Source organism: Vespula vulgaris, chromosome 2 (genome assembly GCF_905475345.1).
Source record: "Vespula vulgaris chromosome 2, iyVesVulg1.1, whole genome shotgun sequence".
Taxonomy (NCBI): Eukaryota; Metazoa; Arthropoda; class Insecta; order Hymenoptera; family Vespidae; genus Vespula; species Vespula vulgaris.
The window spans coordinates 3,567,617-3,639,705 of record NC_066587.1 but is presented as its reverse complement, the minus strand read 5'-3'; the positions used below and the strand labels follow the sequence as shown (position 1 = coordinate 3,639,705).

Sequence of the window (72,089 nt, the reverse complement as noted above, 5' to 3'; positions counted from 1 at the left end):
AATAATCGCTTCGTGCTGCAAGAGAAACTCAAAAACGAATCGAGATTACCCACCACACGAAATACATATCTTCTTGCTTCTTACGTATACGCTCCTTCTTAGAATTCGACCGATAACGCGACACATTTTCTCAAGCGATAAACTTTCGTTTGATCTAATTCACTAAATTAGATGAGCTTTAAAATTTTAAATGATTCAACACGAATCACATATATAAATTTATACATTAAAAGTACTTTTTCCAATGATACGCGCTTAAAAATATTTTGTTATACATTTCTAATGTCGCATATGTAAATCATTTTCAAAGGTGAAGGTTATCACCAAAGTTCACAATCGCAAAACTTCCGCCGATAGTAAGTCGACGAAATATATTTTAAAGCAAATATCGGAGAGAGAGAGAGAGAGAGAGAAAGAAGTCGTTCTTCGTCTACTTTGATTATAGTCGAACACGTCTGATCGAACGGGATTCGAAGAAAAGGGGCATTCCTTCTCTCCGTCTCTACACTTGAATTCTTACGGTTATAACTTCGGCTCGTGGTAACACACACCTGATAGAATTTGCATGAACTTTTATTCTACATTCTAGATTTGAAAGGAAACACAGAAATCGACGATTTAACTCGATTCCCATTCTATTTCGATAGAATAGAAACTTCTTTCCATCCAAACGCACCAATGTTCTTCCACTTTTCTTTCTCGATTGCGGAATGGAAAAACGAACGAAATGTCCGATCCTTTTTACGCACCGTTCCGTTCGGTCGTTTAACTCGCACACGATTCTCGCAAAATCATCGTCCTTTTCTCGCTCGCATCGAATTCCCATAAAAGAAGCTAACGGCGAGAACTCTCGTCGAAACGAACGATCAACGATTTCACGCGAACGGTTCCGCGTCTTGCGGTGAAGAAAACTTCTTCCATAAGTCGCAGAGATACAGAAAGAGAGCGAGAGAGAGAGAGAGAGCGAGCGAGCGAGAGAGAGAGAGAGAGAGAGAGAGAGAAAGGGAGGGGAGAAAGAAAGAGAGAGAAAGACACGCACGCTCCATCGACGACGCCATTTTGCGTAATGAAGCGCGAAGCCGCCAGCCAAGAACGATCTCAACGATTTAGAGTGGATCCTTATTTACCTATTTTTATATATTTATACGTTCTAATACGCATCAAGTTATAAAATGAAATGTTCACTTTCACCGTTCACGTTTATTTATTTATTTCTTTTTTTATTTTATATATATATTTTTTATTTTTATTTCTTTATTTATTTATTGGTCGAAACGACGATCTTCCAAAGATATATTTTTTATCCAGAGCAATGGACACGCACGTAAGAAAGAACGCACAAACCTTGTACGAACGTTGTCCTTGTCCCACGAAGGGCTCCTTTCTTCTTCGTTCCTTTCCTTTGTTCGGCCACTCGAAGATAGGTATTTCCCTTCCAAGTTTCCAAGCAGCTGCGGGGACACAAGAGGAAGACTCCAAATGGGTAATCCAAATACCGAATTTTCGATAACCTCACTATTTTCGCACACGTTATTTTTACGAGTCTCACTCTATGTACTTAAAATATATACATTAATCTACATATATATATGTATTTATGTGTATATATATACATATACATACATATATATATATAATATTAAATACGTTGAAAGTAAAACAAACACGAAGAACGCGCTTCGAATCGCGTTACGATCTTTACGTTCACGCGTTAATCTTTAAGTAACAAATTCTCTATTATTTATTTCTCTTGTCGTTTTATACTATCACTGTCACTCTCTCTCTCTTTCGTAAGTCCAACACATTCCAAATATCACTTTTGCAACGTTAACTTTATCCTTCGCGAAATAGACGCGTCACTCGAAGGGAAGTCAGGAAGTCAGGAAACGATCTCGAGGGAATGATTTCCGTAAAAATAATTTTCGATAAAAAAAAAGAAAAAGAAAGAAACGAGAAAAACGGAGAAAACGTGGGCAAGAAACAACTGGCGTAAACAACGGAGGACGCGTTTCGGTTAACCGCCTCCACGTGGAAGTCGGCAACCGCTTCAAATAGGATGACCGTCGCGTCGGAGCGGCAAGCCGAAACTAGCGCGCCGTGCGGCGCCAGAGGAAGGCAAGCCTAGAAGGCCTCTGCTCTTTCTCTCTCCCTCTTTACCCTTTCCCCTTCCATCTTCACCTCAGCTGCCGCTCCCCTCTCTCCGTCGCGCGCGCACTACTGACACACACGCACACAACGCACATTCTCTTCGTCGTTTCTTCGACCGTGACATGGTCACTCCTTTGTGTATCTTTTCTTCATTCGTACCATTATCGTCCTTGGCTGCCTCTTCCAGAGATCCAAAAGTTAATAAAAAAATATCCTTTTGTTTTGCTTCGCTCGAATTAAACAATGTTCCTTCGCTTGTGTTTTCAAGTTCTCGGATGTTTATATTTTGTTTTTCTTTATGTTTTCTTTTTTATCGAGCTGATGTACGCGCGTGACAAGTACGTAGTTATCTTTTTCTAATTATTTTCATTGTTTATTTTACGTCTTAAGTTATCAAGCTTATTAACGTTTCGAGGATATTTATATTTTATTTCCCGTAGAGATACGTAAAATCTTTAACTTGGTTATAGATAATATCTTTCATATATTTGTATATTAAAGAGCAATGAATTGTTTTGACCGAAATTATATTTATATTAATGGAAAAGTAGTAAAGAGTAATAATCGATATTTACGTTAGCATTTGATTATCAAATTTCGAATATATGTATCTAATGAGTATATATGAAATTACTCGAAAAGGTATAAAATTACTTTACATTCGCTTTATTAATGAAATACGAATTGCTTTTACTCTACTTTTCGTTCCTATGTATTTATAGGATTTCGCTTCCCTCTTCTGGTTCACTCTCCTTGGTTCACCGAGTTCAAATGAGGATTTCTTCGGAGAAAGGATACGAAAGGATAACTATCTACGTACAAACTTATATATCTATATAAGTTTTCCTCTCTGTTGAAACAAAGTAAATACATACGCGTAATTCAGGAATCGAAGACATACCGGGTAATTACTTAAGACCGAATTTCGATGATCTGAAATTTTCGGAGTACGCTCAATCGTCTCGAGTGCAATTAAGATCCTCGAGAATGCTCGAGAAAATACTCGAGAATATGGAATTAACTGCTGCCAGAGTAAACACGATATTTTTATTTGTACGAACATAACGAACATTTATTTCATTAGACATCCGCATATTTTTCTTTTCTTTCCTTTATCTCTTTTTTTTTTTATTGTAAGATTTACTGATTGCAATAAAATGTATTCGAGTATATGACGTTGAAACAAATTTGAAGGATAAAGGCACGCCCTATACGAGACGAGTTGATTCCGACCTAAATCAACGTCCTCTTTCTCTTCGTCGCCCTTGTCATCGCCATCGTAGTCGTCGTCGGCGTAATTAAAACGCAATAAGGCAGATAGAAGTGATCAGAAAAGTAGTATATGTAGTGTGTGCAAGCGTGGTCAAAGCGCGACGTTGCGTCGATGGCAATGTGGTAAATTGCATTTCGATCTATACAAACAGGAGGTTGTAAACGTGCTAGTGAAATGTAGTGACCGTACCGAAGTACCCTATTTACTCTCACGGTAGCAAGCCGAACTAACGGACTGTCTGTGTACTAGGAACTTGCAGAAAGGGTGTACAGATTAAAGCTCTCTCTCTCTCTCTTTCTCTCTCTATCTCTGTCTCTGTCTCTGTCTCTGTCTCTGTCTCTCTCTCTCTCTCTCTCTCTCTCTCTCTCCTATCTTTCCCTTCGAGTACGGTTGCGCCAACTCCACGTTCCATCCTCCCCTTACAATCAGCTCGAATTGTGTGCAATGGATACCATTACCTTAATTAAGAGCAAACTTTCGTCGCGGAGTTTTCGCGACTAGCCGGCCACTCGACCCTGTGGTAAAGAAAAAACTTTTCTATCGTCTTAGCGTACCGTACTTACCTAAGTTCTTCGGTATCTTTCCACTCTTATCTTGTTATCGGGATTAGACAATCGTCTTTTGGAATTTCCTCGAATTACTATTCTTTGTTTCTCTTTCTTTTTTTCTTTCTATCTTTAACAATAAGTACAAATTACAGACTCAACTTTTTATGATCGTATCAAGTTTTTCCACAGACCATTGCAATAGATATCTGCAAACAAAATTGGTATAGACGGTGTGATAAAACGATCGAAGAGTAGTAATAAAAAATTTGAAATAACTAAGGGAAAAAGGGGAAATGGTAAGAGAAGAAGTATCGACCGTCTTCCACACAAGGCTATCAACCTCTAAGCACCCATTAACCGACCATCTTCGAGTTCATTTGTGCGCGTTCGAATGCGTGAGAACGCGTACGCGAGCAGCTCCTAAGTGTACAACTCACCCGTTTCGTAGCGCATTTTACCTTTACCGTCCATAATTTTGCGGTTCTAAGCAACACCGCTGATTAGACCGCGAACGCTCCTGTTGATGCCAACGTTGACTGTATCTATGTATATGTGTTCGTTGTCGAGAGCCAAGCGTAAATGAAAATTACCTTTCCTTGCATCGATCAGAAGTTTGATTTATCCACCTACGTCTCCTAGGAAAATTATCTTAGGTTTACTGTTATTTGGACGATGTTGGAAGACGCAATTATCTATGTACTTTGATACTCGAAAAACGATCGATCATTCATCGACTTCGGATCGATATTGATTCAAGAAAAAAATGTCAGGCATCGCGAGATATCTATGAGATGTTTTATTCAAATTTCTTATGTCAAAATGACTGAAAATCGAGATCGATCGGTCGATCGAGTTACTCGTGTTCGCCTAGAGACACATGACACTGCAGAAAGTCGTCGTCGTCTGTTACGATAATAGGTATTATATGCGCGAGCAATACCTCCCGGGCTTAAAAGCAAATCCGTCAACAATCACTTTTATCAGCGAACTGTTGTTCGTTGATCGGACGTGTCGGCTAGCTTACGAGAGAGAAAGAACATTTTTTCTTTTTATCATTTTTTTGACCTTTATATACCACGTCTAGATATCTGGAATTCAATGAAAATTGCATTGCAATCGAATCGATACGAATAAAACATTCGGTCTCGTGATTTTTGGGTTCATGTTCCGACGATGCTTGTATGCGAGCTTACTTTGTAATCAGCTCGAACTGATTCCGATATAATGACAACCATGCACTATGCCTGGCGCCAGAGAAATGATTTCTGACGCGCGATGAGGCGCGGTGAAATAGGAGACCAGCCGGTCGTACAATTGTCTCTCGAGTAAATCTCGCTTATATATTCTTTCTTGTATCCTTTTCGCTTATACCCAAAAGGATTTACTACGTTACGCGTCTCCAGTCTATTACGCAAGCCGGTTTGCTTTCCTCGAGATAAATTCTCTATGAGAAGTCTCGTAAGTATCGACGCGTACGCTATCTCTCTCAATAATATTCACGAACGATTAATTTAATCTTCTCGCAGGATTGATGAGCAAATGGAATTTAATTAGCTCTGGAAGAGTCATCGAAGTTAAGGCAAGTTTTCCATTAGCACGTATTGTCGCGAATAAGTCAGCCTCGTTTGTTTATTATTTCCCCAACGATTCGAAGGTTCGTGTGCCACGGTCTGCCGGCCGGCTGGCTGGTTGGCTGGCTGGCTGGCCTCGACTTCGATCGATTCCAGAAGATCTCGCCGGGATCATAACCTTCGTTCGGCCATTACAGCGATCATAAATCATTCGAGGAAATTACATCGTAGTGCTCGCGTGATGAGAGAATTACTTTGACGATGTATAAGGGTACCTTTCTGAGACGAATTCGTACGAAAAATATCTTCTTCGGTGGTTCCGAACGTGGTTTTCGTTCCCTACGAAGGATCATGGAACATAGAAAGGACCTTGATTCCTTTACATCTCATTACGAGTAATAACGATCGTAGAAGTTAGAAACGATCGGAATGAAATATACCATAAAGAAGAATATCGCGTTGAATTACGTTTTTTTTTGTTTTGTTTTTTAAATTAGAATTTCAACGTAGAATTAGATCATTTTACCGCGAGAATAAATGGAAATTCAACGTGAAAATTTCTCTCCTATTTTTCGAGGTATTCGCACGTTACTCGATGACCTTTCGATTTGAAATCGAATTAATTTAGACCTTCCGTTGGGAAGGCTGCTTCGTAAACAATCAATACGATTATCGTAATCGCGACTCTCCGCACGGTATCGCATAGTCGCGTGTGAGCACGCTCGAGCTCATCCTGGAGGTAGTTGGTAGTTGTTTCACTGACAGATAGCAAAACGGGCACGGTGGAACGTTGATTAAAACTGCAATCATTGCGCGAGACCGCAGGATCCGATAAAAGCCCAAACTCCGGACTCTGTCTCCGATGGCGAGCGTCCAGAATAAATGGGTGGCGGCGGCCGTTCGACGGGCAACGGGGGCTAGCCAACCAGAGCCGTTGTTGCGCTCAGGACAGAAACAGTTTATAAAGATTTATCGATCTCGTGACAGAAGAGCTCGGCGCTACTTCCCAACGCTGTAACGCTTTTCTAAATCGAACAGCTTGCTTTTTTCCCTCTTACTTTGGACACTCGAGCGAAACTCGCCGTTCTCGACGACCCTTGACCCTTCTCGTCTCGACCAAAGATTGGTACTCTTGAAGGTCGAAGAAATCGTTGGACGTCCAACGAGTTGAACGTCGTGAGAGATCCTGGAAACGTTTGCTCGTGCTTTGTCGCGAGCGAACTTTCGAGTATCTTTTCGGTTTAAATATATCTTGATAATCGCGTGGATTCGCCTCGTTTTTTATTTTTACCCTCTTTTTCCTATATAAATGTTTCGTGAAAAAGTTATATTTTTTTCTTTCTTTCTTTCTTCTTTTTTTTTTTAACGTTAGTCACACGTTGATTATGATATTCCGCTGAAAAAAGTCATCTAGTCATTTCCATCAAGTAAACAAGTTTTACGCCGCTAGCTCGCTAGAAACTTTTTACATACGATTATTATTTCGAAATTGTGATAAATCGATTCTGGGAAGTGTTGTATACTCTCGATGACGAGACAATCGCTCACGCGATTACGTGAACACTTCGAAATAAGATCTCGCGTCGATCTTGCCTCTTTTGTATGGAGTGACAAAATCGATAGATACGATTTCGATTAGCATACAAAAGGCAAGAGATAGGCTCGTTTCTAACGTCGCGCTTCGACGCCACGGAGATTTCTAGACGACAACGAAGCCGTCTTTCTCTATCTCTTGTTGCGTTTCCTTCTTCTCTTTTCCTCCTGGTAAATAATCGCGCAAATCAATCGGTTTGGTAACAGTGAACGTCAAGCTGGCTAGGTCGGAAATCTGTAAAGCTGTCGGGATGTGTTTGCGTCGTCGAAATCAGCTCGTGGAAGCTTCAACGTCCGTTGACAAATTACTCTTCCCTAAACCGTCGTAAGCTTGACACTACGTAAACAATGAAACTCCATACAGTAGGTACATAAACCCTTTCAGTCTCCCCTTTAACTCTCTCTCTCTCTCCCTCTCCCTCTCTATCTCTTTATCAAGATTGAGAAGTCAATCAAACAATAATGAAAACTGTACAGTAGGTCGTAATAACTAATTACTTAAAATTATACGAATAAACATTCGATACTTGATCTTAAACGTTGTTTAATTAATTGCAGAATGTTTTCAAACCTCTCGATTGTCGCAATAAATCGATTCTAGAGATATCACTTTGAAAAAATAATAGAGAAACAATAGAGACTTTTTTTTTAAACTCGATGAGCAATCTATTTTAAATATCTCCGGTCTGTTCTCGTTTTAGGAAAGAAAAGAACGGAAGGATAAAAACGGAGAGAATAATGTGAAGAGAAAAAGAGATGCTCCGGACGGAAGTTCTCGCGTCGATTCGCGAAAAAGGTGGAAATGTCGATGAAAAAACTTTCGAGAAAAGAATTATGAATCCCAGCGGTGTATGGTGTCCGGATGAAGGGGGTGTAAACGCTCGTTCGTTCGTATATTCAAGCTTGAGCTCTACGGGAATTCCATCGGAAATATTTCAATACTTATGGGAACCGATGACTCGTGAGAGGACCGTACAACGAAACTCACATTTTCTCTCATCTCCATCTTCTTCTGACTCGGAGAATTCGATAACCGTAGTTCGCATGAAGGATGTAACAACATGTACGATGCCACGCCTTCGGCTCGCCCTTTTTAAAATGATCAACATATTCATAGATTCTCATTTTTTAAAGATCCTTTTCTTATCGTCGACTTCGTATCAAAGAGAATCTTGCGTATATTTCATTTTCTTTAATTCAGCATCGATCACGTTTATGGAAAATAATTTTGTAGTAACATGATCGTCGTACAATTATATAGACTCGGATTTAGTCGAGACTATTTGTTCCTTTAAAGGGCAAAGCATCGCAATAGCAATGGCAACGTCTTTCCTTTACCCCCGACACAAAGGCACTCGAAACGATGTTCCTAGCGTCGAGTATATTGAGGATGCTGCCGTGGAGTCGGATTACAAAGAACCGCAGGAGCAAAGTTAATTCCCAAGCCGGTCTCTGCTTACGATCTTATACTGCCGTCGGTGCTGCGCCAGAATCGTGCGCTTTATTTTATATGAAACGGCGGCCCAAGGAGCAACAGAAATGGACGTGTATAACCGTCTAGCGGGAGATCCTTAAACACCTAAGATGGTAGCACAAGTTATTTGAGAGAGAGAGAGAGAGAGAGAGAGAGAGAGTTGCGCATGGTTTCGAATTGGAGCTGCATCTATTCGAATGCATACGTTCGTTCTCGCCTATAGTTCAGAAAAATTATAAATGCAGTTAACATAAATTCTCTTCTCTCCTTCTCATTTCTTCTTTTCTTTTTTAGAATTTTACGAGAATAATAAATAAGCGTGGATCGATCAGATTTTATCCGAGATACATTTTCGATTTTTTAATCCGACGATTTTTGCTAACGTGTATCTCGGTCCTGAATTTGTTCCAGTATTTATATAAAATTTATATACTCTCCGAAGGATAAAATAACCCCATTGATTCGACTATTCGCATAATAGCGATTACGGTATCGCGGCAGAGACAACATACTCCCTGGCGCAATGCACCGTACAAGGATTATAGAGCAACTCGAAAGTGCTATGTTCTCGTGATCAGCAACCATATTGTACCCGAGCGCGTACCTTAAGTTGAACGAGGAACGCGCTCTTAATGGACCAACTCGTAATCTCCGTTATGCAGAAAAACGTGCCGCCTTTGGAGACTCCGAACGAATGACTCCGGTGCACGAAAAACTTCTTCGGAGGTAAAAGTAATCTGACAAAGTGTCGTCGTCCTTTTACTCCTTCCTCTTCTTCTTCTCCGAACATGTAGCATCGAAACGATGATTAATTTTCGTGTTGATCTACCGGTATGAGAGTAAGATAACGGGCTACGACTCCCTTCTACGATTAAGCTAGCGACCCTTTTTCTCTCCCGATAATTCGCTCGAAAGATAGATAGATAGATAGTTCGATAAATTTTTTTCTTTTCTTTTCTACGTACAACGACGTAGTTTATTACAGTTATTATTAGAGATATCCATAATCGTTCGATCGCACGGAGAATCGAACCGAATTGATTTCCCTTTGAATAGTATAGAATTTAGCGAGAAATTATGGTGGTTCTCTCTCTCTGGAGAGAAAGTTATGAAACATCTCTAGAATCTTGTCGTCGGATCGAACCCGTTCGATGATGTTTTCAGTTCGCACGGTTGATACTCTACCAGGAATGGCTACATCGATTTATTTTTTTCTTTTTTTTTCTTTCTTTTCTCACCTTTGGATTATCCGTCGGATTCGAGAAAGCGAAAGGTGGGGAGAGAATCGAGCGAGTATAATCGATGTTTACCACCACGGTAGTTTCGCCAAATTCAACCTCGATTCGCGAGACTCCAAAGGATCGTTACTTTTCGTCGAGCGATATTAATCAAGGCGTTACACTTTCCTTAATCTCCAGAACCAAATTTCAAACAAATTATCCTACAGGATCTCGAGAAACCGAAGGAGCGCTGGCCGCAGGCATTTTATAAATGACGCCCGTGGAATAAGGAATTACGTACATTAGTAAGGGGGTTGTCAACGTCGTTTCCTCGCTCAACCTGCTGCCGCTCGTTCCTTCTGCTCTTCGTACTTTGCTTCTCACTCTTTGCTTCTCTCTTTCGATCTCTTCGCTCCTGCGGACCGCCACGCTGGCTCGGCGAAAGCAAGGAGAATTAAGCGGTCTTAAACGCTCTTTGATACTGCCGTCGACGTTTTGAAATATTTTTCTTTGCGATATTACCACGCCGTCCGGACGCCTTAATTTTTAACCCGCGATTCGACTGCCATAATAAAAATGTCGGGGCGCGTATGGCACGTCCTCGGTTTCGTTTCGCTTGCCAAAAAGGAAGGCACCCAACGGTGTTACCAACGCCGACTACCTCCGGACCAGATTGTCTTTCCTCTTTCTCTCTCTCTCTCTCTTTCTTGTTACATATCCTTCTTTTTGCACCCCGATGTAACACCACACTTCGTTTGATTCAGATGAAAACGTTCGGTAATAAGTTCGGTTAGGTACTAAATCGTTTTACGGAATATCAATTAGAATTTCGTTCTCGATCGGTTTCTCACAAAATTATGCCAATCATCGTATTCGCGATTTGGAAAGCTCTCGTATTTCTTACCAAACTCAAGCCGCAAGATGAAACGTAATATCTTCGTATTCGACGTCGAGGCTTCGTATACGATCGATGAAAAAAGAAAAAAGAAAGAAATTAGAGAGAGGTAAAAAGATAGAGAGTGAGAGAGAGGGGAGAGACGAAAAAAACGATGCAAGGCCAACCACCAGATGTGTTCTGAATTACCAGTCGTTGCTCTCAATCATCATGATTTTCGACAATACCGCAGATGTATCTATGATCGAGAATAGTTTGCCATTCGTAATGTGCCTATTCAATAGGAACGTTCCGAATACGTATGTATACCAATAGTCAATAATAGCACACCAGTCGATTTCACATCAATAGGAGAAAATTTCTTTTCCACCAATTTTATCCTATCATATCGGAAAAAGTATCATTGTGTATTAGAAATATTTATACGCGTTTGAAATATGGAAATCAATCGAATATCGAAATAATCTCATCGACGTGTCATGACTATTGTTCGAGCTATCGTTATTTTCAATGTCGTAAAAAAGAAAAAAAAAGAAATTTGATCTACTCTATATAATTCTAAATATAGAGAAATAAACGACTTTCCTAGAAAATCCACTTTCCTTGAAAAATCTTATATAACAAACTCGATCGAATCTTATCGAAGTCGCTAGGGAATACGTACTCTTTTTCTTGTAACTTAGAGAACATATAGATCTGTAAAATGGTTGGCTTGCAGCGTCGAAAACTCGAATTCCAGGTCGACGATTTTCCAATAGATAATTAGACACCATAGAAAGGTTCGAGAAAGAAGAAAGTACTCGGAGAAATTGGTTTCCTCCGTGGTAGACACACCCGAGGCGCGCCATTATTTCATCCTTTGATTAGATACATACTTACAAATTGAACGTTGTTCGATGCGTGCCAGGGCGAAGTCTAAGGAGAATCATAACGGTTCTTTCGTCAAGTTGCGGAACGTATCCTGCGGAAACGCCAAGCGTTCGTATTAACCTGTGAGTCAATAACACGAGCTCTCTCCATTTCTTTTCCTTTTCCCACCTGAGCCGCGCGTGCCCTCGGTTCTATCGATAATCAAGGTATATCCGTAAAGCAAATAGTAGTTTCCTTAAGTGGCGTTACGAAGCCGCCATTTTCGAAAGTACCTATTCTTCGTAGACTCTGATCGTGGCCTCAGGGCGTTACGAGATCGATCTAAGTCTTTCTAAGTCGACCTATCGGAAGAATCGGGAGGATGTACGTAGGTGAGAAAGGAGCGAAATCGATCATAGAAGGCCAAGGGAAATCATTTATTATAGTTAGACATGAAATCTTGCAAGTGATATCTTGCATAAGAAACCAGCCGGTTACGTTTGTACAAGTGCTGAATTGTAAGTTTTACACGATTCCATGAAAACGGCTTAATTGGATTCTAGAACTGTTGGTAGTGTAGTTGAAACCACATTAAACTCTACGAATCAAGTGGAATCGGTACTCGGTAGAAACACCTCGTGGAGAAGTTACGTCGAACGACTTAACAAGCGTAAAACGGTTGGAGGAGAGAGAAGGAGGGAAGAAGGGAGGTCAGGTGGTCCACTTTCGACGTGTTAATTACACGGAGAGGACGTGGTCGTTTAATCGAGGGGTGTCGATCGTTCACCGTAAACATCGTGGTCTCTTGGACTATCGGGCTCAACGTTGCCGAGATCGCTCAGAACGAATTACAAATGGTACGAGGTAGAGCAGAAGCGGTCATCCGATGGAGAAAGAGAAAGACAAAGAGAGAAAAAGGAGAAAAAGAAAGAAAGAGAGAGAGAGAGAGGAAGAGAGAAAGAGAGAGAGAGCGAACTATAAGTACCGAGGATGAGTCTCTTACACGGATGTAATACGGGCAATAGCATTCGGAAGCAAAAGTATTCAGAAGCCAAGTATTCGGGACCAAAGTGGATGGGTCTACGTGATCGGGGTTTCGATAGGAGCGACAGACTTATTGCTCGTACTGGTTGAGTCGGCTGAGTTTGCAATAAACGCGAGCGAGTCGATTCTTTCCTTCTCCCTCGCCTCTTACTCTCTTCGTCCACTTTGTCGTCCTTTAGGACTCGGACGCCGCACTGATACGACCTCAGACTTTATTTAATTAATGTAACCGATACGTACCAGCATGTAAATGTAAACCGTACTCCTTCGAATCGACCCTTCGGATCCGAAGAAGCGCGTTGTTGCGGCTATTGCGCGATTTCGAGCCGACTACGAGCGCTGAACCTTCCTTTTGACGGTCGATCCCACTTAACTTCGTGACTCCTCGCAGACTCGGATCATTTAGTACCTAGACATTGACGATTTATTTACGATGCGATACTTTCGTAAGTATTACCTTTTTAATCGAAAATTCGATTCTCTGTGTTGTATCAATAGCAAAGTATCACCATAAAACGAGCAATCTTTTGTATTTTATATATACATATATATATATATATATCACATTAGTTGTATACTGAAACATATTATACCGATAAATATATCTTATCGATATCGTTCGTTATATGAACGCGTTCATAGCTGAAATATATTACTAATTCGAAAAAGGAAAGAGTCCCATATCGATTTACTTATTTATTGCGAGGTCAGCCAGTAAGCTCCAGCGAATTTCTCGAATTCGTCCCTGGCGAGAAAAGAACGAAAGGCTATACTTACTTGTACACGCATGCACGCAGAAATGCATACTCCGTGTAGGACACGCCGCGAAGGTATTTGGTACTTATCTCACGCGAAGTTCGAATACCGTGCGCGCGTGGTTCGACCTCTCGAGCCGATGCGACAGCTGCTTTCGGCGATACTTTCTTCGAAGGTTCGTATTTATTATTCGCCAATGGCCTCGCTGTTATCGTCTTTGCCGAATCTACGGACGAATTTCGGAAAGCTTACGGGAAACGATCGTTCGATCGCGCATGTGAAAGCATGTTCTTTTTCTCGCTACAAAAGATATACAAGCATCAGAAAAGTCGAATTTCTTTTCTACGAAAGATGTTTTCGTTTCGATTTCAATTTCGTTAACACTTTTGCGAAAATCTTTTCTACCCGAGAACAGATTTTTAATCGAGGGACACAACTTTTTCTTTTAGAAGCTAGATACGTTCGTGAATCTCTTTTTTTCTTCTGTTTTATTTATCTTTCTTTTTTTTTTCTTAACGTTCTCGTAATCACTCTTCGGCGACATGAATATTTCATTCGACGAGCTACAACGGTAGTTTCGAACGAAGAAACCTTGTAAATATTAAGTTATACGTAATGATGACCGAAGAAACATTAAGAAAGGTATTTCATTTCAGTTTGAAAGTTTCATTAATATCCGGGTGGAATAAAAGTTTCGTAATTTCACGACGATCAACTACTCGTAAAGAAACGTAGTACGAATATAATAGAACTTTCTCGGAGGATTTGTAAGGTACGAAAAGTCTACAACCGGCTACCAGTATTCGATAAACGATACGCGAACACGACGGATTTTTCAGCTTGATGAGAAAAGAATGGCGAAAATTCGAGCGACTTTTTTTTTTACTCGTAAAATTGCCGTAGCTTATCTCGGAACAAGGCAGTTGAGCAGGCGCAGTGAACATTCGATCGAGTTTGTCCCACGAGAGTCTAAATGACTAACTCCATTCATTCTCGAAATATGAAAATCGTAAAGTATCGTGGAATCTACTTTTACAATCACATTGTTTTCGGAGCTCGACTGTGGGATAAGAATTCTTACAATTCAAGACATCCGGTAGAATCAGTACCGAAAAGACTTCTTTCGTCTTGCGGGAGAACGAAAATTTTTTCGAAGGTATTTTTATGGGAATTCTCTACGACTCGTGTGGTCGTCCCTTTGAAAAGCTAGTCATAAGAGAAATGGAGTCGTTTATTAGAATACATCGTGGATTTTATTATATTCAAAGATACAATGAAATTTCAATAAGAATGATTTATGTTTTAAAAGGAAAAAAGAATAGTAGGGACAATTCATCAAAAAAAAAAAAAAAAAAAAAAAGAAAGAAAATAAATAAATAAATAAATAAAAAGAAAAGGAAGAAAAAAATACAATTTGCAAGTATATTTCATATCGCCGAAGAAAGTAGTCCAATACCTATCAAAAGTTGTTTTCACAAGCACAGTAAATCGTATTGCTAAGTAGCTATCAGTCAAGCTGATAATGAAGTCATATCTATATGCATACGTTTGTAACGACTCTTAGTCAGAGTAAAAGACAATGAGAAACTGGGAAAGAGCAGTTCATACTTCTCACGGAGTTACGGATACGCGAGCAATTGCATGGACGCGTAGACACATCGAAAGGCAGATGGGAATAGCTAAATTACGTGTCCGTTAACGAGCTTGGGTCAACCGGTGTGGGTCTTGGAGTTCGAATCGTGACCACGGAGTGGCTCGCGCGCGGACTCTGTGCACGCGGATGCGCTAACTTCGAGAAGGATTTGCGCCTTGATACGAACGTCCAACATTCGTGTGTATATGTCGCTCTTATACATGTATCACTACGAATGTACCACTACGAATACGTAGAAACGTACAAGTACACACAGGAAAGCGAGAGATCGCATACGTTGCGTAATAAATACGTCAAGTGCCATTAAGGTCCTGTGTACCTACGAGACGTTCAAATGTACGTATATATGTATGTATGTATGTATGTATGTTGCTGAATGCTCGTGCACATGCTCACACGTTTGTCGTACGAGCGGGATACCGCTCGCATGAAACTTTTAAAAGCAGTATCTACGAACAAATTTATTTAATTTCCTTTGCCCGGTTACACGGTAGATCGATTCACTCGGCTCTTTCCCCATTTTGCTTTTTCTACTTGTCTACCTCTCTTCGTTCTTGTCGTATTCTCTCTCTCTTTCTCTTCGTCTGTCTCTACACGTGTCTCTTCTTCACGCTAAATTTATCTGTCGTGATATAACGGAAAAGATGCATCGGGAATGTAATTAAAAAAAAGAGAAATTACGTTGCACGGAAAAAACTAAGAGTTCGGCATTAACTCCTTTTATTTTTTCGAAATATATCAATATTCTCAGATTCTAATTTGTTCGATGGTATGATTTATAGATGTTATTAATTTCTTTATAAATACATTACACTTATTTTTTCTTCATTTATTTGTCAGCCAGCAATATGAATGTCATACAACGTGTTACAAATAAAACTGTTTTGTAATCTGATCGTTCGACAGGTTCGATAATTGAAGTTAGAAATGTTTGATGTGCGGATGGTTACATGTGGAACGAAACGGAATGAAGTTTGACTGTAGCACGTTCGCCGAAAGGCATGGATTTTTCCCTTTTTTCCATTCTCGCGTACTACAGTGTCGATAGGAAAAATTCGAATGGAAATAGAGGATGGAATTTCCACATTTTTCCAGCTGTATAAGTTGCCTTGTAACGTATATTGTCGAAGATCAAACATAAAGCACAGATTTTATGATGAAATTGCTCTCATCTTCTCTTCAATCTGTTCCACTTTTGAATTCGATTGATATATTATTAAACATTCGTAAAATTTAAGACGATCTATGATTTATATCGTTTCACGAGGAACAAAACGATCGATGATAGGAAAAAGAAAAAAACAGTTAGTTAAAATTTTACGATTCGTATGGATATACTGTAATGAAACAAAAAAAAAAAAAGAAAGGAAAAAGAGAAAATAATGACCTAGATATAAAAAAAAAAAAAACAGAAAAAGGAAAAGAATAAGATCGATCGGTTGGAGATAACCGGAAAATAGGTAGGAACAATTTACTTCGTTAAGCTACGATATTCGGACTTGACGTACTTATAGCTTTGCGAGATAATTCGCGCGCTTTGTACGAGCAATTAACGGTAGTACGAAATGGTAGGTAGAAAAAGAGAAAGAGAGAAAGAAATAAAGAAATAAATAAAGAAAGAGAAATATACCTTTGGTCTTTGTAATCGCCTTTTCATAGACCGTGTGCGTCGCATGGTACCTCCGTCTATGTTCACCCTAGCATTCTCTACACCCACCTTTCCCCTGAACTCCGTTGGCTTGGCCATTATTCGCGAGAGATTATCGTACGAACAAACTGGACTTTCTATCGCGATCCAGCGGGAAGTCGAGGGACTCATTCCCTCTCTCTTACTCTCACCCTTTCTCTCTCTCTCTTTCTCTCTCTCTCTCTTTCTCTTTCTCTTTCGAACACTGCGTGTTGCGAGATAGCCTCAGGCTGGGAAGAGACGATCTCGATGGCCGATAATAAAGCCTGCGAATCGCTTGTAAATCGGCCTTTACAGGCGTCACGAGGCGTTGGCCCCGATGTTCCGTGCACGCAATTAACTCGAATTTGTATCCACGTTGATCCCCTTTTCCTAACTCCACATACCATGATTTTGGTAATAGCATAGTGCGAGGGTGTGCCCAGAGGGTAAATTGACGTCGAATAAGATTTGCATTTGTATGCTCGCCGTTGAGAGTACACCGAGTTCATTCAAAATTCTACGTAACGCTTACTCTACGACGTATGGCTAAACGATTAATGGCGTAACAGATGGTGCTTGTCTCATGATCAAACTTTTCATGTAGTGAGAATTACACGCGTATACGCTCGTTTCGTCGTGACAGATTCGAAACTGTAATTCTCTGGGACGATGCAGATTCGTACGTGGTCGATACAATTGAAAATGATGATTAAATGATTTTATTATCATCTTTCCAATTTTATCGTTTTAATATCGTAATCGCATCAATTCATTGCTTCGTCGTAATAACCGAAAAATGAAGCCAATTAGCATTAAATGCATTTACAAATTAATTCTTATAATATCAATAAAATAAGCGATATTAAAATATATACACGCACACGCACAGACATACATATTATTATTATTGATATTATTATTAAACACGTAAATCATTTGAAAAGGAGAAATAAACGAGAAACAACTAGTACTCGAGAGTTACTACGTAGTGCTAAACGCTTGAAGGACGTTGATGATAAAGATAAACAAAAGCTTATCGAGTTTGTGTCGTAGTATGATCTTGGCACGATCGTTAGTAGCATTTTGGACGGCTTGGAGTAAACACTGCTCGGAGAACGAGAAGATCGTTCATATAGACAGGATGGAACGAAGTGGAGACAAAGGAGCAGTTGGAGTAGAAGGAGAAGAGGAGTGAAGAGGAGAGAAGAGAAGAGGAGAGAAGAGGAGAGAAGAGGAGACTGCGTAGCGATAGACTAGGTTGGTTGACCACGTGGCTCATTGCCAGACCGCATACATCATATCGTGACATAATCATCCTCTATTCGCACCCCACTCGTTGGACGTTCCACCCTTACCATCTCCCAACATCCCTCCTATTACCGCATTACGCTCTGCAGATAGTCTTGCTGTGGTATTACGCTCTGGCGCTATCATTGCTATAACGCGAAGTTAGTCGCTAAACAACATCCTACTACCACCCACGGGACCTAGATTCCAAACGTTCTTCTACTTAGAACGAAATGCGGATTCTACTGGTTTAACTTAAAATACGAATTTCTATCTACGATCTACTAATATCTTCGTATTATGAAAATTTTTACTTTATTTTTGCTACTTTCTTTTGTATCGCATTACAGGAAATTTATTATTGTTTCTTAGATTACTTGTATATTTAAACAATTACGTATTTATGTTATTTGTAATATTTGTATATATAAATGATAAAGTTTTATGTGAAACTTGCGTAATACGAATAACAAGAAATATCTCATAATCCGTCAACACCAGCTTTAATTAAACTTGTTATAAAATTTTGTAATTATTCATAGTTCATAATGACGATTTCTAAAGCTCTCGTCTTCTTGTACGTGCGTCGTTTGTAATGGAAATCGTTAATTAAACCAGCTAATTCTAAGACTCAGATTTACGAGATTAAGGAGTTAAAGTTTGTTCGTCATTTTACTGAGTAGCAATTTAATCTACTTTATATATCACTTTTGATACTTTCGGCAATTTCTCGTCATTGCAGGAGTGTCCGTTCGATTAAAACGCGCAACCCGTATTGTTTGAACATACACAATGCGCGTCCTTTTCCGTATATCCTTGTGTAAATATTCGCAACGCGTTTACATCGACCTTAAACGGTTTACGAGCAGTACAAAGATTCGCTTTCTGTGAACTAATAAATCTAGCAAATAAGAGGATATATGTATACTTTAGTTTCTTGGAACGTGCTCTCCATGCTTTCCCCAAGTTCAACGTTTACAAATGGCCTTTAACGAAATTCAAAGTGATCCATTAAATATCTCGAAAGTACACAAAACTTATAAATATTAAAATACTCAAGTATATTAAATCGATAATAACATTACGTTATTAAATTGAAAGTGATGTTATCTTTCTTTTCTTTAGAAAAATCAATAGATAAAGAAACGTGCGAACAAAAACAAGAGAAGAATGCTTCATCGACAGAATGATTATTTTTATCGATGACTCGTTGAAAGAGCTCGTACCACATATATGGCGATCGGCGAGTGAACCATAAAGTTTGTGCATCATTTTCAAAGGTTCTGTAAAATTTGCTTTATCATTGTTATCCGTCACTTGATATTCCGCACCGGAGGTTTCAAAACTACACACGTATTTGGGGCGCAACTCGAATATCTCCACCGATAAAATTGTCTTCCACTATATGCGTGTTTTTTATCTGCTTTTACCCCTCTCTTACTTTTTTCTCCCCCCCTCCTGTAAAACGAATACGCATAGAATTGCGCGCTTTGTGCGTTCAACGTTCGATTCGAATAACAATTCTCCTATAGCGACGATTATTCTTCTCACGTTAATTCTGCCTGAATTACGAGTATTACGATAATAGGATAGAGACCTGTAAAGTCACGTGATTTCATCAGGATACACAGAGGTCATCTGTGATTAGTAAATACAATATAAGATGTTTTTGTTCAAGCATAAAAGAAATCTTATTGATACTGAGATTTTTCTTTATAACTACGTTTATTTTATATCTGATGTTATTCGAAGACAAAGATTATTAGACGATCTTGCGATAGAAGGAGGACACATGAAAGTCACAGAAACAAGGCTGAGTGCACATCAAGAAACGAAGTTCAAAGTCGTAATTTGGCCTTTACGATCCGGCTTCTGTCTTTCTCTTTTCTTATTTCTCTCTCTTTCTCTCTCTCTTCCTCTCTCTTTCTTTCTCTTATTGCTCTTTCGTTCACAACGAACTAAGGCACGTTACCTCGAAAACGTTTCCTCGAAACGACGTGAAGTATCAAACATCCACTTTCAATAAACGCGTTACCGTTTGCGAAACTGGGAAGGCTCGAGGACGGAGAAATGAAAAAATGTAGTAAACGTGCTCGTAATATCGCGAAAATGGCGCTATAACAGTGGATCATGATACAAAGTTTAGTAAGCTAGGCGAGCTAGATCTAGAGAGAGAGAGAGAGAGTGAGGGAGAAACAAAGAGAAAGAAACACACAGAGAGAGAGAGAGAGAGAGAGAGAGAGAGAGAGAGAGAGGATTCGGTCTAACGTTGGATGGCAAACCGTATCAGATAATGTAGCAAGTTTTAATTGTTATAGGTAGTCGCGGTTGATGTTATTTTACTCTATGATCATTAAGTCGGTCGATATTACATTTGATTCCTCGTAAGCGGATATCATTAATTGCTGTTTAAAGTCTTACAATTAGTTATATCATTTCTTTAATCGTAAATCATTGATTTTTTATTTTCGGTTCGAACACAGTCGAGATTTAACGTGACATATAATCTTTACGAAGGAACAACAAGGATACGAATAAAATGAATTATACTGATTATGAGTTGTCAACTTTATAATTTATTAAACAAATATGGAGAACGACAGGCGTGCAAAAATGAAGGATAGAAAATTGTAAGTTGGAGTTATATTTTCTAGAGCGAGAAATCTAAATAGATTTATTGGTTTAGCAACGTGCGTGTTAGAAATCACTTCTAGCAATCCGTTGATGGATGCCGTTGCGATATCTCTCGAACGATCCTCGTGCACAAGGACAGCCTTTAGAAAATCGTTCTCGCGGCATCTCGCGTGTCGCGGCCGCGAGGATCATCGAGCCAACGAACCTCCAATCTAGGAAGCAACTATTTTCACCGAACGCGCGACTTCCAAGTAGCAGACTCTCGTTACTGGAATCCTTTTTTGTGGCAATGTTAGAGAGGAATGTAGCGATAATCTCGGTGAGACCTCATTTGAGACTCTCCCTCTTTCTCTCTCTCTCTCTCTCTTTCTTTCTCTTTTTCACTTCTTTCCTTCCTTTCGTTCGTTCTTCTCTCGAGAAACGATGGAGAGAAGCGACCGGCGTTTTGCCAGAGAAATTTTATCACGATATTAAGCCGCAAGATTCGCAATCAGATTTTCACGTTTAACGGGATAATAATTTATTGATTTCTCACGAGATTATGCGTCCATGCAAAATTTTTTATCTTCGCTTTTATTAACGGGCTTCATGATTTCGTGGTAATCGTTTTATTCGATATGAAAACAATTGACTGAAAGAAAATTATTAGAATGAAACTTCCGGATGTTTTTATAAACCTTTCACACGGTGAAACGTCGTTCAGTTATATATATATATATATATATTTAGAAAGTTACGGAAGTGGTGCATCTTCGTGATACATATATAGATCGGATAAGAGGCCATTGACATTAACACATTGACCGACATAATTTCTTGGAAATCATCTTTTCTTCATCGAGACAAGCACAAAAAACGATTCGCTTAAGGTCGATCTTTCTTTAGATGGACTTTGTTCGTGACGCTAACGCTTAGAGACAGGTCAGTGCTCCTTTAAAGAACGATCGATTTTTGCGAAGATTAGAAACAGAGATTGTATGTACTAGTATATACTAGAAAGAAGATATCAAACCAACGATGTTTTACAACGACTAATATACCTATTTATATACCCATTTCAAACGTACAGATCATACAGAAATTCGCAATTTAACTTTAACTATTTTGATGTTGGTATTTGAAGATAACAACGTATTATTTGAGTATTTGTATCGGTAGTTTTCAGTTGGTTTTTGAAAGCACGATACTTTACTGAAATCTCCGTCGTGTAATCACGAAACGCTTTGAACGAAGATAATCGTTGCGGCTAGATCCATGACCTGATCATTTTCGTTGAAACTTCTCGGAGTCGAGCTTCTCGTTTATACGAAGTGGTTCGCCTCACGCTGCTTGAGTACAATCGTTCTCGGGCTCGCAGGTGGTAATGGCAGGGCGATAATTATAGACTCGCCACGCGTACAAGGATGGAAGGAGGTACGAAAGGATGTAGAGAAGGAGTAGGGAACCTCCTCCGGCTAATATCCTTCTCTATCTTCTCTCTACGAGTAGAGGAACCAGCCAAGTCCTCGAGGTTCTACGAATTTCTCTCTCATTCTCGATAGTTCACACATTCTGTCCTTTCCTCTCTTTGTCTATTCGTGTAAACGATATTTGGCTAATCGGCGCTGCATTTAGGGAAAGGACGTTGATAGGTTGGCCAATTATAAACGGATTAGAAGCTCCTGTACGTTTGGGATTAATATCGCTGAGAGAGAGTCATTTGTTCGCACAAACGTCAGAGTTCTCGAGATAGTGTCGAGTCCATTAACCCTTGATGGTTCTATCTCGACACTAAGGCTTTCAAATTTCACGATTGAGATATCGAGTGAGTATGATTATGTCAGCAGATATCCTCTTTTTTTTTCCTTTCGGTGTTACCCATTAAAAATTAAATGTTTCGTATCGTTATAATCGTTTCTTATCGTTATAGATAATCGTAAGTTATCTTTTTTTTTCGTTCTTTCTTTCTTTTTTTAGAGTGCATATCCAGGAAGCCAGGAAATGCGAAATGCGAAACAATAGTGAAATGTCTCGAGGCCGAGCGCATTTATCGTGCGTCCTGTCTCGATCTTGCAGTTTCGTTCTATTCACAGTTTTAACCTGGAGGTTAAAATCGAACTCTGCAGGATGATAATTATCGTACTGTACAAGGGGCACTTCCGAACGGAAATCACGGTCGACCTCCTGAAGGGATGGCTCGTAAAGAGCCTCCGGCGTCTGCTTTTCTTTCGTTTTCTTTCGTTCTCTCATTCGTCGATCGATCGATCTATCCTACTTTCTTTTCGACCCTTCGCAGGAACGACCCGTGTTTTTCCTACGTACGTTCGCTCGGATTAATGGTACTCTTTTCTTTCTTTCTCTTTTTCTTCCTCACCTTTACTTTTTTATTTCTTCTTTCTTTTTGTATCTATCTCTTTCACTCATTCTTCGTTCTTCGAACATTCTACAACTACAAAGAGAAATTTGTTGTCGGAGAGAAACAGGGGAAACGCGACTGTTCGCGAATTCGGTTGGTTTTTGGCGCGCGTACTAATGGCCGTTCGTTGTAAGTGGACTATGGGTTTCGCGCATGGATTTCTCTGTGCTCGTGTACGTGTTTGCTTATGTGTTTATATACGTATCCTTGTGTACGAGAAAGTAAGAGAAGGAGAAATGGAGAACTTGACGTGGCGTTTACACGAAAATTCGTAGGACATCGGTAATGCGCATTTACGAAAACCAGAAATTCACGAGTACGTCGCTTTAGAATCCATTAGCCGGCTCTAATTGTCCTGCGGATATATATGCATTCGTCGCCAACTTCGGAACATACTGTTAGCAGCAATAAGTGAGAATTGTTCTTTGACCTTGCACTTTGCATGTTTAGATACATTGAACGATTGTTTATTATTAAATGCGTGCGAAGCTTTTTAGAATTTTATCGATTATAGACGCGTCATTAAACGCGTATTATTCTTCTTCGTTTTGACTCTTAGCAATAGAATAATGTAATTTTCTTTTAATACTTGACAATTACTCCCTTTCAATTCGAAATTTACTCTTGCCGTCAGTGGTATCGATCTTAATTTTTACGATGTTCTATCCGATCCCGGTTGATTCGGATTTATCTCTTGAACAAGAAATTCGTAGGCTGATTTAAAATTGATTACTTTAGTCATTTTTCATCGTTCGCCAGTCGGAAATACATATACCGATCGTTTGGCCTTTCATCGAGAATCGCTTAATCGCTTTCGCAACAAATGACATTCATTCCCTCGGATGGTAAATCGACTGTACGAGTATAAAGGAGTTTCGTATTTACTTAACGTGACTCGATAAAACGTTTAAGGTAAAACGAAACCGTTGGCAGATTGGATCTAGAGGAAAGGGAGAAAGAAAGGGAGAAAGAAGAAATTCATACGTACTTACGTAGGAACGTAAATGTTATTAAATGTTACGCAAGGGGTTTACAGTATCGTGCAAAGCTTTTACTAAGTTTTAAAGTTACGATTAGTTCGATGGAAATCGAAAATTGTTGACTTTCAGGTACTTTCTTTCTTCTTCTCGTTTCCTCTTTGCCGAATAAAATTGATTCTTACGAGCATACGTATATATGTACGCGACAAATTGAAAGGAACGAAAAATGTCGTACAAAATAAATATACTTTGGTACTTTCTGGTCGAAAGCATTCTCCTGCTGCTATTCGGTTAAAAAGAATATTCAAGATGACGTTGCATATTATATGCCGTCCAAGGGATTACGCGACTTTAAATTCGTAATGTCCAACTACCCGACGATTTTGGTCGGTCAGCTGACTTGTAATTGTACGCTTTTACCGGGGACGAGTTACGCAAATCTGTCGAGTCGTTAGAGTCAACGGTCTAAAGAGCGCCGGTAATTCTCGAGTCGGAGTAAACCTTCTTCACCTCTTTTTTTTTCTTTTTCTTCTTTTTTGTTTTCTTTTTTCTTATTCACCTCTGCATTCCGCATCGTCCTCGCGTTAAAATCCAAACACGTTTTCTTTTTTCTTCCTTTCCTTTTCATTCAACATCTTTCTCATCCATTTCGTTTTCCTCTCTTTCATCGTTTCCCCCTCTATCCCATTCGCTTCCGTCCTCTTCCAGAAGGACGTCGTGTTCAGATAGAAAGTTACAAGTAGGTGCACGTTACTCATCCGATCTTCTCTCGCGATAAGATAAAGACTAAATAGTCCGCTAATTAAAGACCCCCCGCTGTTTCGATGTGCCACCCTGAAACGTTCACCACGTATGCTTCGAATCACATGACGTTTCAAGAACGAAGAAGGTTTATCGATCTTATTTAATGTTCCCACTTTTTGATTGAACGGTTTTATTCCTTTTTTATTTTTCTCTCTTTTCTTTTTCTTTACAAAGAATACTCTCATGAATTTATTAAGATCGGTATTCGTTACTGATATGTTATTTAGAAAGGTGAAAATAAAAGATAAATAAAATAATAATGAAGAACTCTCTAGCAAATTTAAAACGAAGTATCTTTACACGGCACGGAGTTTCAAAAGAGCCGCACCCTTAATCACGAGAAAGTCCATAAATCATTCGACTATCCGTTATACGAAACGAGTTCGCCCGATTTGATGGAAACGCCGTTCGAGGTGGGAGGGCAAAAAACAGGTTCGGAAAAACTCTTGGCTCTAAGATGAATATACTGTACGTGAGATATAAAAACGGGAGCTATTTAGGTTTCATAATCGCAGAACGTAAGGTTAAATTCAAAATTGATGGTCCAGATAATTCGATCAACTTCTGCAATAGTTTCTTCATTTTATTTCAGTATCTTCGACGTTACCAAATACCAAATCTAAAATAGGATCGTACTAATTTTATCTCTTATTTGTAACTTCGTAGATTTATGGATTCGTTATTTCTTTCTTTTTTCCTCTCTTTCAGTTGTTTTCTCTTATTCACGAGATGAGCAAACAAATGCAGCTTCGACCATTCTCTTAAATCCCTCCAAATGGTTCAAATTACCCCAGTGGCGAGTAGCTATAGACGAATCTGCTAACTTATGTAGATTAGTAAATCGTTTTCTAGAATTATCGATCGTTTTTTATTGGTTTCTCCAACGACGAAAACGAAGGGAAATAAGATAGCAGAAATTACATACTGGTTACGTAAAAGACGTCACGCTATCGAAAAGGAACGGATTCTGGAAAGTAATTATTTTTTTAAAATAAATAAAAGTAGTCGATCGTTCTGTCTTCATTTCGAGAATAATTCGAACGTATACGAATAGAAAAGAATTACAATCCACGTCGGATTCCAGAAGTTTCAAACGGAAATCGATTTGGGAATCGATTCTTGGAATTTCTGGAAGAGCTTGGATTCTCTATACAACACCTGCTTACGATCTACGATATATACGTATATCTATCTATATATCTATGCATACGCATACGTGTGTTGCAGTAGGTATTTTGATTTCAATATCGAAACGAATGGACCATCAGGGCTTCCGTATATGGAAAAACTTGGAAATATTGCTACAAATTTTCAGTTGCAAAGAATGTCGTGTTATCTTTTGAAAATGGGCGAACTAACAATAAGACTACAAATACTTTTCTTTCCTTAGTATAGTACTTTAGAGAAGCGAAAGGAAAATTCGTAAAAGTTTTCACGGTCTTCAAGAATTTCCCAATGAAGTCAGAAGGAGTATAATCAATGTCTTGTTCAAGAATATTCATAGAAACTAAAGCAGATAAGAAAAAAAAAAGGAAGAAAGCAAAGAAGTTTAAAAGTACCACAAATTGATTCCTTTTGTGCAAAGAACAAAGAAGTAAAGTTTAAAGTGGTTCCTCTACTTAAATTTGCTTATATAAAGTTACGAAGCGAGATTATATAGCTTTTATCGAAACTATTTAAGAATGTCGGAACTTCGTACAGTCTTTCCGTGAAAATTTGAAGATGGGTCTTACGAAGAAACGAATCGACGATTATTATTTTTGGAAAGTGAGTATCTCGAAAAGAGATCAGTTATCAAAAGTTAGATTTCTCCATTGATGCGATACTCCACAATTTCTTTTTTCTTCTTTTCGATCTTCATTTACGAAAAAAGTTATTGCTTCTTCCAGTTACCAGATCACTCTGTATAAAATGGATTCACATTCAGTAAAGATGATTTTATTCAACGACTTGCGATCTGCATTGAATTCCAGGGGAGTTCGTACGGTCTCGGGATAAAAATTACGTGGGAGGAAGAAGGGAAAGTTGGAAAGCTTGAAAGGAGAACGCGAGGGATATCGAGGGACGAGGATATCGTAGAAGAGGACGGTTTTTTAGAGGGCGCATATTTCATCGTACGTCATCGATCGTACGCCGAGGAATCCCTACGGTATTTTCTTTCGTGCGGAGGAAAGAGACGCGACGATGGACTCGTGAATGGAGTATCAGTCGTGAATATAGGTAAAGCAGAGAGAGCTTGGAAGAGTGAGAACGACCACCGAGCGACGTGCCAATCTACCGGATTAAAATGTCGTAAAAAGGTTTTACGCTCTTCCGATATTACTGTCTGCCGACTAGTATGCGATTTTTGCCAACACATCGCAAGATCGTCTCAAACGTACAATACTTCTTCACTTTCCTCTGTCATCCTTTCTTTCTTTCTGTCTCTCTCTCTTTCTCCCTCTCTTTCTCTTTTTTTTTTTATTGACTTTTTTCTCTTTTTCCTTGCGCATACACGCGTGTCGAGCGTTATAAAAGATGATTATAGAAGGTAGTACCATAGTTACATCGTTGAGGATAAGTCGGACGATGTTTTTATCGATCTTAAACCTCTCTTATGGATGTTCCTTCGAAGTTGGATGAGTGCGTTTTAGTCTTTCTAACAGAGTGGAAACGTTAGGTGAGAATTTATTCGTTCGGGTCATTCAGATCAACGACGCTCCGTTAGTTTTATACGATTTTCTATCTCGATGTTTTCATTTCTACCTATGACACCTTTTTTTTAACTTTTATTTTTTTACGATAGGAAAATAAAAAATATTGTTACGTGGAACTTTTGCGTCGGAACAATTTAAAGGGGAACGATGGGTGCAGTAACTCGGTCGAAGAAGCATGGTTGCGATCGAAGAAATTAGGTCGAGCGGTGGCTAACGACTGGCCGTTGGAAATAAAAATAATGAGAAGGTGGATGGCAGGATGAGTTCGCTGGCAGATGGCCGACGTGAAGAGTAATGATTGGAGCTGTGATTTTCGCTCTCAAGGTCCGTTCTCTTCGTCTGAACGACGACAACGATCTTCATTCGTGCCGCGAACGAATTCAGAAAGCTCCTTTGGATCCACTTTCGCAAAAAAGTCCGGAATCGAAACGGTTAATATACCGAAAATCGCAACGGTCGTCCTTTCTTTTCCTCGGCAGATGTATCCGAAAGGGTAAAAATGTCAAATTTCATTTAAACTTCTTACAGCGCGTTTTTACACGAAAGTACGTTTCGTACGGGTGGCTCCTTTCCCTCTTTAATTCGTCATTTCGTTTCTTCCACTGGACAAGACGAAAACGAATCGTTCTTTTTTATTTTTATTCGGTATAACACGAAGCACAGTTAGAGGAATAATTTTACGTGCGACAGAATAATTTCCAAGAGGGAGCCAGCCAACGCGTTATTTATTTTGAAAATTCGTGCGACTCCCTTTCTTCTATCCGGACACTTTCCTAACTCTCTGTATTGATTTTCACTCGAGAACCACAGAAAATAAACGGAGAAACTTCGCGAGGAAATATCTTCTCGCGATGAAACTGATTCCTCTTCGTAAATAGGTTCGCAATGAAACTCGCAATCGCGAAACTTTCGATCTCTCTTTTATCGTGCCGCCGCCCATCATTCGCTCTCGCCGCATGATCCTCTGTACGCAACCGAGCGATTATCATCTTCTTTCTCTCTTTCTCGCCTTCATATTTTTTTTCTTTTCCATCGACGGAGAGAAATTCGATAACGGAAAGGGAAAGTCGTTCGGTACGAGGATCGTCCCGTCGTAAATCGTCCGGACTTCGAAAAGCGTTCGCCATTAATTTGGTAATTAATACTCGTCGTTCGAAGCGAGTCCAGAGGCATGGATTGCGTAATATCCCTACCACCGGCCACGCGCGGTACTTCCTTTTATTTTCGCTTCGCACCACACGAACCGTAGCCCCCTGTAATTTGGCGTCATTTAATATAATTAGTTTTTTGTTGCCTCCATCGGTCCTCTTGCGTTCCTTTTATTTTTATAGCCTACTGGCTTATTTTACTACCACTCTACCATCCCCACTCTAAAAGCCGAACACGAGCAGTTCGTATGAAAGGGACTTTTGTCTTTTTTTCTCTTTCTCTTCCTCTACTTTTTTATTTTTATTTTATTTTTTTATTATTAGCCTTTAAATATTATATTTTTCGATCTTTTTTGTCCTTTTATAGATGCATAAATACCTTTGTGCTTTATTTTCCAAATTAGCGAACTCGAGGATAAATTGCAGATAACCTTCCTTTGATAATGAATTTTCACGAAGACAGTTATCTTCGATTAAAGTCCGACTTCGTATTCTTGGGGTATTTTTTCTACGTCACGAATTGGCTCTCGCCCAGAAAGTCTTCGCAACGATAATGCACATTACCGAGTATTGCTCTCTTCGTTATCACGACGATATGGCTAAATCGTCGAGTTTCTTGGCTTCTTTTAACGCGCCGGAATATTTTCAACGACAATTTTCAAGCGGAGAAATTTTTAGGACGACTCTATTAACATGTTTTTATAACCACGTTCACAGAGATACAGTGCCAACATTATATTTCGCAAAGTTTCAACTACAAATTATATTTTCAAGTTTCTACTACAAATGTATGTTAACCGTAATTAAACGTTCATGTTTATGATTAAGGAATACAATTTGTATTTCAAATTTAATTTTATCTCGATAAAGTTATACATGGAAGTAAATGTAAATCAAGCGTAAGATCGTTCCTTGTGAAATTAAAGAAATTCGTGTATCGCGCACTCACGGACAATGCGCTCCGTATCAAATGACAAATGAACGTTCTGGGATAAGGATACAAAGAGGAGTGACGGTGCACAGGCAAAGATCGCGAGTCGTCGGGGCTTTGAACTCGAATCGTAATCACGGTACGCGACGGTCACGGATATATTTCGAATAACGGAAACCGTACTTTTGAGAGATATTCATCGTTCTTGTCGTTCGATAGCGATGTCATTAATGGTAAAAGCATCGTTATAAGGACTAAGCGGTATAAAACCTGGATAAAATATTTTTATCTGAAAACTGCGCTAAATTGATTTTCACCAGACAAAAATAAAGACGATCATGTGAAATAATTGTTCGAACGAAAATTAGCTCCTATTTGAAGTTACTTTTTATGAATGAAGTTATACGTAAAAATATTATCGGCGACTATTTGAAATGGCGTTAACAAATGGTAGGAACAAAAACGAGGTTAAAAGGCACGAATTGCTCGTCTAATGCAATCTTATCACTTATTTCAGTTTTGTCATTCACGAATACGTTCGTTTCTACGTTCTCTCATTTTCTCTTCACCGTGTTCTCGATCTCTCTCTCTCTCCTTCTCTCTTTTTCTCTCTCTCTCTTTCTCTTTCATTTTCACTCTCCCTGTATCTATCTCTCTGCTCCTCGCTCGGTAAATTGGGTCGTAATGGGCTTTTAATAACCGCATCGAATAAGCGGAGTCCCGCGATTTTGGATGCGTACGCCTGGACGAGCGAACGCCGGCGGGCAATGATTTTGCTACGTGCATCCGATGTACCGATTAACCGTCGAGTGGCTATTGCACCGACAGAATGAATTTTCGGGTCTCTGCTCATTAATAATGGCGTCTAAAAGTTATAAATTCCGGTTCAACTACGAAAGATGATAATTCGAATTACGAATTTTCTATAGAAAAAAAATATATATATACACACAAGAATACTTTAGTTTATTTATGATACATTTATAATTACATAAAAATCCATCGATATAAAATCATCCATCGATGACACTTTCTTTTCGAACATCTTCAAATTAGAGAAGAGTGCAGATCCGATTTTGGATTTTAATCAAAGAAGAATGAAAAAGTTTGCTGATGTCGCAAAACATCCGGTTTTCTGTCTTTCAGCTGATATCAGATAGGTATATACACACGTACTGATACACGCTTCTTGTTGGCGAAGCACGAGGTCGTCGATCTCAAAGGCGCCGGTTTGAGCATCGAAGCGCTGACGTTAACTAGACGTTGGTATCCCTCCGGCTTAGAGATCGATGGAGGGTTAATCGATCGGCCTTTCTCTCTCTCTCTCTCTCTCTCTCTCTCCATCTATCTATCTATCTCTATCTTTCTCCCTCTTTCTTTCTCTCACATACTCCTTCCCTACTTCGTCGGACGTAGCTTTCGAAATCGTAGGCGCGAGCATCGGGAGAGAAAAGTCACGTTCGACTTGCAGCCGGTGAAACGGCTAAAGTTCAGACGCGATAATATATCATAGCTTCGAGGCGGCGAGCGAGCGAGTCGGGTCGAAGCTTTTACGCTTTCGCGCGATTTAAAGAGATACATCCCATTGTGAATTATGCCTTGCTTCCCCGTACGATGACGAGCATCTCGCCGTCCACTATTTACGGCCATTGTCTTCGTTCCATGCTCCGGGCTAGAAGCCCGCCGCTGACCGCATCGTGATCGTTATTGAGGCGCGTGGGTTGTCCTTCTTCTTCTTCTTGTTCTTTTTCTTCTTCTTCCTCCTCCACCTCTTCCTTCTTTCCTCCTACTCTTCATCGCCCTCTCGCAGAATGATCGGCCCGTAAAATTCTTCTGATTCGCGTTTCTCTTCCACGCGTTGTCCGACGTACGATCGAGTTTTAACGAACTTAGCCTCCAGAAGTCATCCTGTCGTAAACATGTTGCTTTTCAAAAGTGTAACGAAATAATATTTCGATGAAAGTAAGTAGACGTAGACGTGGCTCTCTGATCACTGAGACTGATCAAACATTTCGAATAAGTATCTGTTCCAATCTTTTGTAATATAACGAGTTGAAAGATTCTATTAACGATGCAAAAGGGATTGATCAATCGCAAAGGATTTTACGAAAAAGAAGGTCCATATTGAATCATTGAAACACGAATCCAGGCGGAAGGAATTCTTCGTAGTCACGTTTGCGCCGTTAAACTGGACTCGCATCCAAGGAAAACGATCACCCACGCTGCGGCCAGATTTATATCGGTGAAGCCGATAAAACGTTACAACGCTTATGTACGGACACGTAATTACGCGAAACGACGAAGCAGGTGTCGTCGATATCCTGAGTGTTTATCGCGTCCAAACGTTAGAATCTAGCTTGAAGGGGTTAAGAGGGAAAGGAGTAGAAATCGATAAAAATCATCTTTACGTTCGTTTGGCACGAAACATATTGGAGAGAAGGAGACAGAAAAAGAGATAGGTTGGTTAGTCGTTAGTAAGTATTCTCGAGTAATGCGATGAACCACGGCGATGGAGTTTTGTGGTGGCTTGCATAAGAGAGCCGGACCCAGTACGTTCCCTTTCCCTACGGTACTACGTAAACCTACGTAGAATTCCCGCGCGAGTACTTTCTGTCTCTTTCTCTCTCTCTTTCTCATTCTCTTTTGCCTCGGTACATACAGTTATAATTGCCGCGATTTCAAGGCACGGCTTGCGACCGCGTCTACGATTACCCATTACCCGGATGAATATCTCGGATTACGGCGCGGCGGCTAAATAAATTATTAAAGTGCGCCTTCTATCCCTCTCCAACTCCCAAGAGTCCAGGTTGGTCTCTCTTTCTTCCTTCCACTAGCGACGTCTCCGTAATTCTCTCTCTTTCTCTCTCTCTCTTTTCCTCCTTTTCACCAAGCACATACGCGACTCGCAGTCTTGCATATTAACAACATCGTAATGCGTACGTACCGGTATAAATCTTAACCTTTGGTCAGCTGGTCCTCTCTCTTTTCACAAGGGAAGCTATTTGTGTACATGTGTGTGTACGTGTCTGTATGTGAATTTGTAAGATGTGATCAGAGAAAAAGAAAAAGAAAGATTTCATACGTTCTGCTTGGTTTCTTCGACAGGAAAGAAACGTATCCTTTTTCTTCGATTATCATGTGCTACTGTTCATCTTAGCGGAATAGGAAAAGATTATTGATACTATCGCAACATCGTGAATATTCAAAAAGATACGTTATATTCGCCTTAAGGATTTCCTTAGGGTTTCGTAAAAATGTCTTTCATTTTACACGATCGAGAAGTTTGCTTCATTCTCACGGTAATTTGAAATCTACTTGGTGTCTTGCGAATGTTCCTTCGCAGAGCTTGCCCTTTCTCTTTCTTCTTTATTATTATTTTTTCTTTTTTGTTTTTTCATATCGAACGCACATAATCTTCGCTGGAAACAAAAGCTTTCTTCGTCGAGATTTATCGGAGTAGGTTCGTTCAGCGAGCTAACGGAGCCGAGTACGGTGTTCACTACCATCGGCGTACCGTACCAATAACCGTGGCCGTGCGCGCACGTAGATAACTTTCTCCGGCGTGATAAGCCGTGAGGTATAAATCTGAATTGTTTTTATAATTCCCGCCACGGAGATGAGGTATCGAGATAACGGGGGATTCTAACGAAGTCTGTAATTTGCGGGCCGCCGCCATCGCAGTCGTCTGACGCCGCCACCACCGACGCGCGATGGATCACGATTTAATCCAATCGCTCTCCGATAAAATAGAAAGAGAAGAAGGAGGGGAAAAAAGATACTCTCGTTACCGCATTGGCGCGTATAGTATGCCATCGATCGGCCATTATCAGGCTCGATCCTTCCACGGAAACGGTTCGACGGATTACTCTCGAACGAATCGCTCGATACGATTGGAAAATCATTGATATCGCTTATCTGAAGTACGAATCTCATTTGGCTTATCAAATTCTGCATCAGATTCTTTGGAATTCCTTTTGATCCGGCGTATGACTTTTTTCCTCTTTATTTTTTCTTCCTTTTTTTTCATTTTTTTTTCTATTTCTTATTTCAGCTCCCAAACGACGTAAATCGTTCCGCGAACTTTGCGATCGTGCGAGAAGAGCTCGAACAAGGACGTCTCGTTCACTTTGTGAATATTTCTCTAGTTTTGTTTTTTCTTTTTCTCATTGATGTCGTTTTTATCGACGGTGAAGTTTTTTATCCGATTAGCATCGAGCGAACTTCGGCAATTCGCGGCTTGCTTTTCAAATGCGTATCCATACGCTTTCCTTCGTTTCCTTTCCACGGATATGGAATTTCGGCATGGATATCAGAAACTTGTTACGAGTCGTTGCACTTTGCCAGTCGGAGAAACCGGCTTCTGCGATCGCTGATTTACCTTGCCAAGATTGACGTTTCAAACGGATCCCACGTTTACGTCTGGCAAATTGGCAAGTTCGTTCGATTTCGAATCGTGGATTCACCTTGCGAGTTGCCCTTGCTGAGCACGACTCAACGGTACGTACGATCCATACTCGAATCCTCTTGACTTTTAACTTTTTATCGAGGTCATGCTATCTCGAAAGATTCCTTTTTATATTTTATCCATCAACGTGAATAGTTTAAAAATCATTATCATACATTGACGATCGCCCGTGAAGAAACTTTTTATGGATGTATCATCATTCTTCTGATTTTTAAAAATCTTTGTAAAACAATAAAATATAAGAATATCACCGAAGAGAAGGACGCTATCAAATTAATACAGATGTTGCATTCATTTACACTTAATATCGTTGCTTTTAGCACGTAATTCGAACTAACGATCGATCCCGCGAAATTAATGATTTTGACAGGCGGACGTTTATCGCTCAGAGTTCGACTTTGTCGCGTATAACCAAAGTAATCGAACCGATTTCGGAACGACGATATAATCAAATAGTACCAAATCACAAAGCTTCGCGCTTCATTGGCGGTTAAAGCGGCTTTCGATGAGAGACGGATACCGCAACAAAACGGCCGCGAGATCGGCCGAACTTTCGCAATGATCGAGGCTATCTCTCTCTCTTTCTATTTTATCTCTCTTCCTCTCTACATCGTTAGCCTCTCTCCTCTCTCTCTCTCTCTCTCTCTCTCTCTCTCTCTCTCTCTCTCTCTCTCTCAATGAGAACGCTCAATTGTCTGATGTAAATATTTCCGATGATTTATATCCGGAGACACGTAATTTGACGTCGGTGCACCGCTTCCTATACGTGTGTGCAATTCTCGTTACTGATAAAGATCATCGTCGTCGATGCAAACTCGGCTTTACTATTGTACTCGACACACTTTGCCTAGATTATTTCAATCCACACGTAATTTTTAATCTGTTTAATTTTAAACCGGCAAAAAAATTGGATGCCGCATTGTTCCCTTTCAAAATTAGATATTATATTAGATATATAGGCAATATAATAATTTATACGATTTATTATTTATAATTTATTTGGTTATGACGTCGATTATTTTTGATATATGTATGTACAGCGGTGCACACGTTCTCATGATATAGACGACAGGTTCTATATCGAAAGTGCGTAAATTATTATAGAACGATGATTGTTCGTTCATGGAAGGACGTAAATAATATTATATAAATTTTCATCACCGTGATATATTGATTGTCAGAAGAAATAATGATTATGGGCAACGTGTTATTTCGTTTCCATTACCATCGAGGTGAGTGCATTTTAGTCTTAACTACAGCTATGGTCGCGTGACCGCTGCCAATATTGTGCGGCGTTTATCGTGTTGGCTTCTATGAAATAAAACTTCCATAATATGTTTTCAGATAGTACTTCTCGTTATCTTACTCCGATGGATGGGTCGGATGATACGTGAGATTAACACGAAATATCTAGGTACTTTCCGATTTACGAAACATCTAGTTTCGCGCGAGATTATCGTTGAGAATAAAATCGATTGTTTATAATCTTTTGGAATCAACTTTATTCGCTTCAACAAGAATATTCCTTTTCTACTTGATTTTATAAAAGACCGGACGATGCATTAGCATATTTTTTGTAAGCAAAACATTCTTTTCCCACATCACCATCAGAAGTCATTTCTTTTGAACGTTCCGAAAGACATGGATTTCCTTGAACTTTCTTCGTGTTCCAACGTTGTACCAAAAAGAAGGATGAGATACGACGCCATTCTCGCATCGTTTTATCCTACCGAGGTTAATTGGTGTATACCCAATTACGATCAAATTTCGTTCGGTTTGAAATTCGTCGATATTAAAATTAATGTTGTAACGGTAGAAAGTTCCTATCGGTGGAATCGTTTTCGCAAGACGAACTTAATGCGCAATTAATGAAATTAAAATATGTAATGTATATGTATGCTCTGTTGAGCAAGAATAACGATTCGCTCTTTTCGGTGCTTCTATCGCGACTCAACGTTCACGAAAGAATTAAAATTCTTTATTTTAATTTTCTAGCGAATCTAGGGAAAAAAAATTTGAAAATTTTCATCAACTTTTGAAGAATTTTAAACTTTGTCGAGGTATTAAGTTTATGCCTAGATAATAAATATTTTTCGTCTTTTCAAAGTTATCTTGCACATTTTCGGGTCTATCATTTTGTAAACTGTAAATAAAAATATGAAATATTTGCAATTTAACAAGATATATTTAATTTATTGAACAATGCATAACATACAATACATAATACAATAATTAAAAATTGAACTAAGTGACGTAATATCTATTGTAACATATTTATAACATATTTTATAAGATTATAATATTTCTTGTTTAACCCAGAAAATATATATTTTTATAATATCATAAAGTAATAAATTCACCCTTACATTGAACAATATAATTGCGCGATAATAGAATATATAGGATACATAAGTGAAAAATTTTCAATTTTAACCATATTTAAAATAAATCTGAAATGAAATAGTTTTATCGAGGGCAACAAATCCCAATTTAGGAATAGCCCCTCGTTAAATTTCGAGTTCTTTACTGTCATTATATGACAAAATGTGTTCATCATCATTAGGATTAATTATTGAATTATGTAGACTTCCTAATAAACTATTATTGTGAATTTTTCGTATTGAGCCGACTATTGAAGCCGCGACATTCGCAAAGGAATCCCCTCCGCTTTTGCCTTTTTTTTTGTCCCACGATGATGCTGAAGCTGCAGACCTAGCTTCTGCATCAGATTCACTTGCTCCACTGTTTCTTCTGTTGTTCGCTCGTGACGATGCTGAAGCTGCAGCCCTAGCTCCTGAATTAGATTCACTTGCTTCTCTTCCCCTTTTGTTATCCGATCGCGAGGAAGCAGAAGCTGCAGCCCTAGCTTCTCCATCAGATTCACTTGCGTCTCTGCCCCTTCCGCTATCCCCTCGTGAGGAGGCGGAAGCTGCAGCCCTAGCTTCTGCATCAGATTCACTTGCGCCTCTGCCACTTCCGCTGTCCGATCGAGACGATGCTGAAGCTGCAGCTCTAGCTCCTGAATTAGACTCACTTGCTCCTCTGCCCCTTCTACTGTCCGATCGTGACGAGGCGGAAGCTGCAGCCCTAGCTTCTGCATCAGATCCATTCGAGTCATTGCTTCTTTCATTGTCCGACCGGGAGGAGGCGGAAGCTGCAGCGCTTGCTTCTGCACTAGATCCATTTGCATCTTTGGATCTTCCGTTTGCCGATCCTGATGAGGCTGAAGCTGTAGCCCTAGCTTCTGCATCAGATCCACTAGCATCTTTGCTTCTTTCGTTGTTCGATTGCGATGAGGCTGATGCTGCAGCACTAGCTTCTGCATTTGATACACTTGCGCCTTGGTCTCTTCCGCTGTTCGATCGTGACGAGGCTAAAGCTGAAGCACTAGCTTCTGCATTTGATTCACTTGCGCCTTGGTCTCTTCCGCTGTTCGATCGTGACGAGGCTGAAGCTGCAGCACTAGCTTCTGCATTAGATCCACTTGCGTCTTTGCTTCTTTCGCTATTCGATTGCGATGAGGCTGATGCTGTAGCACTAGCTTCTGCATCAGAACCATTTGCGTCTTTACTCCATCCGCTGTCTGATTGTGACGACGATAAAGCTGAAGCCCTAGCTTCCGCATTAGATTCACTTGAGGCTTGGTCCCTTCCACTGTCCGATCGTGACGAAGCTGAAGCTGCAGCACTAGCTTCTGCAGCAGATCCACTTGCGTCTCTGCTTCTTTCACTGTTGGATAATGACGAGGCGGAAGCTGCAGCATTAGCATTTGCAGCAGATCCATTTGCATCTCTGCTTCTTTCGCTATTGGATTGTGATGAGGCGGACGCTGATGCACTAGCTTCTGCATCAGACGATCTTGCATTCCTTCTCAAGCTACTCGATTGTGACGAAGCAGAAGCTGCAGCATTAGCTTCTGCAGCAGATCCACTTGTGTCTCTGCTTCTTTCGCTATTGGATTGTGATGAGGCGGACGCTGATGCACTAGCTTCTGCATCAGACGATCTTGCATTCCTTCTCAAGCTACTCGATTGTGACGAAGCAGAAGCGGCAGCATTAGCTTCCGCAGCAGATCCACTTGTGTCTCTGCATCTTTCGTTATTGGATAGTGATGAGGCAGAAGCTGCAGCACTAGCTTCTGCATTAGATGATCTTGCATTTCTTCTCAAGCTATTCGATTGGGACGAGGCAGAAGCTGCAGCATTAGCTTCTGCAGCAGATCCACTTGCGTCTCTGCTTCTTTCGTTATTGGATAGTGATGAGGCAGAAGCTGCAGCACTAGCTTCTGCATTAGATGATCTTGCATTCCTTCTCAAGCTATTCGATTGTGACGAGGCAGAAGCTGCAGCAGATGATCCTGCATTTCTTCTCAAACTGTTCGATTGTGACGAAGCAGAAGCTGCAGCAGTAGCTTCCGCAGCAGATCCACTTGTGTCTCTGCTTCTTTCGTTATTGGATTGTGACGAGGTGGAAGCTGCAGCGTTAGCTTCTACATTAGATGATCTTGCATTCCTTCTCAAGCTGTTCGATTGTGACGAGGCAGAAGCTGCAGCATTAGCTTCTGCAGCAGATGATCCTGCGTTCCTTCTCAAGCTGTTCGATTGTGACGAGGCAGAAGCTGCAGCATTAGCTTCTGCAGCAGATCCACTTGCGTCTCTGCTTCTTTCGCTGTTGGATTGTGACGCGGCGCACGCTGAAGCACTAGCTTCTGCATTAGATGATCCTGCGTTCCTTCTCAAGCTGTTCGATTGTGACGAGGCAGAAGCTGCAGCATTAGCTTCTGCATTAGGTGATCTTGCATTCCTTCTCAAGCTGTTTGATTGTGACGAGGCAGAAGCTGCAGCATTAGCTTCTGCAGCAGATCCATTTGCGTCTCTGCTTCTTTCGCTGTTGGATTGTGACGCGGCGGACGCTGAAGCACTAGCTTCTGCAACAGATGATCCTGCGTTCCTTCTCAAGCTGTTCGATTGTGACGAGGTAGAAGCTGCAGCATTAGCTTCTGCAGCAGATCCGCTTGCGTCTCTGCTTCTTTCGCTGTTGGATTGTGACGCGGCGCACGCAGAAGCACTAGCTTCTGCATTAGATGATCCTGTGTTCCTTCTCAAGCTGTTCGATTGTGACGAAGCAGAAGCTGCAGCAGTAGCTTCCGCAGCAGATCCACTTGTGTCTCTGCTTCTTTCGCTGTTGGATTGTGACGCGGCGCACGCAGAAGCACTAGCTTCTGCATTAGATGATCCTGCGTTCCTTCTCAAGCTGTTCGATTGTGACCAGGCAGAAGCTGCAGCATTAGCTTCTGCATTAGGTGATCTTGCATTCCTTCTCAAGCTGTTCGATTGTGACGAGGCAGAAGCTGCAGCATTAGCTTCTGCAGCAGATCCATTTGCGTCTCTGCTTCTTTCGCTGTTGGATTGTGACGCGGCGGACGCTGAAGCACTAGCTTCTGCAACAGATGATCCTGCGTTCCTTCTCAAGCTGTTCGATTGTGACGAGGTAGAAGCTGCAGCATTAGCTTCTGCAGCAGATCCGCTTGCGTCTCTGCTTCTTTCACTGTTGGATTGTGACGCGGCGGACGCTGAAGCACTAGCTTCTGCATTAGATGATCCTGTGTTCCTTCTCAAGCTGTTCGATTGTGACGAAGCAGAAGCTGCAGCAGTAGCTTCCGCAGCAGATCCACTTGTGTCTCTGCTTCTTTCGCTGTTGGATTGTGACGCGGCGCACGCAGAAGCACTAGCTTCTGCATTAGATGATCCTGTGTTCCTTCTCAAGCTGTTCGATTGTGACCAGGCAGAAGCTGCAGCATTAGCTTCTGCAGCAGATCCACTTGCGTCTCTGCTTCTTTCGCTGTTGGATTGTGACGAGGCGGACGCAGAAGCACTAGCTTTTGCATCAGATGATCTTACATTCCTTCCCAAGTTGTTCGATTGTGACGAAGCAGAAGCTGCGGCATTAGCTTCTGCATCAGCTGATCTTCTTGATCTCCTTCTCCAGCTGTTCGATAGCGACGAGGCGGAAGCAGCAGCATTGGCTTCTGCGTTAGATGATCTTCTTCCTAAGCCACCTACTTGTGACAAGGAGGAATCTGCAAGACTAGCTTGTGTAGTAGATTCATTTTCATCATGCAACAATCTGTCGTACGGTAATGACACAGGTACAGCATTAGATAGTGAGTCCTCTTCCCCTGTGTCATCGCTTCCTGTTGAACTTGCTACGGCACTTGCTGCAGCGTTGGCTCCTTGATTCTGTTTATTTGCAATTCATTTTACAAGTATTTAAGCTTTTCTGTTTAATTGCAATTACTTTTCATATATATTTATTATTTTTTATATATTTATAAAAAATTAATATTATATTGTATATCCTAACGTATATTGTTACCTGACTGGGTCTAGCTAGTGCTGTTGCGACAAATGCCGCCAGGAAAGGGAGGTAGATCTTCATTGTTGTAGATCTTGGAAGAACTGATGTGCTGTTCCGAACGTATTCTACATTATATATACATCCTGCCGCACTGCAGTATGCAACTGTAAAAACATAAGTGTCCAAGTGTGATTGTTTTTGTTTGTAAAATTGTTATCTTATCGGGTTGATATTTTGTTACGACAAGTGATAAATTCTATGTTAGAAAATTATATTCTGCTATATTTGAATTAATATCTACAGTTTATAATTTCGTGTTGGAACTCATTCTTGATTGGAAATTCTGTTGATAAAGAATATTCTAAATATTTTTATTACAAATACTCAGGTTTGTTCATGTATTCAAAATCTGTCTGAAATAGAAATAATTAAATAAGATCACTCGGCTGATTAATATCAATTGACTTTGGAACTGTTTTCTTTAATGAAAATACGTAAAGGAAAAAGTCAATATGGTCTTATCGAGATCGAACTAAGCAATTTATATTCTCTCAAATATGTTTTTCACTTTTTTCATTTCTTAAGTCTATCTTCGAAGTGAAGAAACGAATGAAAGGAAACACCAGATTAGAGATTAACATTTATGGAATGAAATATTCCTACGACATCCTAACAAACCATGAAACAGATTTATCGGTAGTTAAACAAAGTTCATAAACATAACTATCTCTTGTCTTAAATTATCTCACTTTATTAACGGCTTACGTGATTAACTTCCTTACGAGTTTTCCTTAATCTATACTATCATAATAAAATTGTCTGGACGTATTAATTTCTAAAAAAAGTTATAAGTATCGTCATTATCACTATCAATTGCTATTTTAGTCATGTATTTGATATCGACAAATATGAAAAGAGTTTCTTTGACTAGATCATTTTAGCTCTTGAAATCGTGATAAGGAGGTCAAGCTGAAAAGGTTAAACGGAGTTAAAGATGTTGGAGAAGGTAGAGGTAGAAGATAACGGAAGGAAGAGAAATGACTATGATGCTAGCATAGGTGTAGTAAAATGCAACTATGAGTTTAATAAATTTTATATCGAATAATTAAGATACACTTGCAGTTTGTGATAATGGTGAGACTGGAGTGCCTCATCTTTTTACTTTACTTGTTATGTACCATCTTTCTTCTTCCTCCTTCAATCTTCCTCTCTTATTTTTCTTTTCTAGTGTATTTAAAAAAGGCGTATAATTAACAAGACAGAATTAATAGAGTTCAGAAATTGTATGGAATCGTCAGTCATTTCTTTTTCTTTTTTTTTTGTTTAACAAACGAAAGAAATTTTCTACGGGGATATAGGAAAACCAATTTAAGAGTTAAGTTTTTATTAGACGATTTTTCTTTTCTTACTAGACATTGAAAAAAGCCGAATTTCTTGGATATTCAGAGAGACCTTGTTTTCCAAATTTCATGCCAGGAGATCGGATTGAAACGTCAGAATGTGCTTGCGTTGTTGCTCGTGGCGTTCCTTCGCTGGAGTGATCCTCTAGGTAAGTGTCACTTCTTCCGAACCACAAAAGGAGTGCTTGCTGGTGAATAAGAAATACATTGCTCGCTCGCAAGTTGGAAGCCATCTTGGTCATGATGTCGCCAATGTCTTAGAATATTAGCTATTTTCCAGTTGGCTGCTTTGGATGAAGTTACTCCGTTATTTTCTTTTGTATCCCAAACCCCTTTTCCTCTTGCTCGTTCTTCCTCGCTCGAGTTCTTTCATCTTGTCCCCAAGGAGGACGAAGCGTGAGAGGCAAAAGTGCAGTGGCTGGAAGAGACGTTAGTCCGAGTACTAGCACTTTCTCTCTCTCTCTCTCTCTCTCTCTCTCTCTCCTTCTCTATCTACTTTTCCTTTGAGTCTCCGCTATGTCGAAGCGAACGTTTCGATAGCACAGACTATCCTACTAGGATTTCGAAAGGATTTCGGAAATGCGACCTAATAGGAGTTCCGTCTTACTCGAGAGTTTGATAAAACTCCTGTCGACTTCGACATTGCAACGTTTACCTTCGTCGTTGGTTAAATTTTTTGAAAGGATCTAACAAAAGTCGTTGAATTTGTTTCCATTCTTTTCATCATAAATAATCTAAATTTCATCTTTCGGAATAAATGTAAAAATGTTTCATAATAACTTAGTTATAATTTGACTAATATTTGTACGGAGTTGGTTTATAATTATTTCAACATTTATTTTGTTTTTTTTTTTTATTCATTTCTATACTTCAAATGTATTATGAAAACTATTTTTTGGCAATCTAATCGTCTCTTCATGCATCGTTAATTTTAATCCCATTCTGTTAATCGTGGTGTCAAGTAGACGACATTTCGAATGAAATGTTTAAACCAGTGTTTAATTCTCGCTTAAATGTAGGTAACTTCGAAGTACATTGGACAAACCGAGAATATAAAAATTTAGTTATTTATTTTACAAATTAAATAAAAAAATTATTATTTAGTTATAACTTACGAACGAAACAATAACACGAACGACAGAAATGTGTACCACGATGAAGATGCCAAAACACTTGTCAAAATATCATTAAGATGGTACACAGAAAGTTGTTCTTATGAAAGTAAATACATTTTCCTTCTTATCCTCCTTTGTTTTAACGTAAATGTAAGTTTTAATAATAATAATAATACACAAGTGAACGCAGAAAGAGATAGAGAGAGACAGAAAGAGACAGAGAGAGGAAGAGTAGCGTGTGCAAAGCGCATTAAGAGATACCTACTCCTCTTCTTCTCTATCTTTTCTTGTTCCTCTTTTTTTTCAACAATGATAAATTCCGAGAATCTTTTTGCAAACGGAGACTTCCACAAAAGAGGAAATTAAAGCTCTCGAGATTTCATTATAACCGCGTAGACTAAAGGCAGTTACGAATGGTAGGAGCAGTTACAGAATAATTAAAAATATTTGTAACCTTGTAGGAGCCGAATCGAGGCAATTATCTTTATGGATAAGTGGAATTTTATTATAAATTGCTGTCTTAATTAAAATTTCATGATTTTTACATTACCCTGTACTGAGAAAGTTTGCTTAGCTGCGAAAAAGATGAAGTGGATTTTTATCATTCGAGTTTATAAAGAAACATATGTTCTCCGAATGGACGAGGTCATCGACATTTCCCATTTGATTCGCTTGAGCTTAGGTGGGACGTCGTGAACGATCGATCGCTGAAAATTTAATTATCCTGACGGATCCCTGGTACCTTCTATTATTTACGGAATACAGCTAGTCCGTTCGAACGGACAGACTGTGCCGAATACTTCTTTATCGTAGTCGATTAAATTATCAATGATCTGTTCGAGTTAACGCAATATCGTTGTATAATTTATCAAATCAACCAATCTATCCTTTTCCATAATGTTAAAAGCGTCTAAATTCATTGCGTAAAACTAAAGATAATATCATACCGATCTTGAAAATTTAAATAAAAAAGAATTATATAATCTTCTTTTCTAATAACATTCTCATATTATCAGCAAAATCTAGTTGGAAAAATATTGCAGTATCGTTTTTGAGTTGATTTGATGCAATAGATCAAGGTAAATTACAGATGTGAAATGCTTGGAAATAAGTATCAGTAAATCATTCAATGTACAAGGTGATTCAAAGGTCTCCTTATTTTAAAATCATTTTTTATTTATAAAAAAAAAGAAACATGTTTCATGTAAATACTATTACAATGACATTTCGATATTTTTTATATATCAACATGTTGGATGCGAATAAATATTTCATGACTAATTTAATTAGAATTCTTAGATACGCGCGCGCGGGAGCGGATGACGTATATCAGAGTTGGTACATTAGAATTGGCGAAGCGTACATTCGAGTTCTCAATCCGTTGAGAAGAATTTATCGTTTGGAGAACTTCCAGTAGGATGTTTACTCTTGCAAAGCAGCTTCCGTGTTCCACCAGTGGGCACATAGTGCATATTTGATTATTGTGAGTAATTGCGTTTACCTAGTTAAGTCATTGTCGCCTTGCCGAGTTTCTCAGAAGAGAAATTACAATTTCCCTCAAAATTATTAGAAACTTTCCGAGCCACTAAGATTGTTGCGATATTATTGGTATTACTTGCATTAATTCGAACGAATGTCGACTAAAGGAAGTGTATCTTGTTATACAAAACACTTCGACGACGTATGAAAAAACACGGCTGTTTGGAAAAATACGAATAATCGCAAAAATATTTATATTTCCATTATAACTCGATTGTATACGCATTTACCAAGTACCGTTTTCAGTTCGTTAACTAATAAATATAAATAAGTTCAAATTTATATACATATATATATATATATATGTGTGTGTATATATATCGAGTTCTTTGTTCATTTTCAACTTTCACGACGACGGAGGTCTCCTGAAATTTGTACATTCTCTTTTTCTTCGCGTGATAATTTTACATTTTTATTTGAAACAGTAACATCGATCGAGTTGTTTCCGAGTTAAATCGAATATATCGTGTCTCAAGGCGAACGGAATTACTGTGTTCGATATAATCACATTTAAAATGAAATTCGTGAAATCAAGTTTACGGACTATGATGTTTCATCCGATTTACTGTCTATTCCTATGCAGAATAATGCATCGCGTTCCGGTTGTTTCATGGAGAGCGCTGTAGCGGTCGCTTTCTCTGGAAATTAATATGGAAAACAATTCAGATCTAACCAGACAAACAGACGTTCGATCATTTTTTCTAACTGTCTTTTTTTGTTCACAGTTATTTGCATATATTTCAAGCCAGAACTAGGAATAAAAAATCGAACATGCACCAGGATTTGAAATAACAGAAAAAGAAGGTGTGGTATCGATCGAGTAAAGGCATTCTACTATTCCATACGATTAGATAGAGATTGAATCGCACGGATATATCGAATAACCATACTCTATACCTCTCTCTTTCTCATTCGTTTTCTATATACAACCGATCGATCATTCGTTCGCTTATGTATTATTAAAGTATATGCTTTGTCTCGTTTCATTCTACATCAGCATTTCTAATCATTCTTTAATCCTTCACACCTACGATACGTATGGTTTAGAGTTTTATACTAATTCTAAACTTATCTTTGATAATCAGAAATAATACGTTGTTATAATTCTCAATATAGATTTGTGATAATAGAATAATCGCAATAAACTTTGCGTTCGTTGTTCCATGAATTTATATAATCATGGAAAAAGCTAATTTAGCTTGTATCTGGTTCAATGATCTAACAGATCGATTTCATTGCTTCGATAGAAAAGATTAGATCTATCGACGTTACAGTTGTGACATGAACAAAGCGAAGAGAAGGAGCATAAGGAAATCTCGTTTAGTCGATCAATTTACGTTCTTTCGAAGAACGCTAATATTCGAGAGTGTTATGTCGGCTGATATCTAATTTCCATCGATATGTGTGTAAATTATATCTTACGATCTGGCGTTGCAAGATTGCCTCCAGCTGTGCACTTGTCGGCTGTCAGTTAAAAACAGACGCGCCTTGCGATTCTCTCGTCCATACAATATGATAAATCTATCGCTAATGTGACGGATTAAATATATAACCGTTTAACATATTAAGCATATAAATTGCGATCGTCAGGCTTTTTCCTTTACTTTATAGAATTTTGAATGTGAAATAATCTCTATGCATGCAACTGCATAAGAATTAATTCAGTTGAAGTCATACAATGATTTTCAAAAGTTCTCGATTTCAATATGTTTCTAATGTTTCTCCAGAAAGCGTTAAATCCAGGCGACGAGTAACATTAATTTTCCCATGACGAACGATTTATTATCTTTTTCAAGAAGGACTAGGAGCGCCGCGTAATTCGAGATCTCGAGTTACTACCGACGGTGAACGCTTAATCGGCGGAAAATGCGGATAAGAGACTGAACGGACCGAAGCGAGAAGAAATAGTTAACATTTCAGCCGCGATATATTGCGATCCGTCCGCTACATGTCAAAGCAAATTGTAAGTGAAATTAAATGCCTCCTTATCCGAGTCTGATAGATTTATGGCTATTATTTCAGAGCTAGGTATACATATACATTATCGCTTTCACGCCTACGAAAGTAACCGCATCCAGTAGTAAACGTCGAATAAACCGTCTGCCTTTGGAATTTCGTCAACTCGTTCGCTAAAAATTAAAATAGTAACGATTTTGACAATAAATCTATCTTCGTTATTCCTATTACTTCCTTTTCTATTGTTTTTTATTTTATAAAATTTTATTACATGTATAGAATTAATAGGTGTTACAGTTTCGTCCGGGATGCTTTCTAAGTGATCAAATTTAGCATTGGACGGACTTTTCTTGATGGCCTTCGAATGCGAAATTAAGGTCTTGAAAGAAAGTGTTTGCCCATTACGATTTTAGATTTTGTATGAATTTTTAATATATATCCATTCTATGCGGTGTGACATTTGCAGAATGAACGATGATAAGAACAAATGATACTATGAGATTTCATCGTAGCTATATATGGAGCATTGTAAGTGACTAATGTGATCATTAGTCAGACATTCTCGCTTCCCTAATGACTCCTTTAAGATTCCTTTATCAGTTAGAGGATGAGACGTGTAAATGTAGATCATAATTTAATCGAAGCTATGGTTAAAATAATTTTCTACTTGGTTAGTTAACATTTTAAATTAAATTATAAAGAAATTGATACGATTCGCGAAAATCGATCCATCATTATTTTTAATTTTATTAAATTTTCCTCATCACGATATATGAATACATAAAAATATTTGAAATTCAGAACATTCGGAATATTCGGATACATTACGATATTTACTATTTTATTTTTATCGTTCTTTATTCTTAGCTGGAACAACAAATTTAAGCAGAAATCGAAATCAAAACAAGCCAAGAGTATACAAACTTGCGTTTCTCGCGTCTCTATGACGAAATAATATGGTTCGACGTTGTTGATACTAGTGAAGGAGGGAGAACGACGGTTGTCGCAACATTTGTTGTTGTTACTATTGGCGGTAGTGGTGGTAGCGATGGTAGAGGTGGCGATAGAGGTGATCGTGGGCCTGGGCCTTGGCAGATACGGTAGAGACACCGTACAAGCAACGTATAATTAGTCTAATGACAGTGCCGAGTGCCGTTGCTATCCCGGAAGCTCGGAGAAACGTCGTAAGTAAGTACCTTACGTCTATGTATTATAGGTATATTTGAACTCTCTGTGTAGATAATTCCGTTCTTATATCTATACGAATATGTGTATACATATATAAGCGTGTATGTATATCTATATTTCATTATATCGTAAGATACATACTATAACGTAATACCATGGAGAAGCGCCACACATTGTCCTTGCTAGCTTAGCTCATCGATCATTGTCGCATTTGAAGACAATGATTCGGAGAAATTGTTGTTTCCTATGTTCGGAGTTGGACGAGGATAAGGAAGACTGGTGAGCTCTTACGACAGAACGATGAGATTCCTTCGCTTCATCCACCAGCTTTCTCAACCTGACGAGCTGTCCCAGATAGTTGGACTTCTCTTCGAGATGAAATTTCTTGCCCGATTTTTCTACTATTTTTATATCTTCAAATGAACTTGCATTATATCCCTTAGTAAGAACTTCGTAAATTTAAATGTTATTACTTTTGCTTATTCTTTATTTTTTTTTTCTTATTTCTTACTACGTGAGATCTTGTTGATAATGAAATGTCTTTGTTCTTAGCGAAATAGCAGCTATTGAATTTGTTATCAATAGAATGGTATTACACACTGAAAAGGTCAGAAACGTGATCGCGATATACGTATCATCGTGTGACTTTCGTTACGTGGCAGAGTACATATATCGTAATGACCGACCGCAATACTATTTGCAAGCTTGCTCCAACTCGTAAGACCGTTGTAAATCGTAAGACGATTTATCGCATGGCTATAATTCTCCGGTTGTTCCATGAATTTCAGTATCTAAGTTCGATTCCTGTTAGAATAACGTCGTGAGATACCTTTTATTACCGTCGCCTCTAACATAGACCACATATTTCTAATTTATATTTCGATCGTATTTAAATATTTTTGTAAAATTTATGTCACGAAATAGAAATGATTACTCTGTCATATTGATTTTCTATCTGTTTTATCAAATTAACTGGAAATTCTGATCGGTCATTTTCACCGTTATCATTTATCAGTGATTACGTCTGTTAGGAAAGATCGATTCGATTATACGAAATACTTTATTAGCACTTCGTACGGATAATTATGAATTGATTGTGTAAATGGAATATGCCAGCAATGAGTCGCTAATGAACAGTGAACCGAGTTATCGATTGTCGCTAATCATTTCTTGATATACCAATGATAATTAATGAGTAATCGTTTCGTATAGATTGTATTTATAATGAATATATCATTTATTTGTCACTTTTATCAAAAAAATGTTATATCTTTCGATTCTTATTTTTACGATTCATTATTTTATTAAAAGCCTTCACCTTTCATCCGTATAAATCTGAATGAAAAGTAAAGTGAAAAGAAACAAAAGATTAAATAAATTATATAAAATTATTTTGACTATGTCGTAAAAGTCATTTAAAAATTAGTTTTAAAATGCTACGAATTTTTCGAACTTTCGGATTACGTTCTTTTTTCGATTGTCACATTCGATCCCTCAAACGATCGATATTCTTTCAGGAATGGAGTACCGATCAACGACCTACCTACGACCACAATGCCCGCGGGAATTTGGCTTCGAAAGCTCGTGACGCGTTTCATCGTTCCTCTTCCATTTCTACGCGCCTACCTGTACAGAGAATACATCCACCTCACGTACACTTGGGAAACGGCGAACTGTATCGTGGAGCGTGACTAATTGTCGGCAATAATGCCGGCGACTTATCACACCGCCCTAAGTGTAATAGCGAGCTAGAAAGATTTGCGAGCTGTGGTGATCCCGTGGTAAAAGAGGAAGATTCCCTTTGTGAAGAGTAAGATTCTAATATCTTCCGTCTAACGAGTATAATATAACTTAAACAAAATTTTATATAATTTTACAGAATTTTCATTTTGCACGCCAACGATTCACGCGACTCCGCTTTTTTTGCCTGAAAAGATAAATTGAACAATGAAAAACGAACCGTCCGATCTATCTTTGAGTAAAGATGGTAAAGAAGTATATCTTGATAATCTTCAGTTAATCAAGACGATTGGAAAGACCGTCCGAAGTAAGTATCTTTCAAGACGATATAAAAAGGAAAAAAATTGTGAAAAAGAAAAATATAAAAACGAATGCAGAGGCAGAGAAAAAGTACGTTCTTTCGGCAGGTTGCCAAGGGGAGAGGAGGAAAAGGAAGCAGGTTTTCTACCCTTTGGAGAGCATCGTTCCAACTGCATCTTCGTGGATGGAATTTAAAAGCGGATGGGTGTAGTAAGTTTTCAGTTTTCTTCAGCTTCTGCCACGACTTTCTCTCTTTTCTTCTCTCATTTTCTCTCTTTCTCTTCTTCTTCTTCTTCTTCTTCTTCCTCTACTTCTGCTTCTTCTTCTTCTCCTCTTGGTCGAAGAGTACCGAGAGTCTGGACTTCCATTAATCGTGAAAGCAATTATTACGAGGGAAAGGTCACGGGGCAGACTCTTAATCGTTCTGAGGTGTGAATGCTAATGAGTCCGAAGAACATGGAGCCAAGATGCTCGTTGTCCGCACTTTCGAGAAAAAGAACGCTTGTGGCGATCTTATAGCCTGACCTTGATTAATGCTGAGAATAAATGTACTCGAAATATTTTATACTATATAGGTAGAGTCTAATGCCTTCTTCGTAGATTATATATCACGTCAGAATTGGATACAACCAAGAAGAAGATTGCGAGTGCGGTGTCATTATATAGTTACAACTATTACGCAGTTAAACTTTCTTATATTGTATACGCACATATGTTCCACGCGTCTAGATATATATTTATGCGTTATCTATATAAGCGTTGATAGTTTTTTTAGATTAGATTCATCGTTGGTAAGAACATAAATTGAAGAATCTTACAATTAGCACGCATAAGTGGGTCATTACCATCTTTGTCAGCCATGCGTGTCGATCTTATCTTTCTGTACTTTTTAGGTATGTAAATCTTTTCTCGAGGGAATTTTTAATCGTACGAGTAAGCTCTATGAGGTAGCTAATGATAAAAAATTCACGATGAAATAACGTACTTTAGACGGATATTAAAGAAATATCATACTCATTTTCTTGATTAGTATCGGACACATGTGGTTTGTTGGTTTTCGAATGAACCTTTCAAAACTTTTTAAACGTAACGAGACTAACGGAGATGATGCGATTTCACGGCAATCGAACACCCATACTATAGTATAGCGGATCTTGATAATCCTATTTCATCCTTCATCTGTTCTCTATCGTATCTATATCCATATTGAGTTTTATCATTTTTTCATAATCGTACCGACTAATAACAGAACGGATTTGTATGCCCAGATGTATGTACATAATCGGATCTGTAGATATAACATTAATACTCCAAAAATGAATATTCCAATGAAAAGTATCGGCTTTAGAATTATAAAAGAAGCTCAGTATGAAATCGTCCTGTTATAATCTTCGTAATTGGTATAATTTTGACGGGATGAAGTCTCTTGATAAAGTTAAAAATTCTTCCGCGAACGATATCCCTTTGATACGCACTCGATGAATGAATGAATGGAATAACCAACGTTACAATCGGTAGTAAATCCTGATTTTCTTGAAGCTAGAATACAATTCGGCCGACGTAACGAACCAATGTACATAACGAGCGCCTAATTTAGAGTTAAGCCGCAAAGAGAGAAAGAGAGAGAGAGAGAGAAAAGCAGAGGAAGAGAGAAAACTGTCTAGTGTAGAGACGCCTTGCACCAGTGAAAATATATCTACGAAACAGAAATTGCAGTCTAGGACGAAATTTAGTCTCGTTAACCCGACTCGGCATTAATGTACACTCTACGTAATAGTTCCGTTAACCGGTAGTTATGTCAATTAGGTTTACTCGAACTGGCTGCTTTCAGAATTATTTAAAGAGTTATTACAGTGATGGTTTCTAGTGGGAGTTGCAAGAGAGGATTAGGATTATGCTTTTGGGAGCTTTGAAGTGTCAGCATCTATTCGAATTACTTTGTCTTGATCAATTCTAACCAATTCAAACCTGTCATAAATTTCGTACGATCTGCATAGTAATCAGAGACGACGTAATCATAGAAAATGTAACACCGTTCGAATTGAAAATCGATCCTTTTATACAGTAAAAAGAACGATCAAATAAATGAACCACAAAATATTCGCTCGTTATTACGGCTAAATCAACTATCGATGGGAGCATCAAAGGCAGAAAACAACAAACACGTGTGTCGTATAAACCAGATACACGAGCGACGAAACTCGATGAGTAGGTATCGAGGTGCTTCTCGTTGGTTACAAAATACATTCACATCCCCAATAGCAGCGTTACGACGTAATATAACGGTGTACGTAATTCGAAAAGCCATTGTGAATTACGACTCGACGTTCGTGTTGCATACGCGATGCGACGACAATTCGAGAGAACATTTCACTTTCCACAGTACTTGCTTCGATTCAATCTTTAATCTATCGTAGACGTGAATTCGATCATTACGATGACTCTCCAACGAGCAACAATAAAACAAAGGACCATTTTATTTCGATTATTTTCCACGGCAATACCAATAGTCGATCTAATTCCTACCAATTGATACGTTATACCTTTGATCTTAATGTTTCTTCTGTGTAGAATTAGTAGACAACGATTGAAAAGCGATTGGAAATAAGTAATTAAGAAGATTCTACTAACAATTGACTAAATTAATTTGTTAAACTTAGAACACAAAGAAACAAAGTGTTTTACTCAAGAGATATTTATTGTGGAACAAAAGAAATTTATTGCGCCATTTCTTGTACTATACTGACTTTTAGTGTAGGGATTTAACGTTGCGGAAATCTGGAAGAGATTAATTATACCAGGCATTTCATCGATTTCGCGTTGGACAGCTTGCTGAGTTTCCAATGCTTTCTCGCAAATATACCTTTGCCATTGTCGGGTCATTAATTTATATTGTAAGAATAATAAATACATTTTAACAAGTTGTTAAGGGATTTAAAAAATCAGAAATGACACGAATAAACAATATCTAATGAGTAAAGCACAAAAGTATCAGTTAAGGATGACGAAAGAGTATCTGTTCGTTTACGGATTTATTTACCAATCGTTTTATCTTACACAGGTAGCTTTGTTAGTGATAAACGAGAATGCGTCGTTACCTCCGAAGGAGTCGATCGGAAACGATAAAGGACGATCGACGAGTAAGTGTAAAGCGATAACACCAACCGATCGAGAAACGATTCAGCTACAAAAGCCGAGTCAATCTTCGTACTCGGAACCTGAATTATTATACCTTACGTCCGATACGGTTATATGGCCGCGACTCTGCTCACCCGTTGAAATGCTGTCAGCTTAATTAATGGTGTTGTGTCATGAATGTGGGCAACCTGCCAGCAGCTCGTTAAATTATCACACAACGACTCATTAAGCCTGTGCGCTTCGATAACGAACTCGTTGCGTCTCCTGTCCCTCAGGATAATAGCGTAGATAACTTATTCCTTCTTGCTATTTTGCATCATGTGTACAGATCTGCGTACGTGCGTGCACATATGCGAAATAACATAGATGCATACATTGTCAATAAAATATCTTTATACTTTATCGTTTTCAATCGTCATATCCAAAGTATTATTATTATCTTTAGTAGCCTCGTTACTAGTACGATACTATGAAATTATTGTCGCCCGTTTCACGATCGATAATGAAACATTCGTTCAAATATCACCCTGAAATATTAGATGATATTCAATAAATCTAAGAATAACAGTTCAAATTTAAAAAATAAAAAGTAAGTTCGAATATGATAATTTTTATTTCGATCAACACGATCAGGATGTATAAAAATCAAACGAATTATAAATAAGCGTATACTTTTTTAATGCAATTCTAAATAAATTAGGCAAATAAGCAATTCAAATACTAATGAATATATAGATAACGAGAGAATTTCTCGATCGTAAAGTCTTTCTTAGTGTTCCTTGGAGGAATAATTTATTTCTTTCTCTTATCCCCCGAAAGCATTATTAAGGCTCATAATAATGACTACTAAAGTTAAACTCACTCCCTAACTATTGCATAATAGAAAAGATATGGGCGACATTCGTTACAGAGGAGATTCTTCATAAAATTCACCTTATAAATCTGTCAATTATTCATCAAAACGGCAGCTCGTAATGACGGAAGCGAGAAGTAAACTGCATGTTCTGATCGAGCGTAATTATTCAAATCCGACCGAAGGAAACTCAACGTAATGCGTCACTCTGTACATCGCTGTAGGTAAATAATTACGTACTCCTGTCATGTAAATACTTGCCATACTCGTCGACTTAATGAACTCCATGCTCTACTAGTACCGATCGTTCCCTCTCTCTTTATTTCTTCTCTCTCTCTCTCTCTCTCTCTTTTTCTCTCTTTCTCTTTCTCTCTCTTTCTATCTATCTATCTCTCGTAATTATACTTCGTACGAATATGAACGTATATAACTTGCGATAAGGGCAGATATATGCATGTATACATATATGCTTCAGGCTTTTGCTTCTCATATGCAAAACTTAACGTGGAAGTTGGAACAATACATGTACGAACATTTGCGTACGATCATTGATGTAGAAAATATTACGATATGTTCGATATGAAAGAAAGAAGACTATAAACAAGTTCTTCAGCGAAGATTAATAATCATACTTGTATAAAATGATTAAGTCACATATCGTTCAGCTATTTAATGTTGCTTAATGTTTTATAATCAATGCAACGATTAAGTCTTTAAATATTCATCTCATTAAACCGTAACTCAGTTTATATTCTTAACCGTTTAGTTACTTTTAAAAATAAAATAGTCGATTGCTAGTAAAGAAATGCTTGCGTAAGCACTAACCGTTTCTCTCGCAACTTTGTAATTAAGATTGAAGAGTAATGAACGATAGAATAAATCGTCGCTCGTCTTTATGTAATGTCGGAGCTTTAGAAGTCTCTTATATTTCTGGATTAATTGCCATTCAAAAGAATAGATTCGTGTTAAACGATTTTCATATGTTATTCCTAGGAGAATACGTACAGTAGAATGAAAAAGAAAGGTCATTCTCATAGTGGTATTGTCTGAAAGAGAATAGCTTGGTTTAGTACACGGAACCCTTTTCAATAGGAAGAATTAGGTCGAAAGTAGAATCGTCTGAAATAAAAGTTAATCCTTCTTGAGTTGCTCAATACTTCGTTCGGATAGATTAACAATAAAGTTGTAGGATAGAGATTTTGAAAACTTATTGACCTATGACCTTTAACCACTTGAAATTGCTTTTTTAAAGAAGCACACTATCCGAAAGGAATAGCGTTTTATTTTCCAAACAAAGAATAGTAACAAACGGATGCGGGTCCCAGTGTTACAAACAAGAGAATGGAACAAAATAATGGGGTCAAGTAGAAAACTAATACTATTACAAAATCCAAGTAATATCTTTGAAAGGAAGAGAAAAGATGGCTTCACGAAGATGCGTCACGTCGTTACCTTTCGTCCATCAAGAAAAACTAAAATGAGAGAGAAACAGAGACAGAGAAAGAGAGAGAGAGAGAGAGAGAGAGAGAGAGAGAGAGAGAGAGAGAGAAACTTCAGAGACGATAGTACTCGTCTGCTTGCGAAAATCGTATAATGCTCGAGCTATTCAAAGGAGAAAGACTTAGAGTTATAACGTTACCGGCGAGTTTCCGGAGAGAAGATCGCTATCTCTATTGCTATCGCTATCACGGGCAAGGTCCACTCCGAGGTATACGTAACGTTTCTCCGTAGCATCTGGAATCTCTACCTTCTCTTCGGCTCCTTCTTTTTCTCCCACTTTCCACCCTCTTCTCCACTATCTCGTTCTCCTTCTTCACAGCTCGTTGGAGCCCATGATACAGTGCAAGAAGAAGGTTAAGAAGACCGGAAGTCTCGTCGTCTTTCTGATAAATAGCTCAGAAATTTCAATAGCTTGAAGTACGTATGCCATTTCTCACGAATCATTTTCGATACGGTAAAATCTTGTTCTCTTTTAATATCAGCGACAATTGACAAATTTCACAATTGAATTTTTCTTTCTTTCTTTCTTCCTTTCTGACGTATCTGCTATATCATTTTTCTTAAATAAAAATCACGAAGACAGGGGAACCTCATAATATAATAAAATTTCGATGCTGGTGTATAAATTTAGAGTTAAATTGCAGGTTTAAATCTAAGCTATTATTTACACTTTCGTGGAAGTACGTCATTCTATGCACTCGGAAGTAGGACGCTTCTCAACGAGATAGCAGTCTACGTGATCCGCAAATTCCTTCCCTCTTACAACGAAGGAGCCACTCTTTCTCAATGTCTCTCCTTCGTATTGCGGAATAAAGAGAGAGAGAGAGAGAGAGAGAGAGAGAGAGAGAGAGGAGGAGAATAAACACTGCGACTTCGAGACAACGTCTTTCTTTAGGTGAATCTTCTTACTCAACGGATAATCTCACAACAAACGGCTCTACTATTTCTGATTTTTAGAAACTTTTACTTACATTTATTTCGTCTCTTTGTCTGTTCTTCCATTTATTCCTTCATCTACATTTTAGGTCGTGTGAATTGCAAAGATTCTTAAACAAACTATTTAGATACAATTTATTAGTTGTAATGTAGTTAACGAGACTTTATAAGAAAATGATTTCGACAAAAGCTTCTTTTTTTTTACGTAAAATTGAAATTGTCTTGAAATAATCTTGAAGCGAATAACTTCTGTTTCAATATTTCTTTTCAAAAATGCATTGTTTTCGAGATATTTATAAATCTCAGTTTGAGAAACTCTATCTGTATATATAATACACACATATGTATGTATATATATATATATATATATATATATGTATTGCGGTTCCAGATCTATGTTTGGATCCATCACTGCAGAGAACCCAAACATCAAAAGAGGGAAAGATAGAAAGGTTAAAGGGAAGCATGATTGGATCACGTTCCCTTCCTGTGGTTTTAGTCAAGCCAAGGATCGATCTCGAGTGCATCACAACAGAGAGCAACATATTTGTGTTCATATTGATTTCCAATGATACATTTGATGAAGACAAATCGACGTCAAACCATTATGGTTTTTAAAATTTTCTTTGTAAAGTTTTCCCAAGTTAATAATTATATTTTAATAAGCTTAGATGAAAGTATATGTACATAGATAGCGCTCTTTTGTCTATCTCTATGAAAGGATCAAAATGTTGAAAGTTCATATAGGTATATTCTTAGTAACGCAAGAACAAAGGAAAACGAGAACGTCGATGTTGTTTCTAAGAAAAATGTTGTATTAATACACTACTCGGTATGGATCGAATGTTTCTTGCAATATGCCTAATGATCTGCCATTCGTTCTTTCACACGATGTTTTATAACGAGAGAGAAAAGAAAATACGATGGTTAGAATGATGCCGATGAAGAGATGGTATCGTCGAAGAGAATAGGTGTATAGAGAATCATTGGATCGTACAGGTGCATTTGCAGGTCGCTTTTCAAGATACTTTAAGACGCTTTAATGTCGTATTGTCTTCCGGAAAGATTTACAGACTTGATCGCATCACTGGCTTTCGTTTGGTTTTGTGAAAAGGTAATTGTTCTCTCTGTGACATACAAGTATCATTTCTTTCGAATACAATCCTCATTAATCCATGCGCTATGTTTTACGATATATTTATCTCTACATTTTTTAAATATTACGTTTTTAAAAATTCAAACGAGATCGCAAAAAATTTCTCTTACAAAAAATAACATGAAATATTGGATATTTTTCGTTATCATGATTATTACGACGATAACACGAAAATTACTATCAGACATTTTTCAGATCTATGAATTTTACGATCACTATCTTAATTTGTAGCGTTAATGTCTCCATTTTCTGCTCCATCGGTGATATAATTCGAATCGATTGATGCTGGGTATTCGATAGCTGCGAAGCCATCGTTTCCTCCCTATCTCCCTCCCCACCTCTCTCTCTCTCTCTCTCTCTCTCTCTCTCTCTCAACTCGTAACAATAGATTCAGAGTCCGATTCGATATCGTCGAGCCTATCTTCGGCTTCACAATTACGTATCATTAAAGTAACAACGGCTTAGCCCGTTGCACAAGTAATAAGGTCGAACAATTATGTGGCATAAACTGCCTCTCGAAAGCCCACCGAGCACGATGCTACGAAAATGCTCCGTAAGTTTCGAGATTTTATTTCGATATCAAACTTTCGATCCCCGTCAAAAAAAAGGACTCGTTGGTCGTAATTATCGAATCACCGGATAAAACTCGTTTCGCTTATTTACGGGAATAAATTTGCCAGGAGAAAAAACATACTGAATGTTGTGAGGACATTTACGATTTTCGTAACGTATTTTTCGCGATATATGTAAGTTTTTTTTTTTTAATATCAACGTTTTAGATTATTTTCGGTTTAATAACGGCCATTTAAGTGTCAAAAGATGGACTCAAAAAATTTATGAAGCTTATTTATGATCTTATAAAGATAAGGGACGATAAAATAGACACGGGTATTTACTTTCTCTCTCTTTTTTACGTCATTTTTATTATTAATCAGGATATAAATTTATCGGTGAAAACATCGGTGCTTTTCAGTTAATTACTCTGATCGATTAGCTTGATGATTTAACAAGATCTTTTTTCAACGCGGTGTCTATTAATCTTTTCCGAGATAATTAACTGTACATGATACGTATACATCATTAAAAATATTATACTTAGCCTTATTTATTTGCTTTTAAATATCATAAATTTATTTTTTTTCTTTTTCTAAGAAAGGATATTAGATATGTTACGTGGTATATGAAAAAGGATGCAAAAATTACATTTAACGAAAGAGACGATACGATTTACTTGATAAGATGTCGTCAGTAGAAATATCCGAGAAATAAAAATTTTCTTTCAATCTTTGAGGTTGAAAAATCGAACAGGAAAAGAGTGAAATAAAGGGAGAAACAATTAAAAAGAAGGGGTGAATAGTTCTTGGAAGGTGACGTTACAATCGACTTGAAAAGTTTCTTAAGCAGTCTCAGGAAGTCAAGCAACTCGCATCGAGCTTTTAACACGGATACAAAGAAAAGCCACGAAGTATGTTAGGAACTAAAGAGAAAGAACTAGTAGTTGGTAGTAGTTGTGGATGTTTCTTGGTCATGAAGTATGGACCGTATAACGATGAAGTAGTAGGAGGCAAGAACCGAAATTCGACGTGTTTTTCGAAGTAGTCTAAAGGACGAAGAAGCAAGACAGACGAAGAGAGAAAGCAGAAGGCCACGAGGAAAAGGTTAGAGAAAGGGGAAAGGGCTCTCGAAGTTTCTGAAATTGTTCAGCGAAAGTTTCATGCTTGCTGCGTGAAAAGCGTCACTTAAGCAATTTCTCTCTCTCCCTTTCCCTTCCTCTCTCTGTCTCTCTCTCTCTCTCTCTTTCTCTCGAAGTCTGATTAAGTTGAATTAAAATGAACGAGAGCAGACTTGAAACGTTTCTATCCTTCGAAACTTACTAATGAGAATAGGTATTTCTATCCTCGTAACTTTATATTGGTCTTCGAGAGTTTTTTTTTATACAATTGTTGGTAATCAAATATACCGTTTTATACTCGTTTTTCAAGCGTACATTTTATCGTTATTAAAACGAAATCGATATTTATCGACAAAAATTGAATTCTATCAGTTCGGTTTCATCAGAAGCGATTTTTCGCGATTGACTTCAAAATCCTTTTTAATCGGCATTTATTTATTTATTTTCTGCATAGGAGAGAAAGAGAGAAAGAGAGAGATAAAATTATTTTCGATTAATAGCGGTATTTGATCGGATTAATTGCTCGTAAATTAATTTAAAATAGGAAAATATAATATATTGGATAAGCGCATGATCGCACGATCGTTCTCGGTAAGAACCGTTTTGCAGAAGTTATTATGATAGCTCATAATTCATTTTGACGATAATCGTAGTAAACTGGTTTTATAAATCTTTTGTAATCATCTTTCCTTACGTGACTTTCGAAGAAGGCAGATGCGTGTGTACGTCCCACGCACGAAATTTTCATCGTTCATTGAATCATAATTTAAAAGAAAATAAAAAAAAATCGAACTTACGCTGATTCACCGACGAGATTCTGATTCCTATAAAATTTTATTTTAAAGGTTAACTATATTTTTAAAAAGAATTAGAAATGATCTTTTAAACTTTAAAAAGCAGTTTTTAATTTACACTTGACCTTCGGTTAGATTGGGTCAGTCTTGACAAGACTTACTAGAATTCTTATAAAAATGGAGGATATAATGAAAAGTACATAGGTACTGTGATTTTTCGAGAAGCATACGACGTTCACCGTTGTTCGACCATGATCGAGAAAGGTGAAAGTGGACGAAAAACGATTATCAAACGAAACGAATGACGATTTTATTCGAAAGGAAAAATAAAATGGAGAAATAATGGTATTAATTATTATTGGTATTTGTCGTTATAATAAAGAGATTTCTCTTGCTATTGTGCTTTTCTGAAAAGAAGTTGTTAGTTGACGGTATTTGGCTTTAAATAAAAGGTTAACAGCGCGAGTAAAAGCATATTAAACTAGTACAAAACAATATAGAAATGTAGTCTTTTGTTGGATTTTCGTTGAGCATTAATACAGCTTTTGTTACAACTTTGCTACGTCACTTTGATTACAGCTTATCTTTCTTCCGCTTAAACAGTTATCATTCTTTAGATATTATCTTTTAGAATTTCAGTTTCTTAAGTACAGCTAACGCAAAAGAATTCGCTTTTCGAAAAAAAAGAAAGCTTTTAGATAACTTCGAATAAAGAAGTATTTGCTTTTTTTTACAGTAAGTAGATAAGAAATCATGTTAGGCAGTAAGAATGAATCACTGTGAATAAGTTATATGAATAGGTACAATCTATCATTTCTTTTCAACGTTCTTCCAATATTATACCTCAAATTATGTCTTAGTTTGCAAACTACATTTATCCTCATCTTCTTTTCCCCCTATACAAACTATTTTCCCGTATCCCGTTCATTTTCTCATACCTAAGTTCGATCCACACAACCTAATTGTTCGAACGTTCCTCTTTAGCCATTATTCTCTTCATCCTTTCCAACGTTCCACCATTACATTTCACATTACATTTTCCTCTCTTTCTCTTTGTACTTCTACCTAGCTCGTAATAGATACAGGAATGTGCTAACATCCACCTTCATTCCTTCCTCTTATCCTCGTCCACTTTTAGCTTTAGCTCTTTTTCTCTCTCTTCCCCTCTCTCCTTCTCTCATTCGCTATAGTCAGGTCGGATAAAGCGTACAATTGCCACGCTGCAAATCAGGGGCCTAGAGAGAGGTACAATTAACACATTGAGCTAAACCAGTTTCCAGCTTACTTACGACCACCGTTTGCCTCTCTGTAACGTGTCTCGCTCAACAACAACAACGGCAACGAGTACCTCGTGCAAAGAGAGGAACCGTCCCATGGAATTTACGGGGTTCGAGTTGCTCGGTTTGTTTTGTTCCACATATATCTACGTACATACGTGCATGTGTGTTACACAAAACCCGTGTTGACTTACTTGCATTTAACGTCCAACGTTAACAGGAGACTTTAGAAACGCGAGATATTAAGCTTTTCCCGTCCTCTCGTTGTCCCTATTTAAGAATTTATTTCTAGGATCGTAGATACGGAGGTACTCGTTAATTCTTATTAATTATTATACAAAAATCTATTTAAAATAGTCTTTCGTTGTTGCGATAAAATCCAAAAACGTATATGGGTCAAGGGTGATTTTTGAAAATTTATAAAATCGTATGTGCCAAAGAGGTAACAAAAGAAACAGAATAAGAACGAAATGCAAAGAATGTCGAAAAGTCCGGCTCCAATGCCGTACACGCTCTTTGGAATGTTTACAATCATTGTGAAAGAGTACGCGTAGTGCAAGCACAACGATAGGAAAACTAACACGTACTTTCTGATGGCATTTTACCCTTTCCTTCGATCGAACGGCCTCGTCTGCTTGTAAAATCGCCTCACATAGTCGTATTACTGGCGACGTCGACAGCAGCAGCGGTAGCACCAGTAGCAGTACCAGCAGCAGTACCAGCAGCAGCAGCAGCAGAAAAGGCAGCAGCGGCAGTAGCAGCAGCAGCAGCAGCAGCAGCAGCAGCAACGGCAGCAATGCCTAGCTACCAATAGCACCACCAGCCAAGACGTTCTTCTCGTTACTTACAAATTTATTCGATGACACCGACACACTTTCAGCACCAATCGTAGTCGGAATAAGTGTCGTGAAAACGATTCGAAGCTTTACTTCGAACGTGGTACGATTCACAAACGCCTGAATACACGACGTTGCACCAGACTTCTAGTTCTTGGACATCTAACTTTCGCGATATTCTCTTTTAACGACTTTCAAATCTTATGCAAGAGCTTTCGCAGAAAACTGTGAATCATCTCTTTTCTTGTAAAAAGAAATCTCTGCGACATTATCTTCTTTAATCATTATTTTGATCCGTTTTTATTGCTTATGAAAAAGTAAGATATTGAAATTCGTCGATGATTATTTTTATTAAGTATCGATATTTAACTTTTGTGGCTTATAATTTATCTTATCGACATTGACGTTAGATCGTTTTATTTTTTTATTTATTATTTTATTATGAAAATCTTTCGTTTCCATAACCATTCATTTGATCCTTGTGGAAACAATATCGAACATTTCTACCGAATATGTACTCAACGACAAATTGATTCGTCGATCGATCGATTATAACTCGTACGAATGTTTCGAGTATGGACGGTTTCGATTGGGAACAGTTAAATGATAATTAAAAGGGGAAGAGAAAACGAATAAGTCCGATGGATTTTAGGTCAAATGAATTTTCTTCGGTAACCGATATCGAAACGAAAAAATTACGCGACAATTTTCGCGTAGAAACGGTACGTTTCTTTGACTTTTACCAAATGCGTGGCTAATTATGCGGTTTAATTGCGAGCTAACGACACGCGAAATCGCTGGGGACGAGGCCTATAATTATCCGTGGGTTTAATGCGCGAAGCTAACGATTGGAACGTACTACCGTCGCTATATTACAGGTATACACACATACATATGTACATGTGTAGAAACGTATTCACGATTATTATGAAAAGGCATGAAGCCTACTTCGCGCCTTTGTATGTATGCGTATGTATACGTGTACGCCATTATGTCGTATCATTCCCAAGCACCCAGAAGTTGGAAGTAATTATCGTTCCTTCGTAAACAGACGGCAATATCCTACGATCACAGATTGATTCTGTAAATCGAATCAATGTTCACGACTCTGTTTGCTACTTAATTTTGTTAAGGTTCTATTGAAAAAGAACTATTAATATCCTCTGAAAGCATTTCGATGTATATTTAAAAAGAAAATGAATTATTCGACTTTCGTTGCGTCTATCGAACAATTTTGTATTGCATCTGGTTTATGAACGAAGACGACAATAATTTTATAAATATCTAATGAGTTCACGAATACGAAACTCGTGAGTCAGCACGAAATTTGCGTTTGTACGATTATACAAGATAAATGGAACGACGTGATTCAATTATATTCCTCTTGAAGATTTTCCATGAAATAGGAGCGCTAACAAAATAAAAAAAGAAAAGAATAAAACGAAAAACAGAGAAAGAATAAAACGTGAGTATATAAAAGAGAATAAAAAAGATGAGTCGAGATCGCAAAAAAAGATAGATACTTTTTTCAGAGCGGCTGACAGGAAAGTTAGCTAGTCGAGGGATATCTTTGCAGCTTTCGAAGTCCCTTCTAATAAATCTTGGCCGATGTTTCGCCGGGTACACATACCGCGACATAATTACCGCCCCCGTTCGCCACCCCATGAAATACATCGGTGGGTATAAACTCCCGGCGTCGCGGCAGGTAATCACGCTTGTTTGTACTTCGCTCCTCGCTTCTTATTTACGACGGCTACGATTATTCATAATAAATATCTTTCCACCAACAAAATAATAAATAACATCCTCTCTTCAAGAAAGAGAAAGAGAGAAAGAGAGAAAGAGAGAGGTCGACAGAGAGGAATAGACTAGAGAAAAGGAACGAAGTAGGCCGAGAGAGAAGGGAAGAAGAGAAAGGAGTAGTATGGGATACATACATAGGTGGGTGGAAGCTGAGAAAGAGAAGAGAGATGAGAGGACGAGAGAGAGAGAGAGAGAGAGTGGGAGAGAGAGAGCCGGAGGCGTCGCGCGGGTAGGTACACCGTTTTTGCTTGATTTATATCGACGCGCCGAAGCGTGTAAAGCCGACGCGGAGTCGAGATATTCTTGTTAAGAAGAAGGAGTAAAAGAGAAGGGGAGGGAAGAAAGGGGGGAGGAGGGGCGAACACAAGTATAAGAAGAAGCAGAAGAAGAAGAAGAAGGAGAGATTCGTTGGAAGTTGGAAGCGAGTCGCGTTGAGATAAATCGCCTTGCGTCCTAGCGGTTTATCAAAATTCTCGTTTGACCGCGGCATTATCTCGGCTTTAATAGATAGGCTAGATACTCTCGTTAGACACGCACGATGCACCAAGCGTCCTCCCTCCTTGTCTACGGCGCCACACCGCACCGCACCGTGCCGCGAAACCGAGCGGGAAGTTTGCGCGAATATCTCGACGTATCACGTTTCTTCCGTTAATTTACAGAGCCAAGTTACGTAGCACGATACGCGTCTATTGAATTGCCGTTCATTTTATTCGCTCTAGGAATGCCTTTCTAAATCGTTCGTTAGAATGGATTACATTTATATTTATATTATTTTGAAGTTATTTTAAGAACTCTCGATCGAAATATGTTATTAGATATTTTGATAGGTTCTCTTTCGTACAATCCTCTTCACGTCATGGAATTAAATCGATCCGGACGGCAAGATTTTGCCGATTAGCACCGACCTTTAATAATAGTCACATTGATACTAGGTCGGTAATTCGCTCCATGTGTGATCTGTAGGTACGGACTTTAGTGAATTGGCTCGAATTGAGGAGACTAAAGCAGATATTGGCTGTACTCCGAACAATCGCTGATATAGAGTATTCCAGCGTATAATCCACGAGAGAATTTAAATTCCGTTAGACATATTTCGAATAGCTTCTTGACAGATTGCGTTGAAGGTTTGTTAGAATTACGGGAAGATAAAGACGAAAAGAGTTAAATAACGTAACACCGAGCGAATATTCTTTACTTTTATTTTGTAAAGTATCACATTTGAAATCAGTGACATATCGATAATAAAGGCACGCCGATGAGGAAGAAACTCGAAGAAGAAATAAATTCTCGGTCTGACGAGGGGTTAAAAGTTATTCGGCGAACTTACACTCGAGATAATATCGTGAAGCATGCTCGCCGAGAAGGATGAGGAAGCCGCGAAGACGCTCATCGTGCGCCATACCATACGGTTCAACGACACTCTTCGGACGAGAACGAAAGGAAGCACCAAACAAAGGTCCCTCTCGTTTCATCCATCGTTCTCTTCCTCCCACTTGGAATTCTTCTTTCTCCTTACCTTGTCAGCGACTTTGATATGTAACGTAAAAAGTAGATAATTTACAATTATCGTTTACCGTTTTAATCAACTCCCAAATACGCTGATTCCACGGAACGCAATGATTCTTTTGGTACTTTTTAATCGGCAATAAAGGAGTCTAACGACGTCCCAACTAAAGCCGTTTTTCAGCGATCTCGCGACTTGCCACCAACGTCGAGGGACCTCTCACCGATGTGAGTCCTCGTGCTTGATGGTCCAACCGAGACGAGATCGTTTATTGGGATTAAGTAATTCGCAGCACATGTTGCTACTGGTACTGCCACTGCTACTGTCGCTTCCATTGCTGTTATAACGATATGAGCAGGAAATTCTCGCTCGCCAACTCGAAACGTGGTAATGGTTAACGCGAATACCCATGAGATTCGCCATTCGAATCTTAAAAATCGATGAAGAGAGGAATAAAAAGAAGAAGAAGAAGAAGGCATTTGCGACGTAGGGTGTATCGTCGTTTTAATAAACTTTTTCACGTGTGAGTTACGATCTACCGTAACCGTGTTATCAATACGTTTATTCGATTTATTCTCTCGACACGTGTAGTTTAAATGGCATCGAATATTTTCAATCGTGTTTCTTTATATTTCCGTGGAAGTATCGCGATCGAACACTAAACGAAAAGTATCTCGAAAATTAAACGTACCTCCGCTCTACCAACGCGGGAGAAAGTAATAAGTAAGTGAATCGTCGTGAAAAATAGACTCGTTTAAAGCAAGTATTTCTTTCTTCCGTCGCTAATCACGAGTCAGAAATAATCCAAGCGGCTTTCATGATTCACCGCGTATATCCATCGTGCTAAACGATTCTATTGTATACTTGCAGCTAAAAATTTCACGTTCATCAGTCGAGCTCTTAATACATATCGCTCACGATTAAAGCGATCGTTAGATGAAAAGAGAAAAGGAAGGGGCCGCCCGGAAGAAGACGATACGAATCCTCTCCGACTCTGCCTTTCAAACTGCTTTCACGACTTTCTTGGTAGGACGAAGAGCCTGCTGATGGTGGAACGAGAAAGAGGAAAAAGAAGCCGTTTTCATCGGCCTTAAGTGGGTATATCTCGGGGCGTACTATCGGATTTTTCCACGATGCTAGTGGTTGAGCTACTGCTTCTGACAAATGGCGGATCTTTTTCCTATGGATGAGAAAAATGGCTGCTCGCGGTTCGAACCGGCCCCTAGACGTTTTTGCGCGTTAATTTTAAAGCCGGAATAAGAAAGAATGGGGGAAAGAGAGAAAGAGAAAGACAGAGAGAGAGAGAGAGAGAGAAAAGAGGAAGAATAAAATGTAATGCTTGAATATCGATAAGACCTGAGGTAATGAATCTTCGAGATAGCAATTAGCCTCTTGGCCCAACTTGGCAACGGTAACACGGTTGAGTTTTAGACGAATAGAACTGTCTTGATTAAATAATGATCACGCATTTTTCAATGAATCCTAAGATTATTTTGATTTGACGATCGTAATTGCTTTTTACATATGCGTAACATACGCGATGATAGATAATAATGGGAAAGAGAGAGAAAGCGAGAGACGGGGATAAAGTAAAAATATTCCGCCTTATTATCGACTCAGCAACGCGTATCTACGTCCCTTCTCCATAACCTCGGCTTTTACAGGCGCGTCGTTGTAATTTAAGTGCTGGCCGGGACGCCACCCCCTGCACTCGAGTGCACTATGTCATTCTACATTAACCTAAAAAGGGTTTTGCTAGCTCAGCAGTTACTCTCGGCACTTGCACGAAGCACGCCATGTTATTTCACGCCGAGACGCGCCCGAAACGTCGAACCATTCAACCTCAATACGAATCGAACTATCCGTACCGATTCTACAAGATTTCTCTCTTTTTGAATCTCTTCGATCGCGTTAACCTACATTTCTATTTAAATACATACCGAAGAATATGAATTCTTTTTCCTTAGGTAGCGTTAGATAAAAGAAATTTTCAAATAATCAAACATACTCCTTGCTTATTCCAATTGCTAAATCCAATTTCATTCTCTAGTTTCGAAAGATTTCGAAGAATATCGAAAGACAAATTTTGATAGTCGACATTTTTGGGACTCGTTTTCGAACGAGTCCTTCTTTTCGTCTGCACTTCTTCTTCTTCTTTTTTTTTTCTCTTTGACATCGAAATTCCTTGGACGATTTATACGCGAGTTCGCATTGTGTCCGCTTTTACGAGAAAGCCATTTCGCTGTCTGAAAAGCTCGAAGCTTCGCGCGTGAGAGCAATCGCGCATCAATCTGTCCGGCTTTTGTGCCGAAGCGTACACGTATCACGCCCCCGTTCATTTACAAGCTACCGTAGACCCGAAACTATAAAAATACCATTCGCACAGATCAACCATTGTTGTCTCTTCTGGCACGGTCTATGGAACACGACACGTTCGCCGCGCGTACGTCCGCCAGAGATTGCAAGGCACATCGAACGAAAACGGTGGTAGCTTTTGTCGATAGAAGTGGGAGAGAGGGAGGGAGAGGGAGAGAGAGAGAGAGAGAGAGGAGTAAGAGAGAAAAAAAAAGAAAGTTCGTCTTTTCAATGTAGACGAGAAAAATCTTGTCTTTCTACCCCTCTTTTGTGAAGCTTTACGTATATCGGTTTACATTTCGATCGCAAAATTATTTTTCTATCCTTCGTTTACGATGTCATTCTACAGGAACGCGAATAAAATCGAGTAAACCGTTGACTATCCGGTTTCATTTCGCTTTTACGATAAAAGAGGGAAAAGGATAGGTAGTATTCTTTTCTTCGCCATTCCTAGAGGTAATCTTCTTTTCGAACATCTTTTATTATAAAACGTTAATTAATGATTCTTCTTTTTCTTTATTTTTTATTTTCATTGCATGACATAATACGAAAAAAATATTTCAGCCGATCGATGTGCGACGACTCTGAAAGATAAAATAAGTTATTATTTTTATTATTGGCCTCGATTCAGAATTCAGACAGCAAACATGAGACTTCCGTAAATCAATGATTCACGCATCACCAGGTTCCGACGATTACGCCTTAGATAATTAACTGCGCGTCGAGCAACTCATCGATTATTCCCTTTAATTGAGAAGTCCATGAGATGAAATTACGAGACGCCTCGACGATTCATGGATATTCAAGCATACTGGATGGATGCGCGTATAAGTGCTCCCGCTGATGACGTAAGCATAGGAACCTTTAGTCGTTCATATATGTATACAGAACACCTATTCATATATCTGCATATATATATATATATATATATATATATACATATATACATATATATACATATATACATATACATATATATATATATATATATATATATATATATATATATATATAATTATACCTATATACACCTGTAATTTCATAGAACATGTCATTAAGAGATCATTTCTTATCTATGATCGATTCTGAAGGAAAGTACGAGTGATCTTCAAAGAAGATTTCGTGGTTAGCTATTAATTAAATCGTTTAATGAAAGGAAAGAAATAAAAAAAACTCTTTGCTTCATCCATAGTGAACGAGATTCGTCTATAGATCTAAAGTGATTAACACTTAAATCCGTACAAAATGATGTCGGAACGTGTACACGCGTACGATCTTACGATTATTTTCAAGAAATCTTTCCCCTTGTATAAAGAGGACTCGCGAAGAGGATTAACTTCGTGTCCGTGCAATCATAATTTATATGTGATCCCCATTCTTTCGAGCTTGTTAAAATATTCTCTGCCTTATAGTTTTAAAGCTCCTTTGCGATATATTAGATTATACGCTATAACTTGGAATGATATTTTTCCGGGTCAAATTATTGAGGTTAAATAGATTATTTCTTTTTAGTTAGAGTAGTTTTATCGTGAGAGATATCTAATACTATATATATATATATGTATGTATGTATGTATTATATGTGTAAGAATAATACTGATTCTAGGTCAAAGAAGTTAAATTAAAAATGTAAGGTCTATAAGGAAGTCGACAATGTCGTTCGTAATATAAGTGGTACTTGAGACAGAAACTACGACTGCATAATCTATAAGGATCGTAAACCTCCTTTTACAGTCTTGAATAAAAAAAATATATATAACGCCTAAACGTAGAAAAGCACTTCATCTTCTATTTCGAGTCTTCGAATATAAATTTTTTAAAGATGAAAATTGAAATTAAGTTTGATAAGTTCAGTAGAAAAGCTTAAGGTTCGAGAAAATACCCCGAGGAATTATTTTTGATGTTAAAACTATTATAGTATATAGACGATCGAATCGATGATCAGTCTCGATCAACTTTGAACGATATCGTAAGATCGAATTTAAAGAGTCCTAAAACGTAAAAGACTTACAACTACGGAAGAAGACTTTATCGTAAGCATTTTTAGGTATAAAAAGAAAGGAGAAAGAGGACGAGAGAAAGAGGAAGAAGTACTTACCTCTCGTATTCTGAAAATCTTAAACAACGAGGACGTCTTATCAAGCTCATGCATATCCTTACATTAATTCCATAGAAAAGAGGCGGGCACGTCTTATCGTTAAAGCGAAGAAAAATAACCTATGTGTGTACATAGTATACTTGGACGAATTCCCTGAGGTAAGACATCGACCTGACACTCCCACATTGTCGACTTCGTGCGTGCGTTGCCATCGAACACGTTTACTCGTGACTCTCGTTCGATCGATACAGAAAAAAGATGAATATAGGAAGAGAAGGATAGAACGAGGAAGGGAGGAAGGAAAAAATGAGAAAATTGAAAGAAAAAAATCTGCAGTTATTTCGATATTCACAGATTTCTATATTGGATCAGCAATTTTTATTGAAAATGTTATTTTTATTTTATAGATGTATCTATATATGTATACATTGAAAATTATATGCGAGAAAAAAAATGATATAAGTTATAAATTATATTAATACATATAATCAGTCAGATTTATTTTGAACATGTATATTTGTAACATTTTTAACAATATCACTGATATTAACAATATCATTGATTTATAACGTTGGATATTGCAGAGATTTAAAAGGGGGAATAAGAATAAGAATTTAAGAATTCTTCATTGCCACGTAGCATAAAGCGTTTAGAATACTGTAATTTATTGATCGATATGATATTTGTATCATGGGAAATTGAGATGCACGTTGGTAACTGTGAAAATATTCGATCGAAAGATCGCCTTACTACGTCTTCTTGACGATTAATCGTCACCTTTTAGAAACTAAATGAGGATTTCGAAGGTATGTCGTCTCATTAGAGGACATTGATGCTAAGCATTCTTTTTGAAAGGTTATATACCGATGTACGAATGTGTATTACGAATACGATGGATCGATTAAAATTCAGTGATCCACTTGAGGCGAAAGTTACCTTCGTAATGATCGTCATAATGCGATATATAAAACCGGTGGTATTCTCGTACGAGGAACGTGACTGACATGGAAATGACTCACAGTTAGTTCGGTAGAGGTGAATCCGGCAAGACGACTATTTAGAATCTTAAAATCCGTCGCACGTTACTTTCTATTAATTGCATGCGGGCTATAGATAATCCTACATCTTGCGGGTAGATTTGCTCGTCCTAAGTATCGTCTCCGTTTTAATGACAGTTGTACCCGCATTATAGATAGCTTTAAGAAAATGAACAATTTAGTATCTCTCTCTCTGTCTCTCTCTTTCTTTAAAGAAAGAGAAAGATCTTTGATATACAAGCGAGTCATGACAAAAAGAATTTTTTTTCTTTTTATCTTGATATCAGTTATAATCATTTTCAATAGGCTAAAGTTATTCTTTCGCTTTACTTATCTTTTTGATATCAACGTTTCAAACAGCTTCCAATGCGAACGTTTTTAAAGAGGGATCTTTGAGAACCCCTGGTGAGTCGAATTCTCGGTTTGTAAAAAAGAGCGGTATTCGGCGCATTGAGTTATTCGGCTCGCGATCGTTGCTAATAATTTTAATCCGTTGGACGTATATACTTTTACCCAAACGGGGACCATTAATTTACCATATATTCAGCGTGTCGAGGGGTCAACCTGTTATTTATCATAAAATATGAGAGCCCGTGTCGGTCCAAACCGCTGCCTTTATGTAATGGTGCATAATAAATTGCATTCAATCTACTAGTACCGCCGCTCTCGGAAGTATCTGCGAGGAACGAGCCTTTCCATCACCGAGTTACGTCGTATTCTTTCTAGAAACTTTGGATGTCCGAGAGAAAAATTCTCGTTTCTTCGATGGAAAATATTTTCGAGTATACTTTGGTCAATTTTCTTAGACGAGAATTATTATCCTTTATACCCAATTGGGAAGTTTTTATTTATTTTGTTCAAGGAACAGCAACTGAAACGCTTCTAATTTCATTAAATTCTTGACAGTTTCATTTCTTGTTAGTCTCATTCTTCCTGTCACAGGTTCACGTATCGTAACAGTTAAGCGATATTTCATCGACTTCCCTTCAAAGTATCCGACTGTAAAAAGAGGGACAGAACGTCCCAAGGATAAATACGTGACGGAGATTTAACGACAAGCTAGCGCAAGCTTTGAACGTCGTCGTCGAAGATGCTAACTCTTTTCGAATTCACGTTCGTCGACTTGAAATTGTTTTTCACAAAATAATGCGAGCGATAAATTCGTTCCTCCGATTGTCAGCGTTCGTTCACGCGGCAAACAATGTAAGCCGGCGATTCGGCGTTATTACCAAAGTAATTGGACTTTAAATGCCGTCGAAACTTTGAATCTTTATGAGCCATAAAGTCATGCACCAGGACGCGAACAATAAATTGGCAGATGAGCCATTAAGACCTGCTCGAAGATTCTTATGCAGTTTCGAGCTTTAAAACAAACAGAAGATGAGACGTCTCTCGAGTGAACGACGCGCGTTATAACTAATCTTCTTTCAACGTTTGTCGTTTCGTAAATTACACTAACTCCGAAAGGACCCTCTTCGACGTTTCGAACGATCCTTTTTCT

At 38.4% G+C, this 72,089-nt stretch overlaps 2 protein-coding genes and 1 long non-coding RNA gene across 7 annotated transcripts in view; 1 reads left to right on the top strand and 2 right to left on the bottom strand.

Moving 5' to 3' along the window:
- LOC127072517 (fat-like cadherin-related tumor suppressor homolog) overlaps positions 1 to 2,130 on the bottom strand; it is a 291,697-nt gene extending 289,567 nt beyond the window's left edge. For all 3 annotated transcript variants that reach the window (XM_051012955.1, XM_051012956.1, XM_051012952.1), the window contains exon 1: positions 1,345 to 2,130. The gene's annotated coding sequence lies outside the window, so the exon portion shown is untranslated. The remainder of the gene's footprint in view (positions 1 to 1,344) is intronic.
- Positions 2,131 to 17,786: 15,656 nt separating this feature from the next.
- LOC127072548 (uncharacterized) lies at positions 17,787 to 55,165 on the top strand. 3 transcript variants are annotated; one of them, XR_007785521.1, is made up of 6 exons: positions 17,787 to 17,951; positions 47,269 to 47,589; positions 49,107 to 49,399; positions 49,469 to 49,636; positions 49,737 to 49,839; positions 49,974 to 55,165. It is a non-coding gene; the product is annotated as an uncharacterized LOC127072548 (long non-coding RNA). The 3 variants fall into 3 exon arrangements; XR_007785519.1 differs by having other exon boundaries at positions 49,737 to 55,165; XR_007785520.1 differs by lacking the exon at positions 17,787 to 17,951 and adding an exon at positions 44,792 to 46,408 and having other exon boundaries at positions 49,737 to 55,165.
- Positions 36,200 to 40,513, bottom strand: LOC127072518 (pneumococcal serine-rich repeat protein-like). Its single transcript, XM_051012962.1, has 2 exons — positions 40,410 to 40,513; positions 36,200 to 40,273 (listed from the first exon to the last, which is right to left on the bottom strand). Exons 1-2 carry the CDS (start codon positions 40,470 to 40,472, stop codon positions 36,542 to 36,544), a joined length of 3,795 nt encoding a protein of 1,264 aa, XP_050868919.1. The 5' UTR covers positions 40,473 to 40,513; the 3' UTR covers positions 36,200 to 36,541.
- Positions 55,166 to 72,089: the final 16,924 nt, after the last annotated feature.

What these genes read in the sequence shown, in the direction of transcription:
- LOC127072518 (XM_051012962.1), bottom strand. Translation starts at nt 40,472, where the DNA reads ATGAAGATCTACCTCCCTTTCCTGGCGGCATTTGTCGCAACAGCACTA. An exon ending in CACTAGCTAGACCCAGTCAG is followed by an intron (nt 40,274 to 40,409) that starts GTAACAATATAC and finishes GCAAATAAACAG; the next exon opens with AATCAAGGAGCCAACGCTGC.